Genomic DNA, 72,089 nt, shown 5'->3' with positions numbered 1-72,089 from the left:
TTTTACTATATGACAGATCACAGGCATGGGTTGGATTTGATCCCAATCATGTATTAAGTACATACCACATTTGAATGCATAATTTGTATTTATATATTCCAGACCATTTGTTTGTCATGCATATCAATACATGGCTCAATCTGCTATACTTGTTAAAGGGGGTTTCCAGGATATAACATTGATGGCATATTGATGGCCCATAAATGTGTGATCAGTGGGTTCAAGCTCACACTAAAGAAAGAAGGGCTCAGTGGGGCGAGGTTACTGCAGTACAGGACACACTGCCACTCTCATCCACAGGGCTTTGTCTGGTACTGCAGCACAGCACCATTATTTTGAATGCGACTGAGTTGCAGTAACAGACGCAGCCACATACAGTAGATGGAACATTGTCACTTACTGCTAGCACATTCCAAGCCCCCTACTGCACTCCCACCAATAATAGATTGATAGCCTATCATAGGATATATGTTATTTTCAGAAAAACTCATAATTAATATTAATATAACATCTGTGATTAGGCTAGTTGAAGATGGATCTTTGTTGCTACATGCTTGGACTTAAAACGTATATAATCTAATACTCAACATTGCTAGTACAGGTGAATTTTATGTATGTAATGTTCTTGGGAGTTACACAAACAGTAGAAGAACTTTCAGCTCCCAAGGCCATTATTTATGGAATAAAATTTAATTGGCTGGTGATCTTCACTCATCAGGTATGGGGTTGTCCGGGCATGGACTGGTTTTTCATACTGATGACCAATCTGGGCACCGGATGTTATGCAGTGTTCAGTGCCGAAAGCAAATGGCTCCGTACACTGCATAGCGGCCATGATGCAGAACTGCAACTCTGCTCCAATTCACTTCCTTCACTGACATCCGGTGCCTGGAGGCAGCCGGAGCAGCTGAACGGTGCGGGGTCCAGGTTTCGGACCCTCACCGATCATATACTGATGGCCTATCCTGTGGATGAAAAACCGGTCCATGCTCCGACAGCCCCTTTAAGTCAGAGTTGAATTTAATATTTGACAAACAGCATTATATAGCATACAATAAAATATAGTGGAACACTTTAGATATTGTAGAATGGGGATTGAACAGTCGTACTATATGAACAGAACCCTCCAAAAACACATATTCGAAACAAGATTAATCCTTCATGGTAAGACCAATAAGAAAATATCAAACTATAATTATAATACGTAAAGATTATTTCTGGGCATTTTGCTGGATTAGTGCAATTAAGACAGATTTAATTAAGTGTGGCAGGAGTTTATTATTAACAAATGGGCGGGGGTTTAACTCAATTTCTCAAAAAATTCTGTTTGCAAGTAAAGCTTGATTATGTTGAAGATTAAACAAATTCCATTCCAAAATGAAAATCAAGCAAAGTCAAAGAATGCAAATTTTCATCTGTTTTACTTATTCCTACTCTGTGCTGACAGTGACTGTGATTAATAACCATGGCAGAGGGACCTCAAGTGGTGGAAGAAAGTGAAATCAATTCCTGCTGACATAGGGCCAGTCACTCACTTGGAGCTTGTACACATTGACATAAGCCCAGGGGCAGAAATCACTGATAAAAGGAGCCTTGCGGAGCAGACTGATGGTTGTGGCAATGATGATGTAGAATTATTGTTAAACTGTCATGAATAATGGCAGTCCAGCAGGTTCTGGCCTCCTCGTGTCGCTCATAATACCAAAAGAAAACTGGCAAACACGAGAGTTTCCAACTGCGATAAAAATCACACTTACCACAGAAACATGCTGTTATTTCCACTGAGAGATGTAGCAATAATATATGTTATAGGTATCTAAAGGCAAAAAGGTCTTGTTTTATACAAGTGTGATTTCACATATGAAATATATTGAAAAAGTATGTATTGCGAAAGCAATAGGATTAAACAACCGTTTGCATAAATATAACGCTGATTTAGAAAGTAACTCATAAAAACACTTTCATCTCCAAATCTTATAAGGAGTAAAAGAAAAAGAGATGCAGTGACCTTATTCTGTTTCCCATTCGTAGACTATATTTTCTTTCAATATCAGAAAAAAATATTTGCCACTATTTGAAAAATGAAAGAGGACTTCTTAAGAGAGATACTAAGTTCCACATTTATCAAAAGTGGCATAATTTTAGAAAATTTCTAAGTTAAAGCTTGACTGCGTGTTGTCTCGATCTAGGGGTATGTGGACCCACTAGGCCGCTCCGCCGTAGCGGAGTGACAGCTGACCAGACAACAGTATATACAGTCTATGCAAAAGTCCTTAGCATGAGGGTACCTGTACGAGTCCAGACAGTAGCAGAGGCTTAGGCACGGTAGAACTTGACGTGGCAGATGACAGCAGACGTGGCAGATGACAGCAGACGTGGCAGACAATACAGCAACATGATACAGGATACGGGATATGGAAACAGTGGGAGCAGGATACAACTAAGGGACCATTTGCAATACGAACATGGGTAGGCAACAACAATGCTTAGGCAAGGAATGAAAAGGCAGGGCCCTTCTTATAGTACAGGGTGAACTGGGGCTAATTAGTCACTATTTGCATGTGCGCACGCTGGCCTTTTAAGACGATGCATAAATGACAGGCCGTCGGCACAGTACGTCGGCAAACCCATTCAAATGAATGGGCAGATGTTTGCCGACGTATTGGAGCCGTATTTTCAGACGTAAAACGAGGCATAATACGCCTCGTTTACGTCTGAAAATAGGTCGTGTGAACCCAGCCTAACTGTGTTGATACCTGTAATTAGCAAAGGGAAAAGAGGCAGCACTCCAATGTTACATTTAAAAAGGTTTATTCACCCATATATGCAAAAAAAATTCAACTTTTCAGCTGCTCTATGCAGCCATTGTCAAGCCTGCATTGAGCAACTGAACCGGTGCATTTTTTGCATATATGGCTGAATAAACCATTTGAAATGTAACATTGGAGTGCTGCCTCTTTTCCCTTTTGGCTGTGAGATCTTCAAGTCGGATTCCTGGAGGCTTGCACCCTTTTGGACCCTAAAAAGGTTTATTTTCTACTGTACTGCTCCTATTCCTGGCGTGATACCTTTAATTAGATGTTAATACAATCTAAGTGACATCACAGATGGTGACATCAGAACAGGAGTCATAGGAAAACAGAAGATAGGTCAGTAGGTGTGTTATTTTATTTTTTCTAACCCCACCAATGTTTAACCTATCCTATGAGGGGTCCAGAATGACTGCCCATTCAGTGGACTGGGCAGTTACTTTATGTATCCAGGGTAAGGTACTTGAGTTCTTCCTATAAACAATAACTTCATGCTTGAGAATTATCAGCAAAGAAATATTCTGTTTTCTATTACAGCCACTTAAACTAACAATGTTGTCATCTGTATGATATATAAATCAATTAAAACTGTTAACTCAATACATATCCAATTGCAGGACCCTGCTATTATGTACAACATTGTTTACTATTGTATCTGTCAATTCTTATCAGACATATCATATTTATAAGGTACAATAGCTGCCGACATTCCACCGATATTCTTAAGCATTTGGAATGTTTTTTCAAGTTCCAGTTCAACCGTGAAATAATCTGCAATATCTGATAACATTCAGATGATGCTATAAGTGAAAGAAATCATTGTTGAGAAAGTAAAATATGTTTTATACAATAACACAACACATCTACTTGTTTGTGGTTTACCTTTTGATTAGTTTGTATGTAATTCAGTAGAAAAAAATAGAAAATTCAGTTAAATCGATTTTCTGTCAAGTTGGCATGATGGGTAATATGCTGGTATTAAATATAGCTTAATAAAGATATACATAGTAAGCCTATGTACCCAAGTCAATTTTCACCATAATGAATTGTGTGCAGAAAGATAACAGGTCACTATGACAGACCTCTATAAATTGTAGCACCATTGTGAGGCTCCAATAGAGCTATACCTTTAAGGTATCTAGAGATGTTAGAGGATACATAGTCCACAAGTTTGGTCCACGATATGCGACTTATTGCACTAGAGCTATTTAGGCGTAACATATGCACCAAATATTCTCATGTGTCAGGCTGGGTTCACGCGACCTATTTTCAGGCGTAAACGAGGCGTATTATGCCTCGTTTTACGCCTGAAAATAGGGCTACAATACGTCGGCAAACATCTGCCCATTCATTTGAATGGGTTTGCCGACGTACTGTGCAGACGACCTGTAATTTACGAGTCGTCGTTTGACAGCTGTCAAACGACGACGCGTAAATTGACTGCCTCGGCAAAGAAGTGCAGGGCACTTCTTTGCCACATAATTTGAGCTGTTCTTCATTGAACTCAATGAAGCACAGCTCAAGATTTACGACCGTCACAGACGCCTCGTAAATTACGAGGAGGAGCATTTACGTGTGAAACGAGGCAGTTGTAAACAGTCTGTCTTTTCACACGTAAATGCCTCTCAGCGTGTGAACATACCCTCAACTTCTCCAGGCTATGTAGTCATTCAACAAAGAATGAGAAAGTGGCACACAAGCCCTCTCAGCACTTTGATTTGCCAAGATAACATGCTCATTTGCATATTATGCATTTGTTTCAGCAAAAAGTCTTGAGTGCATTAACCCCTTCACGCACCAGGATGCACAGGTATGTCCTGGTACAGGGGGAGAAGTATGGAGCGCGCTCACGCGCAGAGCTCGCCCCATATGCTGCGAGTAAAAAACAGCCGACACCCGGGACTAACGGCCAGGACAGCGATCCCGCTGTTCCTGGCCATTTAACCCCTCAAATGCTGCAGTCAATCGCGACCGCAGCATCTGAGGTGTTAGAAAGAGTGGGGGGCCCCCTCCAACAGCTCATCCCCCCTCCCTCAACGTGATCTGGGGGTGACGATGGTTGTCATGGCAGCCCAGGGGCCTAATGGGGGCCCCCAGGACTGCCATCACATCTGTGGCAGAGCTTAACAGATGCCTGTAAAAATGACGATATACTGCAATACATTAGTATTGCAGTGCATTGTACCAACGATCTAACGATTGCTGGTTCAAGTCCCCTAGGGGGACTAATAAAATGTGTAAAAAAAAAAGTGAAATAAAGTTTTTAGTAGTGAAAAAACTATATAAAAAAAATTCAAAGTTCAAAAAAAAAAACCTTTTCCCATTTTTCCTCTAAAGTAATGTAAAAAATAAAAAAGTTAAATTGGTATTGCTGTGTCCGTAAAAGTCTGAACTATTACAATATATTATTATTTAACGCGCACGGTGAACGCCGTAAAAAATTAAAACCACCCAAATCGCTGTTTTTTGGTCAAATAAGCTATCATAAAGTTGTATGTACCCACAAATGGTACCAACAAAACTACAGCTCGTCCTGCAAAAAATAAGCCCTCACACCGCTCAATGCACTGAAAAATAAAAAAGTTCTGGCTCTCAGAATGTGGTGAAACAAAGCTATTTTTTTTATTTTTTAAACAAAATTTAAAGTAGTCAAATATAAAAAAAACCTATATCATATCACCGTAATCGTATTGAGCCACAGAATAAAATTAAGTTGTTGTTTTTACTACACGGTGAAAGACGTAAAACAACTAAACCCAAGAACTGGAGAAATCACAGTTTTTTCCAATTTTAGCCTGCAAATAATTTTTTTTCAGCTTCCCAGTACTTTATATAGTACTTTAAATGATACCAATAGGAACTACAACTCCTCCCGCAAAATATAAGCCCTCACACCGCTCTAGTGACAGAAAAATAAAGGAGTTATGACTCTTGGAAAGTGGGGAGTGAAACACGAAAATGAGAAATAAAAAAATGGCTCGGACGTTAAGGGGTTAAAGGGAACCTGCCACTAGATTTGGAGCCACTACACCAGCATGTTGTTATATAGTTGGGTTTTAGTGTTCCAAATCTGTCCAGGTCGACACCATCCGTTTAAGCAATTCTTAGTAAAATAACTTACAAGTTACCAAGAGGTGTCCTTGAGGGGGGTCCGGAGGCAGCAGGCGCAATGAGCACAAGAAGCCGAGGACAGTACATCTCGCTTCACTGCGCATGCACGGTGTACAACTGTCATCAGCTTTATATTTGCTGTGCGCATGTGCCCGATGTTGATCTGAGTAACATGTGAGATATTTTACAAACTATTGCCTTAACGGCAGGTTTGGAACACTAAACCCCAGCAGCATAACGACATGGACTATTACAGGTACCTAAACATTACTGTCTGCTATCTACTTTCACATAGACTGTGACCTGGTCAGCTGCCTCCCCGCTACGACGGAGCGGCCTAGTGGGTCCACAAACCCATTGCCCGTGACAGTACGCTCAGGCCATGGAACCCGCTGGCCAGCCCAAGACCCCAGTACAGAAAATTCAGACGGAGATGCATGACCTACGCACTCGTCAGGATCAACTCCTTGAGGCGGTGAATTCTATTCTGGTCCGCCTGGATCTACTCGCTGTTCCACCCCCGGATCTTCCTCCAGAAGCTGTTGCCGTGCCACTGCCTGTTGCTCCCCCTGTTTGTTCCCGATCCTCAGTTCCTCTGCCTCTTCCTCCTCACTATGACGGTGATCCCAGAGCATGCCGAGGATTTCTTAATCAATGCACGGTGCATTTTAGGCTACGGCCTCATCTCTTCCCCTCCGTAGGAGGCTAAAGTAGTGTTCATTATCTCCCTCCTCGCTGGCAAGGCCCTCGCATGGGCAAACCTAATCTTGGAGCAACAAGACGCTGTATCCGAGGACCTAGCCTTGTTCCTGCAGTCCTTTCGTACCGTGTTCGAGGAGCCGAGTCGAACATCCTCTGCCGCAGCCACTCTGTTGACCCTCAAGCAAGAAGGCTCCACATTAGGGGAGTATGCGATCTCCTTCCGTACCCTAGCAGCCGAGCTGGCATGGAACAATGAGGCGACCTTCTGGCAGGGACTGTCCTCTCACATCAAGGACGAACTGGCAGCCCGCGACCTTCCTTCTACCTTGGATGCCCTCATCCTGTTAGCCACCCGGGTTGATATGAGAATCCGGGAGCGCTCACAAGAGGTTCGTCAGGAGAGCCGGGTCCACAGACCAGCACCCCCTGCCCAGAGACCACAATTGTTCACTCCTAGTGCGCTACCTGAGGAACCCATGCAGGTAGACAGAGTCCGGTTATCTGAACAGGAGAAGCAGCACAGACGCTCCTCTGGACTTTGCATGTATTGCGGCCTCAAGGGTCATTTTGTGCGTCAATGCCCACAGAAACCGGGAAACTCCAGTACCTAGGGTTGGTTGGAGAGGCAACTCTAGGTGGAACGTCTCCAAACGTTAAAACCTCTTCCAAATTATCGATACCTGTGGCCATCGTCACCGGACAGGCATCACATCCTTCCTCCGCCTATCTTGACTCTGGAGCGGCTGCTAATTTTATCCACCAAGATCTAGTGGATCTGTTTCAACTACCCACAGTCCGTCTGGAGAGACCCCTGGCAGTTGCCTCTGTGAATGGTCTACCGCTGCCTGATCCAATCATGCTCATCACTGAGCCGGTGACATTACAGGTCGGAGCTCTTCACTCAGAACAGATCTCCTTCCTGGTACTACTCAAGGCTATCAATCCTATTCTGCTGGGTCTGCCATGGCTCCGTCTACACGCCCCGACACTCGACTGGAGTTCTGGAGAAGTTCTTCAATGGGGTTCCAGGTGCCATAGCCATTGCCTGTCACAAGTCCGTCCTGTTGTGCCTCCTCTGCCTCAGTCACTCTCCGACCTACCTTCTCAGTATGCCAGTTTTGCGGATGTCTTCTGCAAACGAGAGGCTGAGACGTTGCCTCCTCATCGGAGTTATGACTGTCCCATTGAACTGGTGCCCAATGCTTCTCTTCCCCGTGGACGAGTATATCCTCTCTCCTTGCCAGAGACGTTATCAATGTCAGCCTATATCAAGGAGAACTTGGAGAGGGGTTTTATTCGAAAATCTTCCTCCCCGGCCGGGGCAGGATTCTTCTTCGTTAAAAAAAAAGATGGATCTCTCCGACCCTGCATTGACTACCGTGGTCTCAATCAGATCACGGTCAAGAACAAATACCCTTTGCCACTCATTTCCGAGCTGTTTGATCGCATATGAGTAGCCAAATTTTTTTCCAAGCTAGACCTGCGAGGGGCCTATAATCTAATCCGGATTCGCCGGGGTGACGAATGGAAGATGGCATTTAACACCCGCGATGGGCACTACGAATACCGAGTGATGCCCTTCGGACTGTGTAACGCTCCCGCAGTATTTCAGGAGCTCGTTAATGACATCTTCCGAGATCTCCTCTATACGTGTGTTGTAGTTTATCTCGATGATATTCTAATCTTCTCCCCAGATCTGATGACCCATCGGAGGCACGTTCGTCAAGTTCTTCTGCGACTAAGAGAGAATCACTTGTATGCCAAGTTAGAGAAATGCACATTTGAAAAGAGGTCTCTGCCCTTCCTTGGCTATGTCATCTCGGATCAAGGCCTTAAGATGGACCCTGAGAAGCTAAAGGTCCCGTAGGGTGCGCGCGCACGCTCGCGCCCGCTCTTAAAGGGCCAGCGCGTGCACATGGAATCAATTATCATTAACCCATGTGATTCCCTGCTCTATAAGAATGCCCCAGCCCTTCTGATCCTTGCCTGAGCGTTGTTAGTCTTTCCCTGTCTGTCTCGCAAATGGTCCCTTAGTGTCTCCCGTTCCTGCTGTTACCCGTGCCCTGTTACCGTTCCTGTATTCCGCATTGTTCCTGTGCCTACCCGCGTTCAAGTGTCATCTGCCACGTCAAGTGCCATATGCCACGTTAAGTGTCATCTGCCACGTCAAGTGCCATCTTCCACGTCAAGTGCCATCTGCCACGTCAAGTGCCATCTGCCACGTCAAGTGTCATCTGCCACGTCAAGTGCCATATGCCACGTCAAGTGCCATCTGCCACGTCAAGTGCCATCTGCCACATAAAGTACCATCGGCTCATCGGATACTGCCCGCCACGTCTGGTGCCACTTTCCGCACCTGTCTCCATCCATGCTGAGGCCACAGTCACCGCCCGGACTATTACAGGTACCTAAACATTGCTGTCTGCTATCTACTTTCACATAGACTGTGACCTGGTCAGCTGCCTCCCCGCTACGGCGGAGCGGCCTAGTGGGTCCACAAACCCATTGCCCGTGACACATGGTATACATATTGTTCACACATTAGACACATACTGCACACACAAAAAACATGCTGTGCATATGCCAGTCACACAGACTCTTGCTACACATACCCCGCTCACCCACTGGACACATGCCCCACACACCACTCACACATTGGATAGATGATACAAACATGCCACTCAAACATTAAACACATGCCAAACAAATCACCAACACATTTGACACATGCCACACACATTAGACACATTCTGTTCATACAGATGTGTCCACTCTTACTTTTTTTAGAATAGCATTGTTATACAAGTTATGATACCAATTCAATACAATCTTGCGCCATACAGTAAAAAAAAAGTTGAATGTACAGTATAAATTTTTTTAACGTGGGAGTCTGTAGGCGACAAATGGCATATGTCAAAGGTATCTGTCACAGTCACCCAGTAAAAAAGTGTATACGTTAAACATATATATTTTTTTTAACATGGGAGTCCTTGGGCGGCAGATGACTGACGGATGACATCTTTCGGAGGTATAGAGCTGCTTTCACGTGTTTGTTTAACTTCTCTTGCCATACATTTCGGGTTATGTCGGATGTAGAGAGAAAGTAAGGAAGAACACATCTGTACGTGTGTCCGTACACATTAGACACGCGCTGTACACATGACACACATACCCAACTGACCCATTGGGCACATACCTTAAATACCTAATTCACACATTAGTCACATGTCGCACACAGGTTGTCACATATTACACGCATACCAGACACACACTACTCACTCAAAGTGCATATTTCACTTATAAATTGTACATACAGTATGTTCTTATTTTTATTCTAAGAATTCAAATCATAATACAAACAAACAACATTCTTTTTATTCCTAAACCCCTCGCCCACAACCCTGTTGTCTGCTATTACACATATTGTCTAGATGGCTTAAGAAGAAGAAAATTTGCAGATCATTTGAATAAACTGGGCACCCAAGATATAGTGAAATCCAAACTGTCCCCAAACACAGTAACCAGGGCTGCCATCAGGAATTTCTGGGCCCCAACTCCCAAGGAGTCTGGGCCCCCGTCCCCTCTCATTATTAGGAGGGGGGGGGGGAAAGTAGAGGGGCGGGAGGTAGGGCACAGTGAAAAGCAAACTAGCAGGGTTTCTTTGCAGGGGCAGGGCAGAGACAGGAAGTGGGTATCAGAGGGCAAAGGGGAGAGACAAAGTGCCTGGGCTGAAAGAACTGAAAGTAGCAGTGGTGGCCAGGGGGAGACGCAACCTCACAGGGGCTCTGTGGAGTGACGGAAGATAAAACAGCTTTGTGGGGGAAAAAAAGAGAAACAGTGTGTGCAAGGAATCTGTCGGGGGTGTAGGGGAGCAACATAAACAAAAATCATTGCACTGAAATTGCTGCCTATACACAGCAGAGTCACTCACCAAAATGTAGTTCTGGCTGCTGCAGTCCCTAAGATCTCTCACCGACGCAGAACGCCTGGATGATGTTTTTGCATTCTCTCCACACGCAGCACACACGTCATCTGTGTAGAAACCACACAACAAATTAATTCAGACTCCCGACCTCTAAATAATTTCAGACCCCAAACCAGAAAAAAATTCAGACCCTAGAGGCATCCATGTGAACAGGGCCTAACAAATAAACATCAAATGCTTTCCTATTTAAAAAATTTATATATTGCGTGTTCGATGTGTAAAGCTAGGAATGAGAAAACTCTGCTAGATTTTTTTTGGGGGGGCGCCTTTTTATAGTTCGCCTCAGGCGGCAGACAGGCTAGGTTCACCCCTGGGTATTGCTGTGTCCGTAAAAGTCTGAACTATTACAATATATTATTATTTAACGCGCACGGTGAACGCCGTAAAAAACTAAAACCACCCAAATCGCTGTTTTTTAGTCAAATAAGCTATCATAAAGTTGTATGTACCCACAAATGGTACCAACAAAACTACAGCTCGTCCTGCAAAAAATAAGCCCTCACACCGCTCAATGCACTGAAAAATAAAAAAGTTCTGGCTCTCAGAATGTGGTGAAACAAAGCTATTTTTTTTATTTTTTAAACAAAATTTAAAGTAGTCAAATATAAAAAAAAACTATATAATATCACCGTAATCGTATTGAGCCACAGAATAAAATTAAGTTGTTGTTTTTACCACACGGTGAAAGACGTAAAACAACTAAACCCAAGAACTGGAGAAATCACAGTTTCTTCCAATTTTAGCCTGCAAATAATTTTTTTTCAGCTTCCCAGTACTTTATATAGTACTTTAAATGATACCAATAGGAACTACAACTCCTCCCGCAAAATATAAGCCCTCACACCGCTCTAGTGACAGAAAAATAAAGGAGTTATGACTCTTGGAAAGTGGGGAGTGAAACACGAAAATGAGAAATAAAAAAATGGCTCGGACGTTAAGGGGTTAAAGGGAACCTGCCACTAGATTTGGAGCCACTACACCAGCATGTTGTTATATAGTTGGGTTTTAGTGTTCCAAATCTGCCCAGGTCGACACCATCCGTTTAAGCAATTCTTAGTAAAATAACTTACAAGTTACCAAGAGGTGTCCTTGAGAGGGGTCCGGCGGCAGCAGGCGCAATGAGCACAAGAAGCCGAGGACAGTACATCTCGCTTTACTGCGCATGCACGGTGTACAACTGTCATCAGCTTTATATTCGCTGTGCGCATGTGCCCGATGCTGATCTGAGTAACATGTGAGACATTTTACAAACTATTGCCTTAACGGCAGGTTTGGAACACTAAACCCCAGCAGCATAACAACATGCTGGTGGTTTAGTGGCTCCAAACCTAATGAAAGGGTTCCCTTTAGGCTGGGTTCACACAACCTATTTTCAGGCGTAAACGAGGCGTTTTACGCCTCGAATTATGCCTGAAAACACGGCTCAAATACGTCGGCAAACATCTGCCCATTCATTTCAATGGGTTTGCCGACGTGATTTAGATTAAAACAAGTTACTATGAAGTTGGAGAGAAAGATGGATAAGGCTACAATCACAGCAGGCTCCGTTAGGGGCCTCCAGTCTCAGATCCGGCAGGGATTACCGGAAATTACTGCAGACAATAGTGCAGCATGCTGTGCTATTGTGTCCGGTAATATCACGGACACTCAGACGTAAAGCCGAAGGAACTCATTGAAGTCAATGTGTTCCTTCGGCCGCCAGCAGTGTCCGTTGTGCAACAGAACCGTTGCTTCCATTATTCCCTTGTTCTGCTCCTCTGACGGAGCAGAAAAACGGAATGTCACAACACAGGAGTGAATATAGCCTTACCTGTATTTTATTTTCTCCACCTTTTTAACACAAACAAATATACAGTATATTTAATGGAGCACAGGTCCCGACTACTGATGCAACCTGCAGGAGTCTAATGTAAGAAAGTTTATGTTCTGTAAAATCTGCAAATGGTCATAATATTAGAATTTTTTTAATGGCCCGCAAAGTATGGTGAATGACACCTTGTTAATTTGGTGATCCCTATAAATAAATTGCCCAATACTCTAGGTAGCTTTAGGCCTCATTTACACGAGCGTGTGCGTTTTGCGCACGCAAAAAAACGCAGCGTTTTGCGTGCGCAAAAGGCACTTGACAACTCCGTGTGTCATCAGTGTATGATGCGCGGCTGCGTGATTTTCGCGCAGCCGCCATCATAGAGATGAGGCTAGTCGACGTCAGTCACTGTCCAGGGTGCTGAAAGAGTTAACTGATCGGCAGTAACTCTTTCAGCACCCTCGACAGTGAATTCCGATCACCATATCGAGTAACCTGTTTAAAAAAAAAGAGGTTCGTACTTACCGAGAACTTCCCGGCCGTTGCCTTGGTGACGCGTCCTTGGTGACGCGTCCTTGGTGACGCGTCCTTGGTGACGCGTCCTTGGTGACGCGCCTCTCTTGACATCTGGCCCCACCTCCCTGGATGACGCGGCAGTCCATGTGACCGCTGCAGCCTGTGCTTGGCTTGTGATTGGCTGCAGCTGTCACTTGGACTGAATTGTCATCCCGGGAGGTCAGACTGGAGGAAGAAGCCGGGAGTTATCGGTAAGTCAGAACTGTTTTTTTTTTTTACACGTTCACGTATATTCGGATCTGAAGTCACTGTCCAGGGTGCTGAACCAGTTTAACTCTTTCAGCACCCTGGACAGTGACTGTCTCCTGCCGGGTTCGGTCAAAATGAGTTCGGCCAAACCCGGTGAAGTTCGGTTCGCTCATCTCTAAGACACTCCGTTCGGATGTTTGTAAACAGAAAAGCACGTGGTGCTTTTCTGTTTACATTCAGTTTGACAGCTCTTGCGCGAATCACGCAGTTCGCACGGAGGTGCTTCCGTGCGGCAAGCGTGGTTTTCACGCACCCATTGACTTCAATGGGTACGTGATGCGCGAAAAACGCACGATTATAGAACATGTCGTGAGTTTTACGCAACGCACTCGCGCTGCGCAAAATTCACGCATTGTCTGCACTGCCCCATAGAGTAATATAGGTGCGTACGACACGCGTGAAAAGCACGCGCGTCGCACGCGCGTATATTACGCTCGTGTAAATGAGGCCTTAATCTGGTCTAGGTGGAACAAGTACTTGACAAACTACTTAGTATAGAAGTTAAGTGGTGTGTGTGTGTGTGTGGGGGGGGAGGGGGGTACTGTTGGCGCTTGATATCAAGAACTAAAAGGGAAGTATAACGGAATGAGTAGAGGTTAGAAGACTATAATAATGAATTTATTAATAGCATTTGTTTGAGGAAGCAATCATGTGCCAGAAGATAATGGAGTGTCAGGGCAATAGGCCTAACTATCCCACACAGTAGCCCAAGATAAATCAATATCTTATATCATTCATATACCGTCTTGTTAAGATTCTATCATGTAGACTAAGCGGTACAGCTACGTAGATTTAGTCCTAATTGGTTGAGCTATTCCATTATTTGGGGGTTATTGGAGTCAATGCAATTTATTTTGTAACTTTGCATTTTCATGAATAGAATAAGGCTTCAGCTAGGAATATTCTGCTATTTATGTTGTGACTTGAAGGGGATTAGTGATACTTTGTTACCCATAAATAAAGACACAACACTGCGTGACATTTGGTTAAACGGCCACAGCATCGCTTTATTAAATAACCTTTACAAAAATGAAATTGCGCAAGTATCACATTTAAACCATTTTACAGTGAATTAAAGAAATTACAATTTACCATGGAGTGATGCAGTCATTGTGAGGGTGCCAAGTATCCTTTAGTCAGCCCAACTTATTACCCTAAGCCGCAAACACTGTCCCTAGGGCACCCAAACAGCATGGGTCTGACACTTCTCAAATTCCGCTGTCTTCTGAGCTCACTCAAGAGGACCCAAGTCCACAATTCTCACCGTGTCTTCCAACTTTATTCTCGATCATCCCTCAGATGACCACATCTCTCCTGCCTCAATTCCCACTTGGGAAACCTCACAAGTGTAAGTTCCTCCACAAAGAAACGGTGGAACGAAGGTTCCGGGAGAAACTGGGAGGAGGAATGTGTAAACCCTCAGTAAAACCTTCAAAATCAAATGGCCCGCTCTCCAGTCAGGGTACTTACTTAGGCATGTGGCTATCTCTCGCGCCTTCACTGGAGTTACCTTCTTTTTGGCTAGCCTCACACACTGGTCCCCTTCCCTTGCGAGGAGCCATGCGCTCCTCCGCACAAATTGCACTCGTGTTTGTACTGGCACACAGCATCGAATCGGCATTTGCTTTCATTATACTGCCAGCAACAACCTATTTGATAGATGCCGACACCTTTCCGTCTGTCTTTCCCCTATCTAAATTTAATTTCTTTAGCAGCAAAAGAGAGAATACCTTAACATATTCAACACGCCAAATACGCTCCCTAACCTCCAGCTTAGGGAGGGCACCCAAGGAGCCCTCAAAACAAACATATATCTCACCTCGCACGTCAACCGCTAACCTAACCCCATCAGGGTGAGCCGCCAAATGAGTGCCAGACCCACCAGAACCCCTAGCGACATCATAACCCGGTGCCACAGCCCCAGATACCAAGCAAGGGGAACCACAAGAGGGGGGACCTCCCTCTGCGCCAAAGCCTCCCTAACACCCGACACTGATTCGGCCACTACCTGACCAAATGTAGCGTCCATGGCCGTGGGCCGTCGGGTTTACTCACCTCCCGACGCCCGCAGCCATGGATCCGTGAGCGCTGGTCCCCATCTCCTTCCTAGGAGACGCCAGTGCTCACTTCCGCTCCGGTCTGCTGTGTCCCGAGGAAATCGTCATCATCAACTGCCACGATTTCCTGGTCTATAAGAAGGCCCCAGGCCTTCTGATCCTTGCCTGAGCGTTGTTCGTTTTCCCAGTCTGTCTTGCAAATGGTCCCTTAGTGTTTCCTGTTCCAGTTGTTACCCGTGCCTTGTTACCTGTTCCTGTATCCCGTGCTGTTCTTGTTCCTGTGCCTATTAGTGTTGGAGTCGTGTCATGTCCTGTGTCATCTGCCACGTCCAGAGGAATCCGCCACGTCCTGTGTCATCTGCCACGTCCGGAGGAATCCGCCACGTCCTGTGTCATCTGCCACATCTGGAGGTACTCACCATGTCTGGCGCAACCTGTGTCACATGCGTCATCCGCCACGATAGGCGTTACCTGCTGCGTCCGTCTCCATCTGTCCCTTGTGCGGGACATTGTATTGCTGGGGTTTCCTGTTGTTTGGCCAGCGGCCTCCCCGCTACGAAGTAACAGCCTAGTGGGTCCACAAACGCGCTACATGACACCCAAATCAGACACAGTCAAACTGGGGGACCCCTGACAAAACCTGTTCCCTGCTAACTCACTAACAGACCCCATAACAGGACAGACAGACACTGAAGGACACTACAAGGACGAGAACAACTGCACACACCTTCTCTCGATTGTAGATTGTCTGTTGCTTGTGGACTGAGCAGAAACTTCTATAAGACTACAGGTTGGACTGTGTTTCTCTGTGCTGTTTGGGCGGTGAAAAACGTTATATACTTTTGTTTTATTTCAAGGTGTTTGGATTTCACCTGATTTTTGCCTGCTCCGGCCTGAAAGATATTCATTGTGGTCATTAGAGCCAGGATTTACCCATATAGTAGACACTGAAGGGTACTCACCAGGTTGCACCAGGGGACAACCTCATCAGCCGCAACAGCATCTTCATCAGATGATCCCCGAACCGCGTGGGGTGCAGTGACTGGAACCGCCATACAGGATCCAGGCAAGGTAGGAGGAGCAGGCTACAATCCATGGAAAACTTCCCCTTCTTCACCAGACGAGCTGCTGCTGAACCTCCTAGCATCATCAGAGGACCAGGACGCAGGGCGTGTGCCCGGCTTAGAAGCACAGGCCACAAGGCTGGGAACAGGTGCCCTAATTGAATGCCGATATGATGGGCTGACAGGCTATGTGGAGTGCTGGCAGAAGCAGGCCTCTGTTGCGACGTCCCTTGCCAGGCCGCTTCACTGATCAGAACATCGGCAGGTGAGGCAGCCATCACCTAAACTGGGGAGAGAGGGGGGTGGGATGGGAAAACGGCAGAGGCCTACCCCCCACGCAGGTACTTTTTTTCTATTCTCAGGTGAAGAATAAGGAGAGAGGCCCTGGAGTGGAACGCTCACTCAGCAGCTCGTACAGAGAAAGAGCGGGCTGCACCTTCCCTCCACCCCTTAAGAACCCAAAAGATCCTGGCTCCATCCGATCAATTAATGGTAAGTAATAAAAACCCATTCCTAACTAGGTTCACCACCCCAGTCACGTTTCCCTCCGTTTAATTACGTTAACTTTGCTCACTCTGAAATAGTATTATGAGTTATGAAGGAAGGACAGTCATATATTTGACGCACACATCAGGATTTTAGGCTGAAACTTGTAGAGTCTAGCGATGGTGTTGTAGGCTAGGTGTAATATATATAGACTTTGGTTAAGAGCTTCCGATACTTGGGTAAAATACTTTGGAAGATTTTACCATTGTTTCACTTTTCTCATTATCCAATACTATCAGTTCCCCCTCTTGTTGCAGTAGTGTGATTAACTTGGTCACGGGGCCCATGGGATATTCTGTGACAGGACTAGCAGAAGGTGGTGTGTACCCAGTTTGCTACTAAGGGGCTAATCGAGGGTGTGGAATCTAAGGGAACTCCTGGTTTCCACCCTTTAAACACTATACAGGGATCTGGACTTCACTGCAGGAGAACCACAGGTCGCTACCCCCAGAGTAGTCTCCCTTGGTGATGGCCACTGTAACAGGTGAAGTGCCACTAAGAGGGTTTAGGAAGGGATGTAGCAAGGTGGGGGCAGGTGGGACATGTGCCCCAGGCATAGCTAGGAGGGAAGGGGGAAGCGCTGGGCCAGGCTGCATGGGCATAGTTGACAACAGTGCTGAATTTGTCAGGACTGTTCCAAATTTACAGAGACAGTCCGGTAAATTACTGTCCCAGACATGTCCCAGCAACTGCCATATTCAATTGTATCTATGTCTTCAGGACGCAGATACAATTGAATACTATGACAAAGCAGGAAACTATCTCTGCTCTGCCATTCACTCCTCCTGGAGCAGAATCCCCGGCCAGAGAGTTGTCGACGCTATGGTCGGGTATTCCGCTCCTACAGAGCCCCTGACGTCCCTCACCATTTATAGACAGTGACGTCAGGGGCTCCTTCTGGAGTGGAATCTCAGCCAGAGAGTGGCGACTCTCTGGCCGGGTATTCTGCTACTAGAGTGAGCCCCTGATGTCCCTGTCCATATATGGACAGAGACTTCAGGGGCTCCTCCTGGAGCGGAATCCCCAGCCAGAGAGTTGCCGACTACTAGAGGGAGCCCCAATGGCGCTATCTACAGGGAGGAGGAGATGTTGCACTATCTACAGAGGGGTGTGTGTGGCAATATCTAAAAGGGGGACTCTGTGGCTTTATCTACAAGAGGGGGTGTGTGGCACTATCTACTGGGGGGGGTGGTGTTTGGCACTATCTACAAGGGGGGGTGTGGCACTATCTACTAGGGGGAGTGTTGCAGTATCTACAAGGGGGGGGTACTATCTTTCAGGGGGAGAGAACCCAGAAGAGAGCAGCAATGGCGTGGCAGTCCACCAGAAGTAGAGCGGCACCAGTCAGGATGCCAGAAACAGGTAAGTACAGGGCGGGGAGCGGCGGACAATACGAGATTGAGCAGTGTTCAATAAATTTGTGAGCCTTAACTCCAGCAGACTGATCAAAGGAGGGAAAAGTCCCCAAATTAGTGTTCTCCTGTTGTTATCTGGATATGGTCAGGACATCTAATTATATTTATTGCATCTCCTAGATTTGTTTAACCTGTACTTGTTCTACCAGGTCTAACTTTGTCAAAATGTCATTGAAAACATCTATGAGAATCTTTTCTATTGATATAGTATAATGTTATTTTGTAAAAAATATATCTTGGGCAAACCATTGGACATTCTTATATTAGTACAATTACATGAAAAACATACTTTACATTTATTTTTTTTATGAAGTATATATATGTGGTCCATGATGTTTGCTCTGTTTTCAATAAAAAAATAAAAATGAAATATATATATATAAAGAAAAAGTCTCATGAAAATGTCCCTCTCTCCGTTTATTCATGTTTTGGTTTCAATGAGAGTTCTTCCACATTCTGGCTGTATAGTCTTCTGTGTGCAAAAGGTTTGTCATCCTCTTTACCGATTTTTCCTTTGCCACTCTATGAGAATGGCTTTTTTTCTGCTTGGATGCCAAACAATAATTTCCTTCCAGGAACCCTGAAAAGGATTAGATTGCTCAACTTGTCTGTATTCTGAATCCGTTAGATCTCCCAGGCTGAAACCACAGACTTTGTATTTGAACTCACGTTTTCTCCAGACATCTTGCATAAAACCCTTTTTCATCATTATGCACTTATGTTACCCTCAGCTGGAGGGAGAAATCACCCCATGAAAATTAAATAAATAAAGAGGAAGTGTCTGCCAGTTCATTTTCATCAGCTTTTTTCAAGGCATGATGTAATGCTCCGCTATTCTTTGTGTGGTGTGACTGGAGGATGGATACTAACACTCACTCACTGGGATTGCATGTTGCATTTTCTATGTGGGATTTAGCCAAGAACATTCTGTCTGTGTCACCTTGTGTTTACAAGTTATGGGTCACTTATCCCATCTAGAGGTGTCAGGGTTGCCCAGCCTGTTAGGCTGACCAATGTGCCACTTCTTACTGTATGGCAAGTGGACTGTCCGTCTGTGTAAAAGCAGAGAGGGGGTAGTCTGAAGATTAATGCTGCAACTTTGACTGCAACATCCTGAGTTCTGAGGTGGGATTTCAGGGAGGAGGTACACCAGAATGTTGTGAGGTAGTGGGTGGCTCGCACGAGAACCCATGCAACCATTACGACAAGTTTGTTCTACTGTTGCATAGATGGATGTTTTCTTGGTATGGAAACTAGGAAAACTAATCTCTCAAGAAGACCTCCATACATTCCCCATGTACCATTCCTAGTCCCCATGATATAGAATGTTTATCGCATTAACTAATGTGTATCTTACTGGCCAGCAGCAAGAATGACCAGCATGACTAAAGTGCAACATTTATCGAGAAATTTGTCTAATGTACTTTGTAAGTCATCTTTGGGCCTCCTTCCCAATATATAATTATAATGCTGCAGGTGTAGTGCTCCTTACTTAGCTTCTGTGCTTTTAGTGTGCCTTTGGCATGACCTTTTTTAGACCTACTCTATTTTTCCAGTTGTCTTGTGTCATAGCTGTAAAAGCCCCTCTTCTTCCACAAAGCTATATCAGTCCATTGATGAAAGAAATGTTGTGGTACGGAGTAAGAGCAGCTGCAAAAATGAAACTGGTAGTGGCACAATTGACTGGAATGGGCTACAATTTGTCTGTGGCTCCATTACTCAGAGGGAAATTTAGATAAGATATGTAATAGGGTGGTTAACAGGACTTGCATTGAGCGGAGGGGATGGGGGCAAAGGGAAATAAGGTGCATGTAAAATGATAATTATAAATTAGAACACTAGAGATTGGTGAGTAGCGGAGACAATGCGCAATTAAATGATTGATTGTCCACAGCACACATGCTGAACTTAAGCGACCCCTGCTTTCGCACCAAAAGAGTTTGTCCCACTTCTGATTAAAGAGGGCCTATCACCTCTCCTGACATGTCTACTTTAGTAAATACTTATATTTCCCAGGGAATAATTCTAGAACATCCTTTTTTAAAACTGTGTTTTGCCATTACTCTGTTATTCCTCCTAGAAATGTATGAATAAATTGACAACTAGGTGTTACCATTCCCTTTATATCATTGTGTCAGCTCTAATTGGACATTGTTGTAAATTTTGGAGGGGTGTCGCTAGGGGGGGGGGTGCCGCTGGTACAGCTGCCGCCAGTCGCGGAACTACCGCTATAGCAGCTATAGCGGCTGCTATGGGACCCACAGCATGAGGTGGCCCATGAAGCCCAGCCAATAATGTGCCCACTCATTGGCATCCCTGGCCCCAGGCGATTGCCACATTCAATTGAATCTGCATCCGTAGGACGCAGATACAATTGAATACTATGGTGGAGCAATGAGCTAGCTCCCTGCTCTGCTATTCACTAAGGTGCTGGGACAGGATCCCTGTGCAGGCCAGCACAATGATGTAAATGAATCATGCCAGCACACAAGGATCCTGTCTCATAGGCTGCTGAGGAGGCTGCGGAGCTGCTCCGTTCGTCGCAGGAAGGGCCAAGTGAGTGTAAGTTTGTTTTATTTGTTTGGGGGCTGTGTCGCTATCTACAAGGGGGGCTGTGTGTCCTTATCTATAGGGGGTGTGTGGCAATATCTACAAGGGGGGTGTGTGGCACTGTCTACAAGCAGAGGCTTGTCATTTTATCATCTTATAGTCTCACTAGCCTCAGCTATACAATCTTTTTTAGTCAGGCACACTGACCTTTTTAATTTATTTTCTTTTAATATATTGTTATGTTAACTCCCTTATATAACTATATTGTTTGTAAAACGTACAAATGGTTTTATGCTCGAGTTACATTAAAAAAAATGTGAATTTTTTTTTTTACACCTCATTGATTGGTAGAGAAAGCTAAGATAGCAAGGGGGAAGGAGATGTCGGGAAAGAAGTTGGGGGTGGGAGGTGCTTAACTGAATCCTTGCCCCGGTAGCAGGAGAACTGAGCTATGCCTCTGAATTTTATCAACATGTACAGTAGTTCTAAGTAAAGAGGCTCCAGAATAGGCATTTCATGGGGAATACAATTATTTGCTAAAACAGACATGTCAGGAGAGGTGGCAAGTCCTATTTAACCCCATAACCCCTTTAGGACACAGCCTTTTTCGGCCTTGTAGACACAGATGATTTGGAATGCTTTAACCCAGGGGTCTCAAGCACGCGGCCTGCAGGCTGCATGCGTCCCCTGAGGCTGTCATCTGTGGCCCACGGAACATGGAGCCGCTAGTATCGGCTCTGCTTCGGGACTCTGTGGAATTCCCTGACATCACTGTCCATATATGGACAGTGTTGTCAGGGTCTTCCCCAGAGCGGAGTCCTGAGCAGAGTGCTAGTATCGGCTCTGCTCTGGGACTCTGTGGAATTCCCTGACATCGCTGTCCACATATGAACAGCGATGTCCAGGGCTTCCACAGAGCTGGACAGTGATGTCAGGAGCACAGCTGGAGTCCCAGTAGGAGCGCTACTAGCACTCTGCCCATGACTCCAGCTCTGGGGTTGCCCCTGACATCTGTCCATATATGAACAGTGATGTCAGGAGCAGAGCTGGAATCCTAGGCGGAGTGCTAGAAGCGGCTCTGCTCCGGGACTCCAGCTCTGGGCAAGCCCCTGACATCACTGTCCATATATGGACACTGATGTCAGTTGCCTCCCCAGAGTTCCGGAGCAGAGCCTATACTAGTGTTCTGCTCTGGGACACCGGCTCTGGGGTTGCCCTAACATCACATTCTGGTCCAGGAGGATCCCCTGACGTTACTGTGTATGGACAGTGACATCAGGGGCTCCTCCAGCAGAGGAACCCCTTTCCATAGCGTCGGCAACGCTCTGGCTGGGGATTCCACTTCTAGAGGGAGTCCCAATGGAGCTGTCTACTGGGGGTTTGTGTGGCACTACCTACAAGGGGTGTGTGTGTGTGTGTGGCATTATCTACAGAGGGCACTGTGGCATTATCTGCAGAGGGCACTGTGGCAGCTTCTACAGAGGGCACTGTGGCAGCATCTACAGAGGGCACTGTGGCAGCATCTACAGAGGGCACTGTGGCAGCATCTACAGAAGGCACTGTGGCAGCATCTACAGAAGGCACTGTGGGTATGTGGCAGTATCTACAGAGGGCACTGTGGCAGTATCTACAGAGGGCACTGTGGCAGTATCTACAGAGGGCACTGTGGCAGTATCTACAGAGGGCACTGTGGCAGTTTCTACAGAGGGCACTGTGGCAGTATCTACAGAGAGCTCTGTGGCACTATCTAAAAAGGGGCTGCCCAATCTTGACATTTGTGTGTCTGCCAAACGCTGCATTTAGCAACACTTTAGCTGGAAAACTGGATTGTTGAAATAAGCACATGAAGAAATCTCGCAAATTTCCATTGAGTTTAAACCTAGCGGTGTTATTATAGTAGTATAGTATTATAGTAATGTAGTATTATTATAGTAGTTCAAATAACCAATTGATTAACAATAATTTTGTATTGTATCAAATTTGAAAGTAATGTGGCCCGTCAACTTCACATTTTTTCTACATGTGGCCCACTTACCCGGCCGAGTTTGAGACCCCTGCTTTAACCTATCCAAGCGATTCTGAGATTCTTTTCTGGTGACATATTGTACTTTGTGTTAGTGAAAAAATTTGGTTGATCAATTCAATATTTATTTGTCAGAAACATCACATTTGAAAGAAAATTAGCATTTTTCTAAATTTGAATGAATCTACTTTTAAAACAGATAGTAATACCACACAAAATAGTTACTAGTTAACATTTCCCATATATGCACTTTATGTTTGCATATTATTTTTCACGTCCTTTTATTTTTCTAGGACGTTACAAGGCTTAGAACTTTAGCAGCAATTTCTCACATTTTCAAGAAAATTTCAAAAGGCAAATTTTTCAGGGACCAGTTCAGTTGTGAAGTGGTTTTGATGGCGTTATATATTAGAAAGTCCCCATAAATCACCCCATTTTGAAAACTGCACCCCTCGAAGTATTTGAAACAGCATTTAGAAAGTATTTTAATCCTTTAGGCGTTTCACAGGAATTAAAGCAAAGTAGAGGTGAAATTTACAATTTACAGATTTTTTGCTGAAATTCATTTGTAATGGATTTTTTTCTGCAACACAGAAGGTTTTACCCAAGAAATGCAACTCAATATTTATTGCCCAGATTCTGCAGTTTTTAGAAATATCCCACATGTGGCCCTAGTGTGGTAATCGAAGCACAGGCCCCAGAAGCAAAGGAGTACCAAGAGGATTTTGGGGACTCCTTTTTTTAGGAATATATTTTAGGCACCATGTCAGGTTTGAAGAGGTCTTGTGGTGCCTAAACAGTTGAAACCCCCCAAAAGTGCCCCCATTTTGGAAACTAAACCCCACAAGGCGTTTTTATAAGGGTATAGTTAGCATTTTGACCCCACAGTTTTTGCCGAATTTAGTGGGATTAGTCTGTGAAGATGAAAATCTACTTTTTTCTGCCAAAACGTAGATTTTTTTCATTTTTACAAGAAATAAAGGGAAAAAGCACCCCAACATATGTAAAGCAATTTCTCCCGATTACGGCAACACCCCATAAACTGATGATTGGACATGCAGCAGGGATCAGAAGTGAAGGAGCGCCTTTTGGACTTTGAAGCGCAGATTTTGCTCGAATGGTTTTCGGTGACGTTGCGTTTGCAACGCTCTGGAGGGACCAATACAGCGGAAACACCCCAAAAGTGACCCCATTTTGAAAAATGCACCCTCAAGGAATTTTTCTAGGGGTATAGTTAGCATTTTGACCCCACAGGTTTTTTATAGAATTTAGTGGAATTAGGCCGTGAAAATTAATATTAACATTTTTGTCCACTAAAAGAGAAAAACCACCCCAACATTTGTAAGGCAATGTCTCCTGAGTACGGCAATACCCCATATGTGGTCATAAATTGTTTTTTTATTATAAATTAATTAACCCTTTCAGGACTGATCCTTTTTTGCTTTTTCATTTTAGTTTTTCACTCGCCGCCTTCCAAGAGCCATAACCTTTTAATTTTTCTGTCAATAGAGTGGTGTGAGGGCTTATATTTTGCGGGGGGAGTTGTAGTTTCTACTGACACCATTTAAAGTACTATATAATGTACTGGGAATCTGTAAGAACTTCTTTGCGGGTTGAAATTGGAAAAAACTGATTCCTCCATTGTTTTTTTTGTTTTATTTTTACGTCTTCGACCGTGCGGTAAAACCGACAACTTAACTTTATTCTGCGTATCAATACAATTACAGTGATACCAAATTTATATATTTGCTATTTATATATTTATATTTAAAATTGTTTTATATCATCACATTCTGAGAGCCATCATTTTTTTCTTTTTTGGTCGATTGAGCGGTGTGAGGGCTTATTTTCGGTGGGACAAGCTGTAGCTTTTATTGATACCATTTTACGGTACATACAACTTCTTTTTATAAAAATTTTTTTAGTGTTAAGGTGACCAAAAAACATTTAAGGAGCATCTTTTTCTAGATTCTCAATTCCAAGTGACCACGGAAAAGAAACTCCATTCTTGGAGCTCAAAACCGTGGCTCGGCTCCGGAGGCTTGCTCAGTGGGTTCGTAACTTGGGTGAATCACCCGATAAGTATCAAAGTCAAGTTGTGCTGATCATCCTGCACAACCACACCAGGTGAGTCTACCAACACTTACCTGCACAACATCAACCACTTACAAGTATGTTATCACCTTAGAGGAGCGCCGTCTTTTCCCTTTGTTTTCTCTCCACATATCGAGCGCTACCTAGTAGTGTAATGTATTCCAACCATCAGTGTGACGTCACAGTCACTCTGACAGCAAGCCTATGAGGAACAGCCAGAGGCTGGTCCTCATAGGGTATGTGCACACGAGAACTGTCATTTACGTCTGAAAAGACAGACTGTTTTCAGGAGAAAACAGCTGCGTCGTTTCAGACGTAAATGCTGCTCCTCGCATTATGGGAGGCGTCTTTGACGCCCGTAATCTTGAGCTGCTCTTCATTGAATGCAATGAAGAACGGCTGAAATAACGTTGCAAAGAAGAGTCCTGCACTTCTTTGCCGAGACAGTCAATTTACGCGTCGTCGTTTGACAGCTGTCGATAGGGGATACATGTGTGATCGCTGGCAGCGATAGGGAGAACGGGGGACTGAAAGTCCCCCAAGTTCTCCATGACTAACCTGTGACTTCCGGCGTCTGCGCAGCTCAATAAAAATGAAAGAAGCGTGGGTCACGCATGCGCACAAGCGCGCCCGGCGCTCCATTCATTTCTACGGAGCTGCCGACACAGACCCCGGAAGTCCGAGGTTTGTGATGGAGAACTTATGGGGACTTTCAGTCCCCCGTTCTCCCTATCAATGCCAGTGATCACACATGTATCCCCTGTCCTGTGGATAGGGGATACATGTCTTTTGTTTAATGGCAGAGCGGGGAGATACCTCCCCGCTCTGCCGTAGTCTTCAGTGGCGTCCCGCTGTAGCAGCCATAGCGGCTGCTAGCGGAGCCTCCGGCCATGGTGGGGGCCCGTGCCGGCGGGCGACACGGGCCCCCTCATGCCGCAGGCCCCGTAGCAGCTACGGCGGTAGTTACGCCACTGGCAGCCGGCGATTGGGGGCCACCGATGGGTGACTCAGGGAGCCCCCACCCACTGTCAAACTGCTTAAACAACGCGGTTGCTATTGACCACAGCATTTACTGGGTTAAATGGCCGAGATTGGAGGTTTCTCCAATCCTAGCCGTTGCAGCGGGTGCCTGACTGTCATTCACTGCCGGGCTCCCGCAGCAATAGTGCGGACACAGCTTCTGTGTCTGAACGATCACAGTCACGTACATGCATGGCAGAATGTGCGAAAGGTTGCCTTTTCATGCTGTGCACGTGCCCGATTATGTGCTAAGGTGTTAAAGTAATCTCATAGGAGATACATGGGGGTTTTCACATGGGTGACTCCTTTACCATGGCTGTCTGTTCATGTCTCGAGCAGCGGCTGTCATGTGGTACCCAAGAACCTGTATAGGAAATAGCTCTGTGAAACATAATACCAAGCTTTGGATGGAGTAATGAAATGCAGGCCGCCACTGGACTCAGTGGAAACAAGTTCTGTGGAGTGACTAATAACGCTTCTCTGTCTGGTAGTCTGATGGATGAGTCTGGATTTGGCAAATGCCAGGAGAACTTTACTTGCCAGACTGCATTGTGCCCAATGTAAAGTTTAGTGGAGGAGGGATAATACTATGAGGTTGTTTTTCAAGGATTGGCCTAGGCCTAAAGTTCCAGTGAACGGAAATCTTAATGCTTCAGCATACCAAGACATTTTAGACAATTGTATGTGTCCAACTATGTGGGAACAGTTTCGGGAAGGCCTTTTCAGTTCCAGCATGACTATGTCCCAGTGCACAATGCAAGGTCCATGCAGGGACATGGTTGGGTGAGTTTGGTGTGGAAGAACTTGACTGGCCCGTACAGAGCCCTGACCTCAACCATATTGAACACCTTTGGAATTAACTGAAAACGGAGATTGTGAGCCAGGCCCTCCTATCCAATATCAGTGTCTGACCTCACAAATGCACTTCTGGATGAATGGGCAAAAATTCCCGCAGACACAGTCCAAAATCTTATAGAAATCTTTCCCAGAAGGGTGGAAGCTGTTTTAGCTGCAAAGGGGGGTTAAAATCTCCGGCAGATGCAATGTGTAGGTGTTCCAATACCTTTGTCCATATAGCTTTTACACATATGTATAGTATATATACACATACATACACATACTAGTCCTTCTCGATAAATTAGAATATCATCAAAAAGTTAATTTATTTCAGTAATTCAATTCAAAAAGTGAAACTCATATATTATATAGATTCATTACACACAGAGTGATCTATTTCCAGCATTTTTTTCTTTTAATGTTGAAGATTATGGCTAACAGTTCATGAAAACCCAAAATTCAGTCTCTCAGAAAACTAAAATATTGGGTAAAAGTGGAAGATTGTAGACTCATGGTGTCACACTCTAATTAGCGAATCAACACAACACACCTGCAAATGTTTCCTAAGCCTTTAAATGGTCCAACAGTCTGCTTCAGTAGGCTACACAATCATGGGGAAAACTGCTGACTTGGCGGTTTTCCAGAAGACAGTCATTGACACCCTCCACAAGGAGGGTAAGCCTCAAAAGGACATTGCTAAAGAAGCCCGCTGTTCACAGAGTGCTATATTCAATCATATTAATGGAAAGTTGAGAGGAAGGAAAACGTGTGGTAGAAAAAGGTGCACAAGTAACAGGGATAACAACAGCCTTGAAAGGATTGTCAAGAAAAGGCCATTCAAGAATCTGGGAGAAATTCACAAGGAGTGGACTGCGGCTGGAGTCAGTGCTTCAAGAGCCACCACACACAGACGTATCCAGGACATGGGCTACAACCATCGCATTCCTTCTGTCAAGCCACTCAAGAAGGGGCTGGACGGAGCCTGCAGGGCTGAAGGGGAAGCCTCCATGACCTCCCTGGTAGGGAAAGGGTTAACAGGTGAGGGAGAGTTGGAGGGAGACGGAGGGGGGGGGGGGTCAGGGAGGAGTCAGGGGGCCGTTGCTGCGCTTCCCGCTGTTTTCGCCATTGAGCCGGAAGCAGCGGGAGGAGTAGCACAGTGAGGACAAGCTCCCCGTTGCCCGCGCTCGTACAGCATGTCAGAGGCATTTTTGTTAGAGCAGCTGCGTGCTGCTGCTGTGCACCACGGTCCCGGATGGCTGGAGGAGACCGTGGCTGCATTAGCGAGGATCCCGGACGCCGTGTTGCCACGTCAGGCCCGGCGTTCGGGGTCTGTTGCAGGAGACAGGCTCCCCTCCCCGGCCCCCTTCCTAGCATGGCGGCGGGGGGGGAGTCGGCAACAACTGCTCCGGTCCGGAGCAGGCAGAGAGCGTTGCCGGGGGTGACGGCGACGCAGGCCGGGTCGACCCGTCCCTCCCAGCGGTCTCGACCTCCAGAGCGCCTCAGTCCTGAGACAGTCCCGCGGACACGGCGTCGCAGAGGGAGCCCGATCTCGGACGCTGCAGGCCAAGCAGCTGGGGGGACCGCCCCTTCCCAGGCCCTGCGTCCTGGCAGGAATCCCAAGCCGCGACGGGGTCCGGCGGTGAGCAGGGAGTCGCAGGCCGGGCTCCCTGTCACCCCTCCACCATCGGATGGAAGATTGGGAGGACGAGGTACGGCCGCCCCGCCTGGTGATGTTCCGGCCAGGGGGCAGGCCTCTTCAGGATCATCGAGACGGACGCCTAGATCTGCAGCGACGCTGAGGCAACAGGTCCAGTCGGAAGTCTGGGTTCCATCGGTCGGGCGGCATGTTGCCGGCCCATCAGTCAGCGCTTCATCATCTCCGATCCGAAGATGTCGGTGGGATGGCCAGTCGTCTGCGAGAGAGGAGCTGGAGGAAGGTGAACTGGACGTGTATCGTCGAGGTCAGGATGGTCCGGCTGACGGGAACACAGCGCCTGTGCGGCCCGGTGAGTGTGTAACTCCATCATTGTCATATCCAGCGATTTTTATGTCGGGTGTCAGCGGGGGGGCTGCTAGCGTCGCATCGGTGGCCGATAGTGGCGCGGGCGGGCGCGATGGCGCGGGTCTGGCAGATTTAGTGGGTTGCTTGAGGGAGCTGGTTGGGCGCCTAGATAGGGCGGCGGCGCCGGTAGTTACGGAAGTGTCCCCGGCGGTAGTGTGGGAGGGCTCCAGGGACGTGGGATTGGTACAGGCGCGGCCCGTGCTGGCGGTTAGGGAGGCGGTCGCGGTGTCGGTAAAGACCGAGGCACAAAAGGATGGCGATCGGGTGCGTATTGATGACCGTGCTCGGGGGGAGGTGTACGTTTGTTTCGAAGGTCCGTTGGGGGCGCATTTAAAGCAGGAGGTGCGCGAGCGGATCTGGAAGGACGAATATGTTGAGATTTTTTCTCTCTTGCCGCTCGCTAAATTTAATTTGGATAAGAGCAAGCGGGACGAGAGTAAAAAGGACGAGGAGGAACGGCGGCGGTATAGGCTTATCCCGCAAACGTTCGTTAATTGGTCGCAGGCGTTCGCCATATTGGCTAGTGTGATAGGGGAAAAGGCGCCGGAAAATTGTTCGGCGTTGTTTTGTTATTTTGATGCCATTGGGGAGGCTCATAGGGCGTATGGGGGTCAGGCGTGGCTGCGATACGATGAGCAATTTCGTCAGCGGAAAGCGGTTCGGCCGGCGATTCGGTGGGACCAGAAGGATATTGCTCTCTGGTTACGGGTTACGGCTCCGGTTAGGCAGTCCTTTCCCGGGAGCGCCGGCCAGGGAGGCCAGTCTAGGCAGGTTGGACAAAGCGGCGGGGGAAAGGCGGGTTTTTGCTGGCAATTTAATGAAGGCCAGTGTAAGTTCGGGGCCACGTGCAAGTTCAAGCACGTGTGTTCCGAGTGTAATGGTGCTTCACACGGGGCGGCAAAATGTCTGCGGAAAAAGAGGTCAGGAAACCAGCCCTCCGCGGCTGGTCAAGGGGGTGTCGCCGGTGAGGGTGGAAAAGATGGCCCCTTATCTAAATGAGTATCCGGATAGGGCGGCGGCTAAGTTGCTTTACGAAGGGTTTCGTGTTGGTTTTGTTATTCCTCCGCCTCCTTATGAGGTTCCGGTTACGCGGAGGAATTTAAAATCGGCTTACTTGCATGCAAAAGTCGTGTCGGAAAAGTTGTTAAAAGAAGTTTCGTTGGGCCGCATGTCGGGGCCGTTTGTTGAGTCGCCTGTAAAAGATTTAGTTGTGTCCCCGTTGGGTATTGTCCCTAAACGCGAGCCCGGAAAATTTTGTTTGATTCAACATTTATCGTATCCCAAGGGTTCGTCGGTAAATGACGGGATTGATCACGAGTTGTGCTCCGTAGTCTATACCTCATTCGATAAGGCGGTGGGTTTAGTGCGGGCCGCGGGTCCAGGTGCGCTGCTAGCAAAAACCGACATCGAGGCGGCGTTCAGGTTGTTGCCGGTTCATCCAGAAAGCCAACGGCTGTTGGGTTGTTTTTGGAATGGGGCTTTTTACGTGGATCGGTGCCTTCCGATGGGGTGTTCCCTTTCTTGTGCATACTTCGAGGCGTTTAGTAGCTTCGTGGAGTGGGTAACGAGGGGAGTATCCAGGGTCGACTCGTTGATCCATTACTTAGATGATTTTTTGTGCGTTGGCCCGGGGGGTTCGCCGGTTTGTGGTAATTTGCTTCATGCACTACAGAAGGTGGCGAGGGATTTTGGGATTCCTTTGGCGCGAGGAAAAACGGAGGGCCCGGTAGCGACGATTTGTTTTTTGGGAATTGAAATAGACTCGGTGGCAATGGAGTGTCGTCTCCCTGCGGATAAGTTGGGTGCTTTGAGGCTGGAGGTACGGCGGGCTTGTAGACTGAAGAAAATGACGCTGCGGGAGCTTCAGTCGCTGCTGGGGAAGTTGAATTTCGCCTGCCGGATTATGCCGATGGGGAGGGTGTTTTCGTAGGAGGTTGGCGGCGGCAACGGCGGGAGTGCGTGCGCCGCATCATTTTGTGCGGCTCAAGGAGGAGCACCGAGCTGATCTTCAGGTTTGGGATGACTTCTTGGGCCAGTACAATGGTCGCTCGCTATGGATGGCCCCAGCGCAGGATACGAGTGATTTGAATATTTTTACGGATGCGGCTGGGGCGGGCGGTTTTGGAGCTTACGGGGGAGGTCCGTGGTGCGCAGGTCAATGGCCGGCTAGTTGGGTGTCCAGTGGACTAACGCGGAATCTGGCCCTGCTCGAGCTGTTCCCCATCGTGGTGGCGGCTACCATTTGGGGGGACAGGCTCAGGGATAAGAAGGTCAGTTTTACTGCGACAACATGGGGGTGGTGCTGGCCATTAATAACATCACGGCGTCCTCTCCTCCGGTGGTTCAATTGTTGCGACATTTAGTGTTGGTGTGTTTGTCGTTGAACGCGTGGGTGGTGGCGGTGCATGTCCCGGGTGTACGGAATTGTATCGCTGATGCTCTTTCTCGCTCGCAGTGGGACCGGTTTCGGCAATTGGCACCGGGAGCGGAACGTCTCGGTTTGGCTTGTCCGGAACATCTTTGGGATCTGGTATCGGTCCCGTAGAACAACTGTTACAAAGGTCTTTGGCGCGCACGACGTGGAGTGCTTATGCTGCTTGTTGGAGGCAGTGGGAGGAGTGGGTAAGAGAGTTGGGTGGCGTCAATACGGATAGAGACAGGTTGGTGGCACTTTTGTACTGGTTAGGGGACGCCTGGGAGGCGGGGTTTTCAGTGGCGAAGGTGAACCGGTTCATATCTGCGGTGGCGTTTGGTTTTAAGTTGCGGGGCTTTCAGGATGTATCGAAGGAATTTCTGGTATCGCAGGCTTTGAAGGGGTTGCGCCGAGGTAGGGTGGAGGCGGATAGTAGAAGGCCTGTGTCGTTTGCTTTGCTTAGCTCGTTGGGCGGTTCTTTAGCATCGGTCTGTCGTTCTTCAGACGAAATGTATTTGTTTCGGTTAGCTTTTTCGTTAGCGTTCTTTGGGGCATTTAGAATAGGTGAGTTGGTGTCGCCAAGTACCAAACAGGCAGGGGGGCTGAGATCTGGGGAGGTGAGCCTATTCGCAGATCGGCTGGAGGTATGGTTGCGTCGGTCAAAAACTGACCAAGTAGGGAAGGGTAAACTGATAGTTTTGTTCGCCCTCCCGGGGTCGGTCATGTGCCCAGTAGAGTGCATGCGGGGTTTTACGCCAAAAAGAGGGTCTCCAGATTTGCCTTTGTTACGTCATGTGGACGGGTCGTTTTTGTCCAGGTTTCAGTTTGGAGCTGTATTTAAAAAATGTTTGACGGCGGTTGGTGTTGCGGCAGGCTCATATTAATCTCATTCCTTCAGGATTGGCGCAGCAACAGAAGCGGGGCGCTGGGGGTTGGATGATGAGGGGGTGCGGCGTATTGGTCGTTGGGAGTCCAACAGGTTTAAGTCCTATGTCCGCCCCCATATGTTATGAGGTTTGTTGTTAACGCTTTAAAAATGTTATATGGTGGTGCCTAATTGTTTTTTCCGTTTCAGATTCGCCTCCGTGTTTGGTGTGGTTGATGGGTCATTCTTACGTGCACTGGGGGTCTTTGAGGGCAGACGTCCGCCCGGATGGTCGCCAGTTGCGCATTCCGCGACAGGATGCGGTTGTGCATTGGCTGGGATTTAGAGGTATGTCGTGGAGCAGGGTGTTGGCGGAATTCCAGACATATGCTCGGCTTGATAGGGTTCCGGAGGTCTTAGTGTTGCACGTGGGTGGGAATGACTTAGGAGTCCGCCCCTTTCGTGAGTTGGTGCGGGATATCAAACACGATATGTTGTGTTTGTGGGTATCTTATCCCAAATTGGTGATAGTGTGGTCGGACATAGTCCCAAGAAAACATTGGCGGTTGGCTAGATCTGTGGAGAGAGTCAATAAGGCTCGCATTAAAGTTAATCGGGCGGTGTCCCGTTTTGTGGCAAAAAACTCGGGCATTTGCGTGAGGCATAGGGATTTGGAGTCAGGAGTGGGGAATTTCTGGAGGAGTGACGGGGTTCATCTGACCGAGGTTGGCATTGATCTTTGGAGCTTGGCGATAGCAGAAGGCATAGAAAGGGCGGTGGTGGTGTGGAGGAACTCACAGGCTTAAGGTGGTCAAGGCCTGTTTCGCTGTGGCGGGGGGAGTCCTTGAGGCCAGTCAGTACAAAATGGTGGGGGGGTCGCATCGGGGGTATGCGTCCCCCAAAAAAGGTACATGGTTGAAGACTTCATCGGGTGTTATCCCTTTGAAGTGGTCTTCTGGTAGAAGGTATATCACTTGAAGGCTTCATCGGGTGTTATCCCTTTGAAGTGGACTTCTAGTGGTCGGTATATCACTTGAGGGCTTCATTGGGTGTTATCCCCTTGAAGTGGACTTCTAGTGGTGGGAGCCATCTGCAGAGGTGAACGGTGCTTCCGAGCTGGTTTACGGCTGGAGGTAATTAGTGGTTTGCAGATGGCTAACTCGGTGTGTTCTTAAAAAAGGAATATCTGAAAGGGCCTCAAGGACTTCCTCTGCTCGGGTTAATGTTAACGTTAAATTGTTATTTACGTTTCTGACCCATGTTGGGTCATGTGAATTATTAGAAGGAATTCTATGGTGGATTCCTAACTAGTTATCCGAAGGTTTCGGATTTAAATTGTTTTTATAAAACTGTAAAATTAATAAACGGCTGCTGTGGCCATTTCACATCCAACCTCGGTGTCACGTGTCTTTCCTAATGGTGGGGGTGGGGGGATAGGATGGGGTAAGGGAAGGTTCGTTAACACACGACTCTACTTAGGCAGGTCATGACCCAGAGACAACATCAGGGGGGTCTTACCTGGGCTAAGGAGAAAAAGGACTGGTCTGTTGCTCAGTGGTCCAACGTCCTGTTTTCAGATAAAAATAAACTTTGCATTTAATTTGGAAATCAAGGTCCCAGAGTCTGGTGGAAGAGTAGAGAGGCGTCAAACCAAGTTGCTTGCGGTCCAGTGTGAAGTTTCCACAGTCAGTGATGGTTTGGGGAGCCATGTCATCTGCTGGTGTCGGTCCACTGTGTTATATCAAGTCGAGAGCTAATGCAGCCGTCTACCAGGAAATTTTAGAGAACTTCATGCTTCCCTCTTCTGACAAGCTTTATGGAGATGCTGATTTCATTTTCCAGCAAAACTTGGCACCTGCCCACACTGCCAAAAGTACCAATACCTGGTTTAATAACCACAGTATTACTGCGCTTGTTTGGCCAGCAAACTCGCCTGACCTAAACCCCATAGAGAATCTATGGAGTATTGTCAAGAGGAAGATGAGACACCAGACCCAACAATGCAGATGAGCTGAAGGCCGCTATCAAAGCAACCTGGGCTTCCATAACACCTCAGAAGTGCCACAGGCTGATCGCCTCCATGCCACGCCGCATTGATGCAGTGACTCATGCAAAAGGAGCCCGACCAAGTATTGAGTGCATATACTGTGCATGCTTTTCAGTAGACCAACATTTCGGTATTAAAAATCATTTTTGAAATTGTGCTTATTTAATATTCTATTTTTCTGAGACTAAATTTTGGGCTTTCATTAACTGTTATCCATATTTATCAACATTAAAAGAAAAAAAATGCTGGAAACAGATCACTCTGTGTGTAATGAATCTATATAACATGAGTTTCACTTTTTGATTTGAATTATTGAAATAAATAAACTTTTTGATGATATTCTAATTCATAGAGAAGATCTAGTATAAACACTGCACATTTACCAATATTTATTAATTGGTTTCTATAGAACTTGTATTTTGAATGAACAGTCACTTATAAATATATTTTTCAGAACTGGTATGTTTTCTTTGTCTACCATTGTCAAAACCGAATGTATATATTGAAACTGCATTCTGTAAAGTGAAACTTAAATGTCTTTTCTGTGTCAACATCTCCCCCTAGTGGCAAAATGATTGTATTTCTCCTTCAAACACGTGTATTTACCAAGTAGTAATATTAATTTATTTTGGGACAGCCATTGTAACTTAAAAATAACTGTAAAAAAAAATGGTAAATGTTGGAAAACTAAAAATAGTTCCGAAGCTCCCAAAATGTCACGCAAAAAAAAATAGATTAAGATCAAAGAAAAATATGCAGATACACAGTGCTATGTTCATACATGCATCGTGGTTTTAGTTTAGGATGGAAACAACACATTGCTGGACCTGCTGTACTACGGATACCAACTGCGCCCGACAGACCTGATTGAATTACAATAGGTTCTATTGCAGTGCCCATTGTTTTCGATTGTGACACAAATTGTTTGCAGATTTTCTATATTGACTTCAATGAGAATAAAAAAATCACAGTCACATAGAGTAATTTCCTTTTTTTCAGCTGTTAAGTGAAATCCTCTGCATGGGCAAATCCACACTTTTCCGCAGTAAAATGCAAATCCGCACCAAAATCCACAGAAGTCTGTAAGGATTCATCCTGTGGATTTTCCTGCGGATTTGCTGCGGAAATAAGCCCCATATGGCATACATATCTGACAGGTCATCGACCGGGAAGCCCCCTCGGTGCTGATGAGAGGACTCAAGCGGGAAATTTTACACTGCATAGAGGCGTCGCTCAGAGTTGCAGGTACAAGAGCTACTATTCAGAATCGAGAAAGTCCCCAATTTATACCTTTGGCACATTATGAAACATGCCAGTAGCCAGTGCAGGCGCACTTTAAATCAGCGTACTCGTTTACTTCATCCATCAATAACCTGTAGTGGCCATCCCCAGACCTTGAAGGAATCAGAATCACAAGACTAATCCAGAACAATGCTGGCTCTACCCTCAGACAATGCTGAACGTGTTCAAAACAAATTATATAGCAACATTATATAGAACAGTGACATTGAACATATATAGCCAAACAATTATTTAGTTACATTAGAATTATATAATCAGGGCCGGCCTTAGGGGTTTGCGACCTGTGCCATTGCACAGGGCGCATCACTCCAGCAGGTGGTAGGGGGCGCTGCACTTGCTCCCTTCCCCTGCTAGCTTCAGAAGCGCCCAGGCCCGGCGACTCAGCAGCTAGCTGCCTTTCCGCCCGGGCGATTCTTCACTCAGTGGAGTCGCTACCGCTATAGCAGCCATAGCAGCTGCTAGCGAAGACACCAGGCATGAGGGAGTCAATGCCGCCCATCCCCCCCATGGTAGGCGGTGCCGCTAGCAGCCGCTGCTACTGCTGCTACAGCGGTAGCGACTCCACTACCGCAGAGCAGGGAGGTATCTCCCTGCTCTGCTATCTACTGGCGCCATTGTGGCTCCCTGAAGGAGCGGAATCCCTGTGTGCAGGGGGTTCTGCTCCTGGACGGAGCGCTTGATGTCCCTGTCCATATATGGACAGTGACATAAGGGGCAACTCCTGAAGCAGAATCATCGTCCACCCTGTGACTGGGGATTCCACTCCAGGAGAGGCCAGTGACACTGTCCATAAATGGACACAGGGGACAGTGGCTTCTCCTGGAGTGGAATCCCCGGTCACAGCATCGGCAAAGCTGTGGCACTTCCTACAAGGGGGCTGTGTGGCACTACCCACCAGGGGGCTGTGTGGTGTGTCACTACCTACAAGGGGGCTGTGTGGCACTACCTACAAGGTGGCTGTGTGATACTACCCACAAAGGGGCTGTGTGGAGTGGCACTACCTACAAGGGACAAGGGGCTGTGTGGCACTATCTACAGGGGCAGAGGCGTAACTAAGAAAGACGGGGCCCCATAGCAAACTCTTGACCGGAGCCCCCTCGGGTGCCACATGTGCCCCCCTTATAAATAGTGCCCCCTGTAGAATGTGCCATACATCCCCCCTGTAGACAGTGCTATATAGCCCGGCCTATAGACAGTGTCACACCCCACTTGTAGATAGCGCCTACACCCCACCCTTGTAGATAGTGCCATACAGCCCCCTGTAGACAGTGCTATATAGCCCTGCCTATAGACAGTGTCACACCCCATTTGTAGATAGCGCCCCCACCTCCCCCGAGTAGATAGTGCCATACAGCCCCCTGTAGATATAACAATAAAGCCCCCACTGTATATTGCGCTATACAGCTCCCACTGTATATAGTGCCACACAGGCCCCCTCCCTTGTATATAGTTCCACACAGCTCCCCCTTAGTAGATAGTGCAGCACAGCCCCCCCTTAGTAGATAGTGCCACACACAGACCCCTGTAGATTGTGCCACACTCAGCCCCCTTTAGATAGAGCCACAGCCCTCACCCTTGTAAATAGTGCTATACAGTTCCCCCATGTGTATAGTGCCACACAGCTCCCCCTTGTGTATAGTGCCACACAGCTCCCCCTTGTGTATAGTGCCACACAGCTCCCCCTTGTGTATAGTGCCACATAGTCCTCCCTTGTGTATAGTGCCACAAGGCAATGGAGCATCCGAGAAAGTTGTATCAGCCAGGGAGATGTCACTAAAACATGGAAAGGTGGGTTTGGAGGCAGAACTATGTGACTCTTCAGGATAGCGGCACCGCCCCATTACCCTCTAATTAGTAATTAGCATATAGTGTGTGCCATTTTAAAAGTGGATTTTAAAGATTTTGCTGCATCTGAAAAAAACATACAAGGGAATGTTTGGAAATATTGTCAGGTCATGTATTACCGCATGGTGGCGGTTCAAGGGGTTAAAACTAACAGACAGGTTCCCATTAATTATACAATGAATTGAGAACAATTCCATCTGCCCTGCAATTTTGTTATTATAAATATATCCTATATAATTACAGATCCAGAAGCAAGCTCTGACATATATACAGTACCACAACCAAGATCAGTACATAAATACAGCACTAGAACTAAGCTCAATACATAATTACAGCACTAGAATCAAGCCCATACATATATACAGCACCAGAACTAACCTCAGTACATAAGTACAGCACCAGAACCAACATCAGTACATAAATACAGCACTAGAACCAAGCTCAGTACATATATACAATACCAGAACCAAGCTCATTACATATATACAGCACTAGAACCAAACTCAATACATAATTACAGCACTAGAATCAAGCCCATGCATATATACAGCACCAGAACAAACCTCAGTACATAAATACAGCACCAGAACCAACATCAGTACATAAATACAGCACTAGAACCAAGCTCAGTACCTATATACAATACCAGAACCAAGCTCATTACATATATACAGCACCAAAATCAATCTCATACGTATATACAGCATCAGAACCAAGATCAGTACATATATACAACACCAGAACCAAGCTCAGTAGATATATGCAACACCAGAACAAATACAGCTCAATTTAGTGCAACCCACTGAACAGCGTGATTGTGCATAGCGTGATTGTGCAGTGAAAGAAGCTGGGCTGGAACAATGAGAAGTGTATGATGCTGGTTGGTCAGTGTCATGCACTTCTCTTCACAACGCCCAGTCGGTAAATAGTAAAAACACGCCCAGTTGTCTATTAAGAAACTAATTAGCATAAATCTAAAATTGTTTATAACTTGGTCAAAAATGATCGTTTTTCAATATAAAAACCACTGTTGTGGCACTTATAATCTGATGACAGAGCCTCTTTAAAGGAACAGTGTCATCACAAATTATTTTTTTATATGTTAAAGATGTTAGTGCTTTATTAAAAACGTTTATATTTATTTGTGTGTTTGTGTTTTACTTTTTCTTATTTTTACACTTTTTCTTCCCTATGGGGGGCTGCCATTTTTTGTTCCATTTCTGTATGTGTCGATTAACGACACATACAGACATGGAATACGGCAGCCACAGTCCCATAGGGACTGCGAACGGCTCCCGTCCCATTCACTTGTGTGTACGGCGTCTGTGTGGGAACTGCACATGCGCCGCTCCCACACAGTCCAATTTGAAATTGGCGTCGTCCGGCGCCATTTTCCTGTGGACCGGAAGTCGCGGCCGGACAGTAATATTACTACTTCCGGTCGCGGCTTCCGGACGTGTGCACTTGGACCAGCGGCAGCAGACGGAGCGGACGGCCCGGAGGGAGCCGCGGCGGCAGGAGCAGGTAAGAGATTTCAATGTATGTTCGTGTTTGTGTGTGTTTACTACTGTATGTAAACCTACTACACTGTGTGTTAGCTCAAAAAATGGCGACACACAGTGTAGGAGGTTACACCATTCAAACCCCTCGTTTATCCCGGCACTAGCCAGGATAAAGGAGGGGGGGGATGCTGAGAGCTCACTAGAGCGAGGGCTTTTTACCCAATTTTGCAATGCTGCAATTTTGGGAATAGCTCCATCTAGTGACCAGAAATGGGAAATATTATAAATTAGAATTAATTTATAATATTTCCTGACTCGTGAAAAAAATAAAAAAAATTTGAACAATGTTTAATCACCCACACACTAAATGTTTAATTAAAAAACAAACAAACATGTTTTTCTGGCAACACATTCCCTTTAAGTGACTCACCGGTGACGTCTCAGGTTCTATTTCTTTTCTTCTCCCTCCGGTCCAGACCTCTGTGATGGATTTCTACCGGCCATGACCCATTTCTGCAGTTTTCCGCTCAGATGTCTTCAGCTTCTCACTTTTAAAACATTTCTGCACCTATAAACGAAGTTAAAATCTTCAGCACCTCTAAATATAATAAAGCGCCATACACTGCACCGCTAACTATAATGGCGCCTTACACTGTGTCCCTGATTATAATAGTACCATACACTGTCACACACACACACACACACACACACATACACACACACACACACACACACACACACACACCGTGCCCCCTGTAGATAGTGCCCCCATAGCCCCCTGTAGATAGTGACCCCCATAAAGCCTCAGTAGATAGTGCCCTACATAGAAGCCCCTGTAGATAGTGTCCCACATACAACCCTCTGTAGATAGTGCTCACATATGGACTCCAGAGCTGCAAGGCAATAGTGCAAACCACTGAGCCACCATGCTGCCCTACATATAGCTTCCCCTATAGATAGTGCTCCACGTATAGCCCACCTCTGTAGATAGTGTCTCACATATAGCTCCCCCTGTATATAGTGTCCCACATATAGCCCACCCCTGTAGACAGTGCCCTACATATAGCCACCCTGTAGCTAGTGCCCCACAGGTAACCCACCCCTGTATATAGTGTCCCACATATAGCCCACCCCTATAGAAAGTGCCCTAAAAATAGCTCCCTATAGATAGTGCTCTTTTTTGGTTTGGGGAGGCACTGTCTACAAGGGGGAGGTGGGGGATTATGGTACTGTTTACAGGAGGGGACTATCTACAAGGGGGTTGTGTGTGGCAGCCAGGGGAGGGGGGAAATATACTGTGTGGGGACCACTAAGTGGACATTATACTGTGTAGGGGTACTACAGGGGGCAATATACTGTGTGTGGCACTTAGGGGGCATAATACTGTGTGGGCACAATAAGAGGACAAAATACTGTGTCCTTGAAGGGGTTAAATTATATTATAAAATATTATTATTATACTGTATGGAGGGCACTAAAGGGGCATTATACTGTGTGGAGCACTATATAGGGCATTATACTGTCAGGGGCATTATAGTTTTTTTATGATGGGGTGGGGCACCGAAAGAATGTTTGCACAGAGCGCTATCTATCCTAAGGCCGGCCCTGAATATAATAGTGACATCAAGAATACAACATGGAGTCTATGTAATCAATCAAGCAATCACATTTCCAATATAATCCACCCTTGATTACTTAGAGTATTGTAATGGGAGGAAGGAGGTGAAGGGAAAGTGAGCCCTAATCTACCCACCGCCCTGTCCCTGCCTACTTGCAACGACCCGCCCTAGGCGACGAGGTACAACTGGGCGGCGGTCCCTACGCTGGCTAAGTGCACAGGAAGACAAACAGGGAACACGCAAGGGAAGGGGCAGTAGCCACGGAACGCCACGAGGAAACGGGGCGGCGAACGAACAGTCAGGACCAGGACGAAGTGAGTACACCCGAGCGGGCACGGAGACAGAAGCAAGCCAGGGGCAAAGCAAAGCAGGTCAAGAAACTGCAGCAAGGCAGAAGCACGGCAGAAGCAGGCTGGAGCAAGCAGCAGTGGGGCCAGGAATCCAAAAGAATTACAAGCACTGAGGGAGAGCACAGGGCAGGTAATAAAGGGCAGGGGGCGGAGCTAACTCCGACAGACCAGGCCGCGATAGGCTCTCCCACTCCTGAGCCTGCCACCCTGGTTGGTGGGAGATGGTGTCAGTCGAACAGGTCTGGCCTCAGGTGTGGATTGATTAATCCCAGGAGTATAGCTAGATGAAGTACCTGGCAGATCCCTAACAGTACTCCCCCTTTTATGAGGGGCCACCGGACCCTTACTAAGGGGACCCGGTTTAGTGGGGAAGAGGAGGTGGAACCTCCTGATCAATACCCCAGCGTGAACATCACGGGCAGGTACCCAAGTCCTCTCCTCCGGCCCGTATCCTCTCCAATGGACCAGGTACTGGAGGGAGCCCTGGACCATCCTACTGTCCATAATCTTGGCCACCTCGAATTCCACCCCCTCAGGGGTGAGAACGGGAACAGGAGGTATCCTCGAGGGGGACCAGGACGGGGAGCAGCGTTTAAGGAGGGAGGCATGGAAGACGTCATGTATGCGAAAGGATGGGGGGAGCTCCAGACGGAAGGATACAGGGTTGAGGACTTCAATGATCTTATAAGGTCCAATAAATCGGGGAGCAAACTTCCTGGATGGAACCTTAAGGCGCAAGTTCCTGGACGACAACCAGACCAGATTCCCGACGACAAACCGGGGGTTAGCAGAACGTCTACTATCCGCCTGAATCTTTTGTGCGCTCTGGGACGCCTCTAGGTTCTTCTGAACCTGGGCCCAGACAGTGCACAGTTCCCGATGAACCTCCTCTACCTCAGGATTATTGGAACAACCAGGGGAGACGGAGGAGAACCTTGGGTTAAACCCGAAATTACAGAAAAACGGGGAGACCCCTGACGAGTTACTGACCCGGTTATTCAGGGAAAATTCAGCAAGGGGAAGGAATGAGACCCAATCGAATTGACAGTCAGAGATGAAACACCTTAAATATTGTTCCAGGGATTGGTTGGTCCTTTCCGTTTGGCCATTAGTTTCGGGATGGAAGGCGGAGGAGAAGGACAGATCAATCTCCAACTTTTTACAAAAAGCTCTCCAAAATAAGGAAACAAATTGTACCCCTCTGTCAGAAACGATATTGACTGGGGCCCCATGGAGACGCAGGATGTGTTTCACAAACAAAGAAGCTAACGTCTTGGCGTTAGGTAGCTTCTTAAGGGGCACAAAGTGGCACATCTTGCTGAAGCGGTCGACTACCACCCACACCACCGACTTGCCCTGAGATGGAGGCAAATCGGTGATAAAATCCATGGAGATATGGGTCCAAGGTCTCTGGGGAATGGGCAAGGAACGTAGTAGGCCCGCAGGTCGGGACCTAGGGGTTTTGGACCTAGCGCAAACCTCACAAGCGGCGACGTAAGCCCTAACGTCTTTAGGCAACCCAGGCCACCAATAGTTTCTGGTAATGAGGTGTTTGGTGCCCAAGATGCCAGGATGACCAGACAGAGCGGAGTCATGGTTTTCCCTGAGTACCCTCAGCCGGTATTGCAGGGGAACAAACAGTTTGTCCCCAGGGACGTTCCCGGGAGCTGCACCCTGATCAGCCGCGATATCAGAAGCTAAATCAGAATCCGTGGCAGAGACGATTATACCAGGGGGTAAAATACAAGCAGGATCCTTCTCGGAAGGAGGATTGGCCATGAAACTACGTGACAGAGCGTCAGCCTTAATATTCTTGGACCCAGCCCTATAGGTAACCAAGAAATTAAATCTGGTAAAGAATAGTGCCCACCGAGCTTGTCTAGGATTAAGCCTCCGGGCCGATTCTAGGAAAACCAGATTCTTGTGATCCGTAAGGACCGTTACCTGGTGTCTGGCCCCCTCCAGGAAGTGCCGCCACTCCTCAAAAGCCCATTTAATGGCTAGAAGTTCGCGGTTGCCAATATCATAGTTACTCTCCGTGGGCGAAAACTTCCTAGAGAAGTAAGCACAGGGGCGGAGATGGGTGAGGGAGCTGGTACCCTGGGACAAGATGGCCCCCACTCCCACCTCGGAAGCGTCAACCTCCACAATAAATGGCTCCTCTTGGTTGGGCTGAATCAGCACGGGGGCCGAGATAAAGCACTTCTTGAGAGTCTCAAAGGCCTGGACGGCCTCAGGGGGCCAATGGAGGACATCGGCACCCTTGCGGGTAAGGTCCGTAAGAGGCTTAGCGACGACCGAGAAGTTGGCAATAAATCTCCTGTAATAGTTGGCGAACCCTAAAAAACACTGTAACGCCTTAAGGGAGGCAGGTTGGACCCATTCCGCCACAGCTTGAACCTTGGCAGGGTCCATGCGGAATTCATGAGGAGTGAGGATTTGCCCTAAAAATGGTATCTCCTGTACCCCAAAGACACATTTTTCAGTCTTAGCAAACAGATTATTCTCCCGAAGGACCTGGAGCACCTTCCTGACATGCTCCACGTGGGAGGACCAGTCCTTGGAAAACACCAGTATGTCATCAAGGTACACAACAAGAAAATTACCCAGGTACTCTCTCAGGATTTCATTAATAAAATTCTGGAAGACAGCAGGGGCATTACACAACCCAAAGGGCATGACCAGGTATTCGAAATGACCCTCGGGTGTGTTGAACGCAGTTTTCCACTCATCCCCCTCTTTGATGCGGATAAGGTTATATGCCCCCCGTAGATCGAACTTAGAAAACCATTGGGCTCCCTGAACCTAATTAAAAAGATCCGGAATCAAAGGAAGTGGGTACTGGTTCCTTACGGTGACCTTATTCAGGTTACGATAATCAATGCACGGCCTAAGACCACCATCCTTCTTCCCCACGAAGAAGAAGCCAGCACCTACAGGAGAAGTCGAGGGGCGAATGAAACCCTTGGCCAGGCATTCTTGGATATACACCCTCATCGCTTCACGCTCAGGACATGAAAGATTAAATATCCTACCCTTAGGAAGCTTGGCACCAGGCACCAAATCGATAGCGCAATCGTAATCTCTATGGGGGGGCAACACCTCGGAGGCCTCCTTAGAAAACACATCGGCGAAGTCCTGAACAAACTCAGGAAGCGTGTTTACCTCCTCCCGGGGAGAAATAGAGTTAACAGAAAGACATGACATAAGACATTCATTACCCCATTTGGTGAGATCCCCAGTATTCCAATCAAATGTGGGATTATGCAGCTGCAACCAGGGAAGGCCTAAAACCAGATCAGACGATAATCCCTGCATCACCAGTACAGAGCACTGCTCCAAATGCATGGAGCCAACCAGGAGTTCAAAAACAGGAGTATGCTGAGTAAAATAACCATTAGCAAGGGGGGTTGAGTCGATTCCTACTACAGGGATAGGATAAGGTAAATCAATACAAGGCATCTTTAGAGACATAGCAAATTCCACAGACATGATATTAGCAGATGAGCCAGAATCCACGAAAGCACTGCCCGTGGCAGACCGGCCAGCAAACGAGACCTGAAAGGGAAGCAAAATTTTATTGCGTTTCACATTAACAGGAAATACCTGTGCGCCCAAGTGACCTCCCCGATGATCACTTAGGCGCGGAAGTTTTCCGGCTTCTTATTCTTGCGCCTGGGACAGGTGTTCAGTAGATGCTTGTCGTCCCCACAGTAGAAGCAGAGCCCATTCATTCTGCGAAACTCCCTACGTTGTCGAGGGGACATGGAGGCCCCGAGTTGCATAGGTACCTCCGAGTCCTCCGTGGAGGGGCGAGGAGACGGGACCTCGGGGGGGATCGCAGAAAAGTCAGAGGGGAGCACACTGAAGCGTTCTAGCTGACGTTCCCTGAGACGTCGGTCAAGTCGTACTGCTAGGGCCATAAGCTGGTCAAGGGAGTCAGGCGAGGGGTAGCTAACCAGCAGATCCTTCAGGGCGTCAGATAATCCTAACCTAAACTGGCACCTTAGGGCCGGGTCGTTCCACTGAGAAGCTACGCACCACTTCCTAAAATCAGAACAGTATTCCTCAACCGGTCTCCTACCCTGACGTAAGGTCACCAGCTGACTCTCGGCTAAAGCAGTCCTGTCAGTCTCGTCGTAAATGAGTCCGAGGGCAGAGAAAAAACGATCAACAGAGGAAAGTTCAGGGGCGTCAGGAGCCAAGGAGAAGGCCCACTCTTGGGGCCCTTCCTGGAGTCGGGATATGATGATACCCACCCGCTGGTTCTCGGAACCTGAGGAGTGGGGCTTTAGGTGGAAATACAGTCTGCAACTCTCCCGGAAGGAGAGAAACGTCTTGCGGTCCCCTGAAAACCGGTCAGGTAGCTTGAGGTCGGGTTCTAGAGGTGAGGTGAGGGGTACTACTAAAGCAGCGTCACCCTGATTCACCCTTTGGGCCAGGGCCTGGACCTGTAGGGAGAGGCCCTGCATCTGCTGGGTCAGGGTCTCAAGGGGGTCCATGATAGCGTCAGCGTAGGAGAAATGGTAGACTAGGTAAGGGCTTGTAATTATGTAATGGGAGGAAGGAGGTGAAGGGAAAGTGAGCCCTAATCTACCCACCGCCCTGTCCCTGCCTACTTGCAACGACCCGCCCTAGGCGACGAGGTACAACTGGGCGGCGGTCCCTACGCTGGCTAAGTGCACAGGAAGACAAACAGGGAACACGCAAGGGAAGGGGCAGTAGCCACGGAACGCCACGAGGAAACGGGGCGGCGAACGAACAGTCAGGACCAGGACGAAGTGAGTACACCCGAGCGGGCACGGAGACAGAAGCAAGCCAGGGGCAAAGCAAAGCAGGTCAAGAAACTGCAGCAAGGCAGAAGCACGGCAGAAGCAGGCTGGAGCAAGCAGCAGTGGGGCCAGGAATCCAAAAGAATTACAAGCACTGAGGGAGAGCACAGGGCAGGTAATAAAGGGCAGGGGGCGGAGCTAACTCCGACAGACCAGGCCGCGATAGGCTCTCCCACTCCTGAGCCTGCCACCCTGGTTGGTGGGAGATGGTGTCAGTCGAACAGGTCTGGCCTCAGGTGTGGATTGATTAATCCCAGGAGTATAGCTAGATGAAGTACCTGGCAGATCCCTAACAAGTATCCAGGAAAAACTAATGGAATAATTTCAGGTGTCTCAGTTTTACATATTTCATGAATAGATTACATAGTACGGTTAAAAAAAGACACGTCCATCAAGTTCAAGCAAGGGATTGGAAAAAGGGAAGGGATGAAACGAAGATTCTACACATTGACATAGGAGCTGATATTTCTTTGTTCTAGCAAATTATCTAAGCCTTTTTAATCTACTTTTCCTGCTGTGACCAGCTCCTGTGGTAGGCTATTCCACAGATTCACAATTCTCACAGTAAAGAAGGCTTGTCGCCTCTTGAGATTGAACCTTTTTTTCTCCAAACGGAGGGAGTGACCCCTTGTTTTTTGAGGGTTTTTTTTATGGAACAGATTTTCACTATATTTCTTGCATGGGCCATTCATATATTTGTATAAGTTAATCATTTGCCCCCTTAGTCATCTCTTTTCAAGGCTAAATAGGTTTAATTATTTTAATCTTTCCTCCATAGATTCTCCATGCCCCTTATTAGTTTTGTTGCTCTTCTTTGTATTGTTTCTAACTCCAGGGCATCCTTTCTATGAACTCGAGCCCAGAACTGAACTGCATATTCTAGATGAGGCCTCACTAATGCTTTGTAAAGTGGTAATATTATATCCCTGTCCCGCGAGTCCATGCCTCTTTTAATACACGACAATATCTTGCTGGCCTGAGAAGCAGCTGATGGACATTGCATGCTGTTATTTAGTTTATAATCTACAAGCACACCCAGATCCTTCTCAACAAGTGACTCCCCCAGTATAGCTTCCCCTAGGACATATGATGCATGCAAATTGTTCGTACCCAGTTGCATAACTTTACATTTATCTACATTAAATCTCATTAGCCAAGCGGATGTCCAAACACTTAGTTTGTCCAAATCAGCTTGCAATTCACGAACATCTTCCATAGACTGAATAATACTACATAGCTTGGTGTCATCTGCAAAAATAGAAATAGTGCTATTAATCCCATCCTCTATATCACTAATAAATAAGTTGAAGAATAGTGGTCCCAGCACGGAACCCTGGGGTACACCACTTATAACCGGCAACCATTCAGAGTAGGAATCATTGACCACAACTCTCTCGATGCGGTCCTTGAGTCAATTATCAATCCAATTACAAACTTTACTTTCTAAACCTATAGTCCTTAATTTACCCATTAGACGTCTATGAGGGACAGTGTCAAATGCCTTTGCAAAGTCCAAAAACACTATATCCACAGCAGCCCCTCTGTCTAGGCTTCTGCTCACATCTTCATAAAAACAAATCAGATTGGTTTGACAACTTCTGTCCTTAGTAAAACCATGCTAGCTGTCACTTCTAATACTATTTTTTTGTTACATACTCCTTTATATAGTCCCTCAAAAACCCCTCAAACATTTTTCCCACAATGGATGTTAAGCTTATTGGTCCATAATTATCCGGGGAATACCTAGAGCCCTTTTTGAAAATAGGCACCACATTTGCACTGCGCCAGTCCCTTGGCACTATACCAGTCACTAGAGAATTTGTGAATATTATGAAGAGGGGGACAGAAATAACTGAACTAAGCTCTTTAAGAACTCTTGGGTGTAACCCATCTGGTCCTGGGGCCTTGTGTACATTTATTTTACTTAACTTCGCTTGGACCATATCTACATTCAGCCAATTCAGTATATTAATTGATGTATTAACCACACTGGCACCGGCTACATCAGCCGCACTTTCTTCTGTTGTATATGCAGTGCTAAAGAACACATTTAGTAACTCTGCCTTCTCTTGATCCACTGTGACCAACTCCCCATTACCACTATTTAGGGGTCCTACATGTTCAGACATTACTTGAAGAATTTTTTGGGATTTGTTTTGCTATCCTTGGCCACCTGCCTTTCACTTTGTAATTTTTCTGATTTTATTACTTTTTTACAGATTTTATTAAGCTCTTTATAATATACAAAGGCTATAGCTGTACGCTCAGATTTGTATTTTTCAAATGCCCTTTCTGTTGTCATATAGTGCCCTTTTTACAGCAGGTGTAAGTGGGGGTTCAATTTTAGTTGTTTATACTCTATAATTATACAAAGGGGATTTTAAAATCTTCCATTTATCATTTGTACCAATATTTGACATTAGTTCTTCCCAGTCTATGTCCTGAATTGCAGCCCTCATCCTAGGGAAATTGGCCTTCTTAAGATTAAGTGTTTTTGCCCTCCCAGCCTGTGTTTGATTTTTACAGTATAAGTAAAATTAAACTAAATTGTGATCACTGTTACCGAGGTTTTCACGAACATTGACATTCCCAACAAGCTCTGCATTATTAGAAATGACCAGATCCAACAGCGTCACCTCTAGTCGGGTCTTACACAAACTGGCCCATAAAATTTTCCTGCAACAGGTTGAGGAAATTTCTCCCCTTCACAGTTGTAGCCGAACCATGACACCAATTAATATCCCGGTAATTAAAATCTCCCATTATCACTACAGTACCAGCCTGGGCAGCCCGCTCCATCTGTTCTTATAGCCTTCCATCTCCTCAGTTATATTGGGGGGTGTATAGATTACACCAAAAATTATTTTCCAGTGTTTATCTCCCTTTGTAATTCCACCCACAAGGTTTCAACCTCCTCACAATCTTCACCCACTATTGCCTCTTTCACACTTCACTTAATTTCACTTCTAACATATAAACATACACCACCACCTTTCCTATTTGCCCTGTCTTTCCGAAACAGCGTAGAACCCTGTAGATTTACAGCCCAGTCATGTGAAGAGTCTAGCCATGTTTCAGCAACACAAACTATATCTATATGTTTCTCCAGAACCAAGTCCTCCAGCTCCCCCATTTTGCTTGCTAGACTTCTGGCATTTGTGAACATACACTTTAACTTGCCTTTCACTTTTTCACATTCAGAATCAGAAATGTGATTATTTGACATTATTTGGGCATTTTTATCTTCAATGTTTTGTAACAAGAGGATCTCCTTATCCTGTTGCTTAATCCTTTCCCCACAGTCTATTTCTCCACCCACTAATATAGTCTGACCCCTCTTTAACCTAACTACCCCTTTATTTTCTACATTGACCTCCCTCCTCAGCCCTAGTACTCCGCCACACCTGCTAGAATTCTCTCCCCTTCACAGCAGACCCCCTTCCATTCAGGTGCAAATCATCTGCAGAATACAGTTTGTACCCCAATGAAAAGTCAGTCAAGTACTCTAGGAACCCAAAGCCTTCTCCTCTACACCAAGACTTAAGCCATGCATTTAACTCCCTGAGCTCCCGCTGTCTTTCCTGTGATGCGCATGGCACAGGCAGTATTCCAGAGAATACTACCTCGGAGGTCCTTTCCTTCAGATTGTAGGCTCTATTTTCGCATAAAGCCCCACTCCTCTGGTTCTGAGAGCCAGCGGGTGGGTATAATTATGTCCCGGCTCCAGGACGGGCCCCAAGAATGGGCCTTCTCCTTGGCTCCTGACGCCCCTGAACTTTCCTCCGTTGATCTTTTCTTTTCTGCTCACGGGCTCATTTATGACGAGACTGACAAGACTGCCTTTGCCGAGAGTCAGCTGGTGACCTTACGTCAGGGTAAGAGACCTGTTGAGGAGTATTTACTCTGACTTTAGGAAGTGGTGCGTAGCTTCTCGGTGGAATGACCCTGCCTTAAGGTGCCAGTTTAGATTGGGTCTGTCGAACGCCCTGAAAGACCTGCTAGTTAGCTATCCCTCTTCTGACTCCCTAGATCAGGTTATGGCTTTAGCGGTACGACTAGACCGACGTCTCAGGGAACGACGACTTGAACGTGTTTGTGTTTTCTCCTCTGACTCCCCCATGATGCCTCCCGAGGTTCCGTTGCTTCGTTCTTCCACGGAAGACTCGGAGGTACCTATGCAACTCGGGGCCTCCGTGTCCCCCCAACAACGTAGAGAGTTCCGCAGGAAGAATGGTCTCTGCTTCTACTGTGAGGATGACAAGCATCAAGTGAACAACTGTCCTAGGCGTAAGAATAAGCAGCCGGAAGAACTTCCGCGCCTAAGTGACCATCGGGGAGGTCACTTGGGCGCACAGGTATTTCCCGTAAATATGAAACGTAATAAAATCTTGCTTCCCTTTCAGCTCTCTTTTGGTGGTAGGTCTGCTACCGGCAGTGCCTTCGTGGATTCAGGGTCTTCTGCTAATATTATGTCTGTGGAATTTGCTATGTCTCTAGCTATGCCATTGATTGATTTGCCTAAACCTGTCCCGGTAGTGGGTATCGACTCCACTCCTCTTGCTAAAGGTTATTTTACACAACATACCCCTGTTTTTGAACTCCTTGTTGGCTCCATGCATTTGGAGCAGTGCTCTGTACTGGTGATGCAGGGATTATCGTCCGATTTGGTTTTAGGCCTTCCCTGGTTGCAGTTGCCTAATCCCATGTTTGACTGGAATACTGGGGATCTTACCAAATGGGGTAATGAATGCATGACGTCATGTTTTTCTGTTAATTCTATTTCTCTCCCTGAGGAGGTGAACACTGTACCTGAGTTTGTTCAGGACTTCGCTGATGTTTTCTCTAAAGAGGCCTCCGATGTGTTACCACCTCATAGAGAATACGATTGCGCAATTGATTTGGTACCAGGAGCTAAGCTCCCTAAGGGTAGGATATTTAATCTCTCTTGTCCCGAACGTGAAGCCATGAGAGAGTATATCCAGGAATGCCTGGCCAAGGGTTACATTCGCCCCTCTACTTCTCCGGTAGGTGCTGGCTTCTTCTTCGTAGGGAAGAAGGATGGTGGTCTTAGGCCATGCATTGACTACCGAAACTTGAATAAGATCACTGTAAGGAACCAGTATCCCCTTCCTTTGATTCCTGATCTCTTCAATCAGGTTCAGGGGGCCCAATGGTTCTCTAAGTTTGATCTACGAGGGGCTTATAACCTCACACGCATCAAAGAGGGGGATGAGTGGAAGACTGCGTTTAACACGCCCGAAGGTCATTTCGAATAACTCGTCATGCCCTTTGGGTTGTGTAATGCTCCCGCGGTCTTCCAGAATTTCATAAATGAGGTTTTAAGAGACTACCTGGGGGTATTTCTTGTAGTGTACCTTGATGACATACTTGTGTTTTCCAAGGACTGGTCATCCCACATTGAGCATGTCAGGAAGGTGCTCCAGGTCCTTTGGGAAAACAAACTGTTTGCTAAGACTGAAAAATGTGTGTTTGGGGTGCAAGAGATACCATTTTTGGGTCAAATCCTCACTCCTCATGAATTCCGCATGGACCCCGCCAAGGTCCAGGCTGTGGCGGAATGGGTCCAACCTGCCTCCCTATAGGCGTTACAGTGTTTCTTGGGGTTCGCTAATTATTACAGGAGATTTATTGCTAACTTCTCTGTCATCGCTAAGCCTCTTACGGACCTCACTCACAAAGGTGCTGATCTCCTCCACTGGCCTCCTGAGGCTGTCCAGGCTTTTGAGGTCCTTAAGAAGTGCTTTATCTCGGCCCCGGTGCTGGTCCAGCCCAACCAAATGGAGTCATTTATCGTGGAGGTTGACGCATCCGAGGTGGGAGTGGGGGCTGTCTTGTCCCAGGGTACCAGGTCCCTCACCCATCTCCGTCCCTGTGCCTACTTCTCCAGGAAGTTTTCGCCCACTGAGAGTAATTATGATATTGGCAACCGCGAACTCTTAGCCATTAAATGGGCATTTGAAGAGTGGCGCCACTTCTTGGAGGGGGCTAGGCACCAGGTAACGGTCCTTACCGACCACAAGAATCTGGTTTTCCTAGAATCTGCCCGGAGGCTAAACCCGAGACAAGCTCGATGGGCGCTATTTTTTACCAGATTCAACTTTTTGGTTACCTATAGGGCTGGGTCTAAAAATATTAAGGCCGATGCACTGTCGCGTAGCTTCATGGCCAGCCCTCCTTCGGAGAAAGATCCTGCTTGTATTTTGCCTCCTGGTATAGTCGTTTCTTCTATTGATTCTGATTTAGTCTCTGAAATTGCGGCTGATCAAGGTTCAGCTCCCGGGAACCTTCCTGAGAACAAGCTGTTGTTCCCCTGCAACTCCGGCTAAGGGTACTTAGGGAAAATCATGACTCCGCACTATCTGGTCATCCAGGCATCCTGGGTACCAAACACCTCATTGCCAGAAACTATTGGTGGTCTGGGTTGCCTAAAGACGTTAAGGCCTACGTCGCCGCTTGTGAGGTTTGTACCAGGTCCAAGACTCCCAGGTCCCGACCAGCGGGCTTACTACGTTCTTTGCCCATTCCCCAGAGACCTTGGACCCATATCTCCATGGATTTTATCACCGATTTGCCTCCATCTCAAGGCAAGTCGGTGGTGTGGGTGGTAGTAGACCGCTTCAGTAAGATGTGCCACTTTGTGCCCCTCAAGAAACTACCCAATGCTAAGACGTTAGCTACCTTGTTTGTCAAACACATCCTGCGTCTCCATGGGGTCCCTGTCAATATTGTTTCGGACAGAGGGGTACAATTTGTTTCATTGTTTTGGAGAGCCTTCTGTAAAAAGTTGGAGATTGATCTGTCCTTCTCCTCTGCCTTCCATCCTGAAACTAATGGCCAAACTGAGAGGACTAATCAGTCTCTAGAACAATATTTAAGGTGTTTTATCTCTGACTGTCAATATGATTGGGTCTCATTCATTCCCCTCGCCGAATTTTCCCTTAATAACCGGTTCAGTAACTCGTCAGGGGTCTCCCCCTTTTTCTGTAATTTTGGGTTTAATCTACGGTTCTCCTCCGTTTCACCTGGTAGTTCCAACAATCCCGAGGTAGAGGTCGTTCATCGGGAACTGTGCACAGTCTGGGCCCAGGTTCAGAAGAACCTAGAGGCGTCCCAGATTATACAAAAAACTCAGGCTGATAGAAGACGCTCTGCTAACCCCTTGTTTATGGTCGGGGATCTGGTGTGGTTATCATCTAAGAACTTGCGCCTTAAGGTCCCGTCCAAGAAGTTTGCTCCCCGGTTTATAGGGCCGTATAAGGTCATCGAAGTCCTCAATCCTGTCTCCTTCCGACTGCAGTTGCCCCCATCTTTTCGTATACACGACGTGTTTCATGCCTCCCTCCTTAAACGCCGCTCCCCATCCTGGGCTCCCTCGAGGAAACCTCCTGTTCCCGTTCTCACCCCTGAGGGGGTGGAATTCGAGGTGGCCAAGATTGTGGGCAGCAAGATGGTCCAAGGCTCCCTCCAGTACCTGGTCCATTGGAGAGGATACGGGCCTGAGGAGAGGACTTGGGTACCCGCCCGGGATGTTCACGCTGGGGTATTGGTCAGGAAGTTCCACCTTCGTTTCCCCAATAAACCAGGTCCACTTAGAAAGGGTCCGGTGGCCCCTCATAAAAGGGGGGGTACTGTAAAGGATCTGCCAGGCACTTCTGTGTATACGCCCATGGGTAATCAGTCTGCACCTGGTTCTATGTCTCTGAGACTGACTCCATCTTCCACCACTCAGGATGGCAGGCTTAGGAGTGGGAGAGCCTATCGCAGCCTGGCCAGACGGAGCTAGTTCCGCCCTCTGTCTATTTATACCTGCCTTTCCTGTTCCTCCTTTGCTTGTGATTCTTCTCGTGTGGTTTCCTGGCCTTGCTGCAGCTCCTAGCTATTTGACCTTGCTTCATACTGACCCCGGCTTTCTGACTACTCTCCTGCTCTGCGTTTGGTACCTCGTACATTCCTGGTTTGACTCGGCTCGTTCACCTCTCTTGTTGCTCACGGTGTTACCGTGGGCAAATGCCCCATTTCCCTTTGCTTGTGTCCCCTTGTCCGTTTGTCTGTCGTGCACCTACTGAGCGTAGGGACCGTCGCCCAGTTGTACCCCGTCGCCTAGGGCGGGTCGTTGCAAGTAGGCAGGGACTGAGTGGTGGGTAGATTAGGGCTCACTGTCTGTTTCCCTACCCCCCGGTCATTACAGAAACCTCTGCTCCTGTATCTAGCAAAACCTGAACTGTCTGAGTTTGTTTATTTTTCCAATGAATGGTCAAATTTACACGTGGGTGAATATCCTGTCTAGTTAGAGCTCGGCTTTGAAGTCAATCCTCCTCTTCCCCTTTACCGTCCTCAGAACAGTTTAATTTATAATCAAGCATAAACTGTTTGACTTTCTGATACAGATCGTCATACTCCGGAGAATGGTCAGGCAACGCACCGCACCCATGGTGGGCCCTCCACCCACCGCAGCGTGTCCCCTCCTTTTCCTTTTTTGGAGCACTGGTTTGCGTCTGGGAGTTACATTTTCTGTTGTATAATTGATTAGCTGAAGGCTGTTTTCCCTTATTATTCAATCGTCTTTTCTTATATATTTGCCACATTTCGTCGGTTCCTATACCATCTATTTTCTCTCTAGTAACCCCATTTTGAGTAAGACGACAAACATATCCTTCCTACTTAGCCTGTTGGATATATTTTAGTTTACATTATCTCCTGATTGGGAATTTCGGTTAGGATTTTCCCACTGCACAGGACCCCACTCTCCTAAGGCGAAGAGTTTTTTTTACAAGTTTTTTGACGTGGAAACCACGTCGGAAAACGTGCCAAAAACTTCTCAAAACGCCTCCCATTGATTTCAATGGGAGACAGATGAGTTTTTTCCCGCGAGCAGAAAAACCGTCTCGCGGGGAAAAGAAACAACATGCCCTATCTTCGGGCGTTTACGTTTCTGACCTCCCATTGAAATCAATGGAAGGCAGAGAAAGCATTTTTCATTGCGTTTTTGCCTGCGGCGCACAATGGCCGCGGGCGAAAAACGCAGCGAAAAACGTAACAAACGGCGTGCAGGCAGAACAAAATCTGCCTCAAAATTCCAGACGGGATTCTGAGGCAGAATTTTCTGCCTGCAAAAATCTCTATGTGAACAGGGCCTTAATCTCCCAGCTGCCATACTGCTTCCACTACATCCGCCACAGGATTTCCGACATGATTTACCAATAGTGTCATGATCACTGACTTATAGGTGGGATGGCCACACCGTATAATTTTTTTACGTACATTCAAGCTAAAAGTATTCATTAACATTTCGTCAGCATGTCCCACAAATATGTCAGTCAGTTTTCATCATCTCCTCTTGTAATTTCTGGGTAGGGAGACGGACAGGTGAGCCCTAATCTACCGGCCACTCAGTCCCTGCCTACTTGCACGGCCCGTCCTAGGCGACGGCGTACAACTGGGCGACGGTCCCTACGCTCACTAAGTGAACGACAAACAAAACAGACAAGGGAACACAGAAGAAAGGGAAGAGGGGCAGTTGCCCACGGAAAGACCGTGAGCAACAGAGTAGTGAACGAGCCGAGTCAAACCTGGAGAGTACGTGGTAACAAAAGTAGAACAGGAGAATAGTCAGTCAAGCAGGGTCAATATGAAGCAGAGGTCAATGGTATTAGCAGGAACAGCAGAGGCAGGAAACACAAGAATCACAGGCAAAGGACAGGCAGGAAATGAAGGTATAAATAGACCAAGGGCGGGAGCTAGAACCGTCTGGCCAGGCTGTGATAGGTTCTCCCACTCCTCAGCCTACCAGCCTGAGTGGTAGCAGATCGAGTCACTCTATCAGACCTAGGGACAGGTGCAGACTGATTAACCACGGGCGTCGACACAGAAGCTGTGTCTGGCAGATCCTTTACACCTCTTTTATGCATTGTACACAATCTCGCAACGTATACCATGGTTATTCATTGGGCGACCAATCTGCTTCCATAGGGTATTTTTGTCGCACCCCAAGGGAGCAATGGCCAGCAAGTAGGTCATTCCTCCACCATCAGGAGTCTCGGAATGAACCCTGAACCTAGGGTTCACTGCCAAGCATTATGAATTTTCAAGCATCCCCTGAATCCAACATTACCCCAGCTGCATCCAGGTCATACAAACGCACCATCCAAGCAACCAGACTCTCTCCTACCTTCTGCCTGAATCGTTCCGTAAGATCTGATACTTCTTTCTGACAAATCTTCTATCGTATGAAACGATTTTTCTACCGGTGCCCCATTGTTTCCATTCTGTGTCGTGGTTTTCTCCTAACTGTAGGCTTAGCTTCCAGGAAAGGAGGATCAATATCTTGTGATTCATTGAACCACTCTTCCTCTTTTTCTTCCTCACTGGTAGAATCCCACACATCTCCATCCCATCTATCTGGATCCCATTCAATACCGGCTTTAGTCACTACCATTCTCACCTTCTTCGTACTGACTCGCCCTTTCCTATTATACTGCGCCACACGTACAGCAGCTTTCATTGCCACAGTTTGATACACAACACACTTATCAGCCAACAGTTTGTTCTGGCATTGCAACATTGTATACGCATTGTCAGCAGCGCACATTTTTTTTTCCATCTCATTCACACGGGTCAAAAGACTTTCATACTGTTCATGTAACGTTTGGTATGTACTCATCAAAACCCAGCCTCTACGGCCAACAGCCTGTGATTATTTCCCTTTTTCCACAATGACCTTCTGCATGCAATTGACAATGTCTACGGGGTCTACTATTTTGTAGTATGGAGGTCCAATTTTCACACTATCCTGAGCAATAAGACCACTCAGTGGCCCAATTTTATAGAGAGCATTCTCCCATCCTGGTATATCTACTGATACAATAGCAGAAACATTACTTTTCTTGAAAAGAGGCATTATTTCACCAATTTACACCTTTTTCCGGATTACTGGACTGACTCCTTTGAATGACGGATTATCTGAATTTTTGTCAATTTTTGCAATATATCTCGCTGTGTTATCCTGCCGACTACACCAAATTATGTTTTGCCAACTAACACAGAGTTGGGTTCGGATACCCTCTAACGAGATACTCACACTTATAATAAATGAATGATAGTTTATTAAATTCAATATTGAGTAATAATATTCTATGGTGAAATAACGTCCTTCTTTTGTAAAAATATACAAAGGATAAAGGTTACTTATATCACCACTGAGTTAAGCATCATCAACCTGTACAGGTCATCCACCGGGAAGCCCCCTTGGTGCTGACCAGAGAACTCAAGCGGGAAATTTCACACTGCATAGAGGCATCCCTCATAGTTGCAGGTACAAGAGATTCTAATCAGCATTGAGAAAGTCCTCAATTTATACCTTTGGCATATTATGCACTGTGGCAATAGCCAGTGCATGCACACTTTAAATCAGCGTTGTTTACTTCATCCCTCAATAACCTGAAGTGGCCATCCCACACTCCTTGAGGGAAACAGAATCACAAAACTAGTCCAGAGCAATGCTGGCTCTGCAGAATTTTTCCACAGCTTGTGGATTTGTTAAAACCTCATTCATTTTTCTGCTACTGCAATACACTGTAGATTTTCCACTTACAAATCTGGATGGAAAATCTGCAGTGAATATGCTACATGTGAACATACCGTGAATGCTGTTGGTGAATTCATATTAATAGAAGAGCTAGAAACAGATGTGAGTTTTGAACATTGAGATTCATTCTGGTTTTCCAATTTATGTGTGATTTTGGCTATTTTTAGCAGAGGCTGATACTTTTTATTTTTATTGTACAATTCTAGGTTTATAATGCGGGGTCCGGGTGGCGTAAGGCCAAGCTACAGGGTAGTTGCGGAAAGATGGAACAAAGGCCAGAAGTTGATGGCAAAAACAAAGTCACTTTACTTAGGCTGGCGTTGCTCTCACACACGACCACAGCAGACAGCAACACAGGCCTGGCTTCAGGATCACCTTTAGGACTTGATGGGTGCTGGGAGAGATGCAGCTGTGGCTCCTCTAGGCAGGGTCCGGGCCCGGCAATCTCAATATCCGGTAAGACCGTTTGAGAAAACCCAGTAAGGACCCTCCATCTTCCTTCTCCGGGAGCTGCATCGCCTCTGAGAGGGGAGGCTGGGAGGAGTCCTGTGATGTAGCCTGCTTGGGCAGTGAGAAGGGGCTCTGCTTCTGCCATCTGCCTTCTCCACAGCAGCAGTAATTTTCCATCCACATTCCCCATGCGATGTATCTTTTTGGGGGTCAGGCTTAACGAGGGAGACACGTGGAGGCTGAAACTGCTCATTCCCAGCAGGGGCGGGCTTCCTTTAGTGCAGGGTATCCAAGCTTCCGACTACATAGAGCCTTAGGAGTAGCAGAGGTTTTGCAGTAACAAAACCGGAAGTGTGGCTGGCCTCATCTACCACAACAGGCTGCAGCCCTTCACAAGATGTCAGCCCGAATAGTAGAGGCCGGTATGCAAGCCCCGCCTAATCCATGAACAGTGGTCTTGGTTCCCAAAATCAGTTTTCTTCACAAGAAGGCAGGAAGAGTTACATCTTCTTCTGCAGGCCCCACACCTCTTCTGTGATTGGTGGTGCAGCGCATCTGATGGGACTGAGGGCAGAGCGACCTTGCAGATGGCTGCTTGGCAGTTTCCCCAGGAATGACCTTGTGAGTATGCACCTGTGCAAGTTGGTTCTGTGATAGGGCGGTCCTTGGCGGGTGTAATAAGGGATTTATTGTTGAGTATTTAAGAAGTTATGTCACAGAAGCGGGTGGAGAGTAGTGAGTCGTCAGATCTGTGCACCCCCGTAACAGTGTGGGGTGGTGCACAGTGGAGTGATTCTGGTAATGCAACTTTGCGGGTTTTAGCTTCAGGAGGATTTGCTTACAAGTTGGTGGTGAAACAGACGATGGTAGTGGGTGAAGAAAGAGAAAAACGAAGCGGTTGAGGATGTGCGTTTAGTAGATGCAGCAAAAGGGGGAATTGTATGTTTGTATTGAGGGGCCTTTGTGAGCCCATCTATTCGGAGGTTAGGAAAAAAATCTTGAAGGACTAGTACATGGAGATTTTTTCCTTATTACCTCTGGACAAATGTAATCTAGATAGAAGGAGACCTGATGAGAGCAAATTAGAGAAGGAGGAAAAGCGGCGGTATCGGCTGGTTCCGCACACTTTTTCCAGTTGGCTGCAGACTTTATTAAACCCTCAAAGACCAGCCTATTTTAGACCTTAATAACCAAGGTTTTTTTTTACGCTTTTCAATCGTCGCATTCCAAGAGCTATAACGTTTTTATTTTTGCGTCGACATAGCGGTATAAGGTCTTGTTTTTTGCGGGACGCGTTGTATTTTTTAATAGCACCATTTTGAGGTACATATTATTTATTGATTAACTTTTATTAACTTTTTTTGGGGGGGGAATAGAAAAAAATCGGAAATTTCGCTACACTTTTTTGCGTCCTAAATCTACGCCGTTTACCGTGTGGTATAAATAACACAATAACTTTATTCAGCGGGTTGTTACGATTGCAACGATACCAAATTTGTATAGTTTTTGTATGTTTTACTACTTTTACACAGTAAAAACGCTTTTTTTTCTAAATGATTTGTTTTTGTGTCTCCATATTTGAAGAGCCGTAACGTTTTTTTTTTTTTGCCGATGCAGTTGTATGAGGGCTTTTTTTTTGCGGGAAGACTTGTAGTTTTTATTGGTACCATTTTGGAGTAGATGCGACTTTTTGATCACTTTTTAATCACATTTTTTTAAAGTCAGGATTCACAGAAAACAGCAATTTTTCAGTCGTTTTTTATTTAATTTTTTACGGCGTTCACCGTGCGGGTTAAGTAATGTAATAGCTTTATAGTCGGGGTCGTTACGGACGCGGCGATACCAAATATGTGTAACTTTTTTACTTTATTTTGTTTTTTTTTAATAGTAAAGCAGTTTGTATGGGGAAAAAGTGGGTTTTTAATTTTTTTTCACATTTTTTTTTTATTAACTTTATTAAACTTTTTTTTTTACTTTTTTACTAGTCCCACTAGGGGACTTTAATATGCGATTCTGCGATCACTATTATAATACACTGCAATACTTCTGTATTGCAGTGTATTACTGCCTGTCCGTTTAAAACGGGCAGGCATCTGCTAGGTCATTCCTCCGGTTTTCATCTGTTTCATTAGTAGGCAGACCTGGGGGCCTTTATTAGGCCCCCGGCTGCCATCGGAGATACTGACACTCGGCGATTTTATCGCCGGGTGTCAGTGGGATGAGAGGGAGCTCCCTCCCTCTCTACAAAACCGCTCAGATGCGGTGCTCGCTATTGAGCACCGCATCTGAGGGGTTAAACGGATGAGATCGATACTGATATTGATCTCACCCGGCAGAGCAGGGACGCTCCCAGCCCTCAGCTGCCTCTAGCAGCTGAGAGCAGGGAGATTTGACAGCTCCCTGCTCTGTTTACTTATTCCGATGCCGCAATGTAAAAAGTCTATGGCATCGGAATAAGGCAAGTTAGTGACCGACGTAAAAACACTATGGGCCGGTCACTAACGGGTTAATCTTAGCTAGTGTATTAGGGAAAAAAGCAGCGGAGAACTGTTCTGCACTATTTTGTTATTTAGATTCCATAGGTAAGGCGTATCAGGTTAATGCCGGGATCACTTGGCTCTGTAACGATGAGTAGTTCAGGCAGCGCAAGGCAGTGAGGCACTCCCTAAGCATCACACTCATATTAGTTTGTGGATGATGCTGGTTGGTCAGCCCTTTCCAGGGGCATCCGACGGCTTTCCTCCAGCAAGGTCAAGGAGTGGTTGCTGTTGGCAATATAATGAAACATAATGCTTGTTCAGCATAAAATGCCAGTACAAGCATGAATGCTCCGGCTGGGGGAAGGGACGGGGGTTCTCTTACAGCTTGTTCCAGTGCTTCTGAAAAAATAAAAAGACAAGGGTTCAGATCTTGGGGAAAAAATGGGTTACGCCAGTGAGGATGGATGCAAAGCTCTAGTTTTTAGAGAAGCATCCAAATAAGAGGGCATCGGAAATTTTGAGGGTGGGATTCCGAGTTGTTCTCATCATTCCAAGCACTGCATTGACTTTGGGGGCGGAAATCCGTAATTTAGCTTCCGCTTTAGCTGGGCCAGGTGTAGTGATAGAAAAGCTTTGGAAGGAGGTTGCATTGGGTAGGTCCTTTTCATGATCCACCTATCAGCAGTTTAAACGGAAGAGCATAACAAATTTTGCCTCATTTATCACCTGTCCTATCCTGCAGGTCTTTTCGTAAATTATGGAATTGATCCTAATCAGGGCCGCATCTACCATGAGGTGAGTTGAGTCTCTGGCCTCAGGCGCCACCCTGCAGAGTCTCAGAGGGGGCGGCATTACATAGCTGCTGACCAAGGTCCCCTCCACTTATCAGCAGCTGCAAGATGTGCTGCTTCCTTAAAAAAACCTCTCCCGTGCCGCCTTAACAAGCACCCCCCCCCCCCGCCCCGCTCTCCACTTTCCTGTCATTGCAAAAGCAGAGCTATTGTAATACACTTCCTGCTCATTGTCGGGACAGGGAGAAAGGCGGAAAGTTTGTCTGCTCTGCTTTGGGATAGAAATCTATATGAATAGTGATGTCAGGGGCTCCCCCCGGAGCGGAATCCCCGGCCAGTGCATTGCCGACTCTCTGGACGGGCATTCCGCTCCTAGAGGAATTCTGTGAAACCTGAAGACACACGGATGCACAACAAACCAATGCGGTCGTGTGCATGAGGCCTTAAGCCCCATGCACACGACCGTGCCCGTAACCATGACCCGCGATTGCGATTGCTAACGGCATGGGGCCAGTGTGTGTGTAATGTGTAATGTGTGTATGTATATATATATATATATATATATATACACACACACATACAGTAGGAAGGCCGATCAGAGGAAAGCCGAACAGAAACGAAGCGGCACAGCGCCCACCAGAGACCTTCTGCAGCTTTGATTTAGCGAAGTGCTCAGACCCCCACTGATCAAAACTTCTCACATTTTTCTATGGCATGTCAAAAGTTGTTTTTAAAGTTTAGTTACACTTTAAAGGAAAAGTGTCACAATTTCTTTATCATATGTTTGTACTTCTGCGGATATTCTCCAATATGTAAGGATGCACACCTAAAATGAATGAACGTAGTATTGGTGCTGTAGAGGTTCGGGCTGGACTACCCACGAATAAGATCAAAAAACAACCTTGAAGCACTCCAATGATCAATTTTCAAAATGATTTTATTATGAACAATTCACGTTATTCTTGTTCATAAGTGATATTTCTTGTACAGGCGATATTTCTCTCGACGTTTCGACCTAACCTAGGTCTTTATCGTAATCGCTATAAATAGACAATAATAATAACATGACATATAAGAAAATAACATAATAAAACGTAACGAACAATTGAATGAGATATACAGATAATATGAACTCTGCAAATAAATCCAAACATGATGGTCAATAGAGCATACATATTCAATGAAATTTTAAAGAAATATATCAACCATGAGGGTTGAAAAGACATACATATTTGTACAACGCAGTATTATAATACTATCGTATAGAGGTAAGAATTGATGATAAATTAAAGCTATCTTATAAGCAGCGTATAATAAGGTATTGAGATACTCAACTAAACACTGTAACAGCCATATGTATTATAGTAAGTATACCCAGGAGATATCTATAAGGGCTGAGGATGTGATGTGTCCTCAGACCATACCATAAAACCGGTAAACATAATCAGTGCACAGTAAAGAAAGAGAAGCCAATGAAGTTGTATCAAGGGATTAAACATACCTGTTAGTAGTTAGAATACGATATGTAACGGCGTCTACCAGACGCTCTCAGATTGTGGTCTAACCATGGAAACCCCGAGGAGATGTTTAAATACCGCGCGACACTGCCGGATATCCGGTGTTTGGAACGCACACGGAATCTAGCGCTTGCGCACTACACATAACTGTGTGTTTGGCACGCAAGCTAAGAGCTGGTATTACCATGGATCTAATCGCTAATTGAAAAGAACATGATGGAACTGAGATGCTCTAACAAGTCGGGTAACTAATTTTCTCGATTTCAGTGGACAAGAAGGTCCTTATGGATGCAATTATGGTCTGACTATACTATCGTATTTAGAATAGCAAAACCGAAGTTATGTAAATAAATTCCAATATGAAAAATTTCTTTACTGTGCACTGATTATGTTTACCGGTTTTATGGTATGGTCTGAGGACACATCACATCCTCAGCCCTTATAGATATCTCCTGGGTATACTTACTATAATACATATGGCTGTTACAGTGTTTAGTTGAGTATCTCAATACCTTATTATACGCTGCTTATAAGATAGCTTTAATTTATCATCAATTCTTACCTCTATACGATAGTATTATAATACTGCGTTGTACAAATATGTATGTCTTTTCAACCCTCATGGTTGATATATTTCTTTAAAATTTCATTGAATATGTATGCTCTATTGACCATCATGTTTGGATTTATTTGCAGAGTTCATATTATCTGTATATCTCATTCAATTGTTCGTTACGTTTTATTATGTTATTTTCTTATATGTCATGTTATTATTATTGTCTATTTATAGCGATTACGATAAAGACCTAGGTTAGGTCGAAACGTCGAGAGAAATATCGCCTGTACAAGAAATATCACTTATGAACAAGAATAACGTGAATTGTTCATAATAAAATCATTTTGAAAATTGATCATTGGAGTGCTTCAAGGTTGTTTTTTGTACTTCTGTGGAGGCAGCCATCTCTATTAGCATCTGTGTATGTGTCTCTGCATGACACATACACAGGTGCTACATGGCGCACCCAGGGCATAGGAAAGTACGGAAGGTAGCTGACCCTATCTCCTATGCTGGAGCCGTTCTAGCTGTGAACTGTGTATGCTCTGTGGCATGCACAGTTCACAGGGACCCACAGCGACCCTAGCTTCTAGGGAGAATACAGGCACCATTTTATCTAAAAGCGGCAGCCACTGCAGTCTTCCCAGGGGCTGTCTGTCAATTCTAATGAATTGCCAGGCCCCACCTGCTGTGAATGCAGTACCTCCCGGCAACTCATTTGAATTGCCGCCTCCTCTTTCTGCCCACCATTACCTAACACTTCAAAGTGACTGCTAGTAACCCTGGTCACATAGATAATAGAAGGACTCTTCGGTCACTTTAGGAGTCTGTGCATTAGCTTGTTTTGGCGCTTGGGACCTCCCAGATTTGCCAGAATTATTAATACCGATTAAGATTTCTGCTGCATCTCTAGGTCCTGTGTGCCACAATAGACACTAGAGTTCATAGACCTCTAGTTTCTATTGCAGCACAGGGGAGAAGAAAGAAGACAGAAGAATGCTGAGGTGAGTTTAAGTATTTTTCATACTAATTATGATTTGTTATTTTTGTTTTGCAGAATCCGCTGGACTGTTTGGACTACGTCGTAGATTCGTTGGACTACTTAGATCTACATTTTTTTTTCCAATAAAATGGTCAGAGAGTTGCGTGGGGCAGTTTTTATTTCAATAAAAATGTGTTACTTATGTCTCCGTGTGTTTTTTAAACTTTATTACCATCTTAGTAATGGCTGTTGTCTGACAGCGTCCATTACTAAGGTTGGGCTTAGGCCTCATGCACACGACCGTATTTTTGTCCACCCGTAAATACTAACGTAAATACGGGTCCTTGGTCACACGTATTCGACCCGTATTGCACCAGTACACCGTGTTCCAAATTATTATGCACATTGGATTTAAGTGTCATAAACCTTTTTTGATTATTTGTTTTTCAATGAAACTCATGGATGGTATTGTGTCTTAGGGCTCTTTGCATCATTGTAATCAATCTCAGACAGTTGTTTACTGATGAGTGCCGTGCAACCCTGGATGGTCCAGATGGATGGAGTAGTGGATGGTTGGTGAATGGCCACCATGTCACAACAAGGCTGCGACGTCAGCAAGGAGGTGGCGGAGTCATGTTTTGGGCTGGAATCATGGGGAGAGAGCTGGTAGGCCCCTTTAGGGTCCCTGACGGTGTGAAAATGACCTCTGCAAAGTACGTAGAGTTTATGACTGACCACTTTCTTCCGTGGTACAAAAATAAGAACCGTGCCTTCTGTAGCAAAATGATCTTCATGCATGACAATGCACCATCTCATACTGCAAAGAATACCTCTGTGTCATTGGCTGCTATGGGCATAAAAGGAGAGAAACTCATGGTGTGGCCCCCATGTTCCCCTGACCTCAACACTATTGAGAACCTTTGGAGCATCCTCAAGCAAAATATCTATGAGGGTGGGAGGCAGTTCACATCAAAACAGAAGCTCTGGGAATTTATTCTGACATTGTGCAAAGATATTCAAGCAGAAACTGTCCAAATTCTCACAAATTCAATGGATGCAAGAATTGTGAAGGTGCATAATAATTTGAAACGGTGCATTTTGAGTTTTTTACTTCAAAAAAAAAATCTGTTATCATTAGGAGATTTGTTCAATAAAATTTGCATTATACTCCAACGGTTGATGGCTTGAAGATTATACTGACTGTCATTTGCATCGACTATTAAGGAAAATCAGCGAAAAATAACATTTGCATAATAATTTGGAATGCGGTGTATTTACGGACCCATGCCCGTAAATACGGGTCCGGTGTCACCCGTATTCCACCCGTATTTACGGGCACGTTTTTTGCTGCAAAATTGCACTGCACTAATCGGCTGCCCTTCTCTCTATCAGTGCAGGATAGAGAGAAGGGACAGCCCTTTCCGTAATAAAAGTAAAATAAATTCATACTTACCCGGCCATTGTCTTGGTGACGCGTCCCTCTCTTGACATCCAGTCCGACCTCCCTGGATGACGCGGCAGTCCATGTGACCGCTGCAGCCTGGGATTGGCCTGTGATTGGCTGCAGCGGTCACCTGGGCTGAAACGTCATCCCAGGAGGCCGGACTGGAGGAAGAAGCAGGGAGTTCTGGGTAAGTATGAATGTCTTTTTTTTTTTTACAGCTTTATCTATATTGTGATCGGTAGCCACTGTCCAGGGTGCTGAAACAGTTACTGCCAATCATTTAACTCTTTCAGCACCCTGGACAGTGACTATTTACTGACGTCGCCTAGCAACGCTCCCGTAATTACGGGTGCACACACGTAGTCACCCGTAATTACGGGAGCCCCATAGGCTTCTATGGGCTGCCCGTGCCGTAATTACGGCCTGAAATATGACATGTTCTATCTTTTTCAACGGCATGGGCACCTTCCCATAAGAATACGGGGAGGTACCCGTGGCCAATAGAAGTCTATGGGCCCGTAATTATGGGAGTTTTTACGGTCGTGTGCATGGGGCCTTAGCAGTAGTAAAAGCTAGTAAAAAGGATAACACTAACCCCCCATTATTACCCCGGTACCCACCACCATCAAATCACCGGGAAGAGCAGGGTACAATCCAGTACCCGACCATCTGAAACGTCGGCCGGAGACTGGGGCGACCGCAGGCTGGTATTATTTGGCTGGAAAGGGAGAAAATCCATGGCCCTTCCCACCCTGGTAATGTTAGGTTGCAACTGCTGTATTGCATCTGGCTGGTTAGGAAAAATGGGCGGTACCCATGTAATTTTTTTCAATTCATTATTTATTTTTTTTAAAAAACGTCGGTAACACCCCAATTTTTCATAATCAGCTAGATACAATAAAGCAGCTGGAGGCTAGCATGACCAGGGCAGGAAAGGCCGCGGCTTTTGTCCCTGATGATACCAGCCTGCGGCCGCTCCAGTACCCTGCCATTGCTTCAGATGGTTGGGTACTGGATCGTATCCAGCTCTTCCCGCCACCCGTGGTGGCGGTGGGTATGGGGGTAATAATGGGAGGTTGGTGCTAGCTTTTTACTGGCTAACACTAAGCCCCAGCCTTAGTAATGGATGCTGTCAATCAGACAGCGGCCATTACTAAGGCGGTCATAAAGTATTAAAAAAAACACAGACATAAGAATTTTTTTTGCTTTACTGAAATAAATACTCCCCCACACAACACGCTTTTACCACTTTATTGTTTTTTTTTAAAAATGGTAAATTATCAAAGTAGTCCAATTAAATCTATGACATAGTCTAAATCAGGGTTCTTAAGCATGCGGCCGGGGGGGTCGGATGCGGTCCCTGAGGCTGTCATCTGCGACTTGCGGGACACAGAGCCGCTAGTATCGGCTCTGCTCCGGGACTCTGTGGAATTCCCTGAATTCCCTGTCATCGCTGTGCATGAATGGACAGTGTCGTCCGGGTCTTCCCCAGTGTGGAGTTCTGGGCAGAGCACTAGATTAGGCTCTGCTCTGAGACTCTGTGGAATCCCCTGGCATTGCTGTCCATGCCTGAGTCCCGGCCAGAGCACTAGCATAGGCTTTGCTCTGGGACTTTGTGGAATCCCCTGAAATCGCTGTCCATGAATGGACACGCGATTTCTGGGGCTTCCCCAGAGCCTGAGTCCCGGACAGAGTGCTAGCATAGGCTCTGACCCGGGACTCTGTGGAATTCCCTGACATCGCTGTCCATATATGGAAATGCGATGTCTGGGGCTTCCACAGAGCCGGAGTCCCGGGCAGAGCGCTAGTTTAGGCTGTGCTCCGGCACTCTGTGGAATCCCCTGACATCGCTGTCCACATATGGACAGTGATGTCTAGGGCTTCCCCAAAGCTGGACAGTGATGTCAGGAGCACAGCTGGAGTCCCAGTAAGAGCACTAGTAGTGCTCTGCCCGGCACTCCAGCTCTGGAGTTACCCCTGACATCTTTGTCCATATATGAAAAGTGATGTCAGGAGCAGAGCTGGAATCCCAGGCAGGGTGCTAGAAGCGGCTCTGCTCTGGGACTCCAGCTCTGGGCAAACCCCTGACATCACTGTCCATATATGGACACTGATGTCAGTTGCTTCCCCAGAGTTCCAGAGCAGAGCCTATACTAGTGCTCCACTCTGGGACACTAGCTCTGGGTTTGCCCCTGCATGGCCGCCATCAGGGCAGTACTGCTGGTACTCGAGTCAGGGGACTAGCAACCAGGATGAAAAGAAGGGGCCCGTCTGCTGCTTTAAACATTTCATTGAGGGCCCCAGCGTTAGTTACTTGGAAAAAGGAACGAACCCTGCAATGTAACAGGCCGTTCTTACGCTGGGGACCTGAGAGGAAGACGCTGCATGAGCAGGAAACAGAAGCTCTGTGTCACGTGTGGAGGGAGACGCCCACCAGACAGGGAGGACGGAGGAAGATGGAAGAGCTGGAGAGGAGCAGTGCCACGCAGCTCCCCCCTCCTGCCTGCAACTTGTAACAGCTGAGGAAGATTCCTCTAGGAAAGGTAAGAGGGAGCTGTAATGTTATGTGTGGAGGATTCTGTACAAATCGTTTTTTGTGGGGAGGGGGAACTTAACTGTAAATGCTATATATGGGAGAGTGGATTTCGTGTAAAAGGGTTTTGTGGGGGAGGGGGACCTAACTGTAAATGCTATATGTGGGGAGGGGTTTTTGTGGGGGAGGGGGGACTTGGCTGTGAATGCTGTGAATGCTATATGTGGGGAAGTGTGGGATTTGGCTGTGAATGCTATATGTGGGAGGGGATTTTGTGTCAAATGCTATATGTGGGGGAGAGTAGGACTTGGTTGTGCTAAGTGTGGGGGAGGGGATTTTGTGTTAAACGTTTTTGTGGGGGAGGGTAAGACTTGGCTGTAAATGCTATATGTGGGGGAGGGGGTTTTGTGTAAAATGCTATATGTGGGGGTTGGTTGGACTTAGCTGTGAATGCTATGTGTGAGGGAGGGGATTTTGTGTAAAACTTTTTGTGTGGGATGGTGGGACTTGGCTGTGAATGCTTTGTGTGGGGGAAGGGATTCATTATTAATTTTTCTTGGGGAGGGGGAACTTAACTGTAAGGGTATGTTCACACGACAGCGCAAAAACCTTCTGAAAATACGGAGCTGTTTTTAAGGGAAAACAGCCCCTGATTTTCAGACGTTTTTTGAGGAACTCGCGTTTTTCGCTGCGTTTTCGCAGCATTTTTTTACGCCCGTTTTTGGAGCTGTTTTCATTGGAGTCTGAGAGAAAACGGCTCCAAAAACGTCCCAAGAAGTGTCCTGCACTTCTTTTGACGAGGCTGTAATTTTACGCACCGTCTTTTGACAGCGACGCGTAAAATGACAGGTTGTCGGCACAGTACATCGTAAAGCCCATTGAAAGTAACGCCTCCATTACGTCTGAAAATAGGTCGCGTGAACCTGTGCGCCGCAGGGAATTCCGACCAAAAATCCACACCAAACTGTGGTGCAGTTTTTCGGCCGGAATGTTTGTTGTGGAAACTGCAGCATTTAGCCGGCCTTCTAGCAATCACATGGGATGAAACGTCATCGCAGGAGGCCGCGCTGGAGGGAGGAAGAAACCCACACTCCTGCGCAAGTATAAGATTTTTAATTTTTTTTAATTGTTATATATTTTTTTATTCAATGGAGAAAACCTGCAACAAATAGGCAGCGATTCTACAAATACAATTGACATGCTGCAGAATAAAATTCTGCACCGCAAGTCAATTTCTAAACGTTTTTACCGGTCACTATTTACGCAGCGTGTGGATGACATTTGTTCTATCTCACCCACTCTGCTGCTACTGTATTTGCTGCGGATTTTTTGCAACGAATTTCGTTGCGGAAAAACTGCAGTATTTACGGTACGTGTGACCTGACCCTAAGGCCTAATTCACATGACCGTGTTCGGTCCGTGATATACAGACCGCATGTCGGCCGCATTTCCCGGACCGAACACAGTGCAGAGAGCCGGGCTCCTAGCGTCATAGTTATGTACAATGCCAGGTGTCCCTGCCTCGCCTGTCCCGTGCTGAAAACATGATTACAGTACAGGACAGTTTTCCCGCAGCAAGGCAGAGACTCCTGGCATCGAACATAACTGTCACTTAGCGGGTTAGTGGACCCACTAGGCCGTACCGCCGTAGCGGGGAGGCAGCTGGCCAAACAACAGGAAACCCCAGCAATACAATGTCCCGCACAAGGGTACCTGGATAGTCCAGACAGTGGCCGCAGCTCTGGTACAGATAGAGATGGGTGCAGCAGATAACACCAAACGTGGTGGTTGACACAGGTGCCACAGGTTGGGCCAGACGTGACGAGTTCCTCCGGACGTGGCAGATGACACAGGACGTGGCGGATTCCTTTGGACGTGGCAGATGACACAGGACATGGAGGATTCCTCTGGACGTGGCAGATGACACAGCAGGTGGCATGACTCGACACTAATAGGCACAGGAACAAGAACAGCATGGGATACAGGAACAAGTAACAAGGCACGGGTAACAATTGGAACAGGAAAAACTAAGGGACCATTTGCAAGACAGACTAGGAAAACTAACAATGCTCAGGCAAGGATCAGAAGGCCTGGGGCCTTCTTATAGAACAGGAAATCGTGACAGTTGATGATGACGATTTCCTTTGTGCGCGCGCTGGCCCTTTAAGGCCGGGCACGAGCGTGTACTCGCACCCACTAGCCCCGTTTTGATCCCCTGAGGACGCTGTGTTGACGGCGAAACATGTCGGGGGGGCTAAATTTATAATTTTAAAGAGCCTAGCCTGCTTGGCAACTCTAAGCACGCGCACCACAGCCTATCCACTAAAGCTCGGCAGTCTGCAGCTGCTGACCTGACACTTTGAAAACTGTGTACCTTACACTCCGTCTGGCAATATATACAGACTGAATGGAAACAAGCGTGCGCTAAAGCAATATTGGCTATTACTTTTAACTGTTCGTGTTGAATGTTATGTCCCCATGGACATCTTTAATGGCAAAAATAATAAAAGTTAGATTTTAACTACACTGATTAGCAGTTGGGAAATTGATTTTCAGTGTGCCTCAGGCACATTTGGTTTTTTCTATATATAATACATATCTGCCAACTGCTAGGGTCTCCTTAGCATCTGTACTCGCACCCTTCGGGACACAGCAGATCGGAGCAGAAGTGAGCGCTGGCGTCTCCTGGGAAGGGGATGGGGACCAGCGGGATCCATGACTGCGGGCGCCGGGAGGTGAGTAAACCCAACGGCCCGTGGCCATGGATGCTACAATAACTATTATGCTAGGAGCCCGGCTCCCTGCACTATGTTCGGTCTGGGAAATGCGGCCAACATGCGGTCCGACATATCAGGGGATTCTGTTTAAAGGCTATGTAAACCTTTGAAAATTATTTTTTTTTATAAAAATGTCTATCAGTGTGTTTGGTGCAACTGTGCAATTACACTTTATTAAAAATTATTTTTAATATTTGAGATACAGCTGCTTTATATCCTGTATACAGAGCAGCTGTATCTAGTTCTGAGACCTGAATCCATCAGGTCAGCGGGACTGACAGGTTCAGTGACATCGGTCGAATCAAGCTGTTATCGATCACATCTTTGGTTATAACTTAGATGTGATTGGTAAGGCCGGGTTCCCACGTAGCTAAACGCTGCGGAATTTCCGCAACAAAATTTTGTGCGGAAATTCCGCAGCATTTACAGTAGCAGCAAAGAGGATGAGATTTTGTAAATCTTATGCCCATGCTGCGGGAAAAAAACCGCAGCATAAATATTAATAAATGGACCTGCAGTGCAGAATTTAAATCATGTCAATTTCTGCTGCGTTTTTGTTGATTTTCTGCTGCGGATTTTCCCCTTTGAATTCAATGGGGTTGCAAAACCCGCAACAGAAAACCAAGTGTTGCGACGTTTGCGCCGTAATCGCAGCGTTTACGCCACAAAAATTGCAACTCTGGAAAAAAATAATCATACTTACCCAGAATTACCCAGAAGGCCGTCCTTCTTCCTGCAGTCCGGCTTCCTGGGATGACGTTGCATCCCATGTGACCACTGCAACCAATCACAGGCTGCAGCGTCACATGGCCTGCAACGTCATCTAGAGAGGCCGGAGCGGACGACAGAGGAGGGGGTAAGTATGAGCGCTTTTTTGCACAGAGGAATTTCCGTCCGAAAAACCGATTTTTCGGACGGAATGTCCTGCGGATTCCAGGTCGGACACGCTGCATGATTTTTATGCAGCGTATCCGACTCATGGGGGCCCAGCCTAACAGCTCAATCCTGCATGCCAGAGACATGCAGGGTCCGCTGTCACTGAACCCGTCAATCCCGCTGACCTGACGGATTCAGATTCAGGTTTCAGTGCACGATACAGCTGCTCTGTATACAGAATATAAAGCAGTTGTATCTCAAAAAGTAAAAATTATTTTGAATAAAATGTAATTGCAAAGTTGCACAAAACACACTAATACACATTTTTCTTTAAAAAAAAAAGTTGTCAAAGGTGTAGCGGCTATAGCCTTTAAATAATTTTTGTGGGGAAGGAG

The sequence above is a fragment of the Rhinoderma darwinii genome, chromosome 4, assembly GCF_050947455.1.
Source record: "Rhinoderma darwinii isolate aRhiDar2 chromosome 4, aRhiDar2.hap1, whole genome shotgun sequence".
In the NCBI taxonomy this organism is placed as follows: Eukaryota; Metazoa; Chordata; class Amphibia; order Anura; family Rhinodermatidae; genus Rhinoderma; species Rhinoderma darwinii.
This window is presented reverse-complemented; position numbering follows the sequence as displayed.